This window comes from Lathyrus oleraceus, chromosome 2, assembly GCF_024323335.1.
Source record: "Lathyrus oleraceus cultivar Zhongwan6 chromosome 2, CAAS_Psat_ZW6_1.0, whole genome shotgun sequence".
NCBI classification, from domain to species: domain Eukaryota; kingdom Viridiplantae; phylum Streptophyta; class Magnoliopsida; order Fabales; family Fabaceae; genus Lathyrus; species Lathyrus oleraceus.
In genome coordinates, this window is record NC_066580.1 from 435035933 (window position 1) to 435108021 (window position 72089).

At 38.7% G+C, this 72089-nt stretch overlaps 3 protein-coding genes, 2 long non-coding RNA genes and 1 pseudogene across 5 annotated transcripts; 3 read left to right on the top strand and 3 right to left on the bottom strand.

Moving 5' to 3' along the window:
• Nucleotides 1-21302: 21302 nt before the first annotated feature.
• Nucleotides 21303-22060, bottom strand: LOC127120029 (uncharacterized). Its single transcript, XR_007802999.1, has 2 exons — nucleotides 21922-22060; nucleotides 21303-21817 (listed from the first exon to the last, which is right to left on the bottom strand). It is a non-coding gene; the product is annotated as an uncharacterized LOC127120029 (long non-coding RNA).
• Nucleotides 22061-22137: 77 nt separating this feature from the next.
• Nucleotides 22138-25457, top strand: LOC127120028 (uncharacterized). Its single transcript, XR_007802998.1, has 5 exons — nucleotides 22138-22320; nucleotides 22485-22724; nucleotides 24193-24364; nucleotides 24496-24770; nucleotides 25071-25457. It is a non-coding gene; the product is annotated as an uncharacterized LOC127120028 (long non-coding RNA).
• LOC127120027 (receptor-like kinase TMK4) lies at nucleotides 22856-23766 on the bottom strand (annotated as a pseudogene).
• A 3801-nt stretch (nucleotides 25458-29258) lies between the features above and the next one.
• LOC127123580 (pentatricopeptide repeat-containing protein At2g13600) lies at nucleotides 29259-30197 on the top strand. The gene has a single exon (XM_051053785.1). The coding sequence runs from the start codon at nucleotides 29259-29261 to the stop codon at nucleotides 30195-30197; it is 939 nt and encodes a 312-aa protein (XP_050909742.1).
• Nucleotides 30198-47449: 17252 nt separating this feature from the next.
• On the bottom strand, nucleotides 47450-48985 carry LOC127123581 (uncharacterized). The gene is made up of 2 exons (XM_051053786.1): nucleotides 48970-48985; nucleotides 47450-48756 (listed from the first exon to the last, which is right to left on the bottom strand). The coding sequence occupies exons 1-2, from the start codon at nucleotides 48983-48985 to the stop codon at nucleotides 47450-47452; spliced, it is 1323 nt and encodes a 440-aa protein (XP_050909743.1).
• Nucleotides 48986-61882: 12897 nt separating this feature from the next.
• Nucleotides 61883-63595, top strand: LOC127123582 (argininosuccinate synthase, chloroplastic). The gene is made up of 6 exons (XM_051053787.1): nucleotides 61883-62128; nucleotides 62439-62533; nucleotides 62660-62708; nucleotides 62861-63037; nucleotides 63249-63323; nucleotides 63401-63595. The coding sequence occupies exons 1-6, from the start codon at nucleotides 61883-61885 to the stop codon at nucleotides 63560-63562; spliced, it is 804 nt and encodes a 267-aa protein (XP_050909744.1). The 3' UTR covers nucleotides 63563-63595.
• Nucleotides 63596-72089: the final 8494 nt, after the last annotated feature.

Below are 72089 nucleotides of genomic sequence, written 5' to 3' on the forward strand. Positions count from 1 at the left end.
TCAAGGACTGCCTTTTTGCCCTCGAGCATCCCAAACCCTAAAACCCAAAGCAACACGTTTACTCCTTCTACTACAGGCGAGTAAGTCTCCAAAGGTCGAGCATCCGGTAGATTGCGTAGTAACGTCGTTCGTCCAAAACCCAATCCATAACCCCGTAGTTAGCCAAACTACGGCTTGCTCTGATTCTCATTCCATATGAGATACGTAGGCATAAGACGCGATGTCTTAGCGAGCACACATCCCCCAACCCATAGGTCAGCCGAGCTACGAAGACTCTGATTCTCATATTCAGATGAGATACGTATGCAGTGGATGCGACATCCACACGAGTCATTTCTCTTAACCTTTCAGTAAATAGTACATTAGGCAAACCCACACCCTTTAGACAAAAACTACAAAAGTGGATCCTGTAGAGTAGTACGGATGCGTAGGGGTGCTAATACCTTCCCTTCGCATAACCGACTCCCGAACCCAAGATTTGGTTGCGAGACCCCGTCTTGTCCTTTCGTTTTTTCAGGTTTACTTCGAGCGTTTCCTTTCCCTCCTTTGGGATGAATAACGCACGGTGGCGACTCTTCTGTCTTTCTCTTTCGCCGGTTGTTTTTTTCGCACACTGTATTTTTCAGGTTGCGACAGCTGGCGACTCCACTGGGGATCTTTAAGAAGTTGACCTCTTGCTGGTCCATCTTCCCTAAGCGAGTCCCTCCTAGCTTTTGTAGTTTGTTTGTTTATTGGGTGTTCATGCTTTTGTACAGTTATTTATTTACCTACTTTACCTTATTGCATTGTGTACATATCATTGTTGTATATGTTGGTTGGATATGGCTGCTTGGTGATCTTTGTGAGATGAGTTCTATACCCGAACTCGAGTGCACTTAAGATAGGAGAATGGCATAGTCCTGTCAACTTGTGTGGAGTATTCCTTAGCGAGTTGACTTGCAAGCCCATTCACTTGGTGGAGGTCATGTTGAGATCAATGATGTCACATAAGTAAGTTGTGGTTAGACATTACTTGTTCCAATATAGACCTAAGAAGCCAAGGACCTTAGTTTACCAAACCCATCTTGGCCTATTCGTAGGACGTAGTGCGAAAGTCGTTCAAATGTAAGATTTGATACGATTGTTACGCGATACTACACTCATAAGAGTCTCTCTTGAGAATATTGTTGGAATACGAGTAGTCGTTCCTCTGATAATATCCGAAAGATGGGATTATGACTATGGGAACCTTTTGTAGAACATGGTTGGTAGGTTTAAACCTTAGTACACTCCTTTTGGGTGGTTCTTAACCTAAACTCCATGCTCGTGACTTGCGACAAACCCTTGATTCATGGTTGATCCGATCAGGTATCCTTAATATCAATGAAACTCGGGTGTTGACAAGGTGTAAACCATAATCCGCCAAAATGGGTGGTTGATATTAAGGATAACATGATCCATCCCATGACCTTTGTTTGGTGTGCTCTTAATTTCTCTCCAGACAGTGCAACCTGACAGATGTTCAAGCAGATACAGCAATCCTGATTCCCATGCCACTGCACTGCATTCACATCATTTTGCATCACATCATTTTGCATTCATATCATTTAACACATGTTTATCCATTTCTGTGGGGTTTATATCTTCTACTTGATTCTAGTCGGAATTTTTTTTGTTCTCATCAACGACTTAGTCTTTTCTTACACTGTTTATCAAATGTGAGACTGGAATCAAGGGGGTAGAATACCTTTGGAATTGATAAACATTTCATTGCATTTGCATATTCATTAGCATGTCTTGCATAACAGGTACTGCCGCAGGGGTGACCATTCCAGCTGCAGCACCACTACAACAACAACAATCACAACGTCAACCAGCTCAGTATCAACAACAGCAACAACCGGGTAACAGACCCGCTTATCAACAGAGGCAAAGGATGATGGACCGGTGTTTCGACACCCTTCCAATGTCGTACGCCCAGTTACTTTCTAGTCTTCAACAACTACAACTTGTGCAATTGCGCACTCTGGCTCCTCCTGTTGGTAGACTTCCGGTGGGTTACGACGCCAACGCTAGGTGTAGCTTCCACTCTGGGGCACCTGGCCATGACATTGAGAACTGCAAAGCTTTTAAGCACGTAGTTCAGGACCTCATAGATTCAAAGGCCATCGACCTTGCACCAGCTCCGAATGTCGTCAACAATCCCATGCCCCAGCATGGTGGTGCGAACGTTAATTTGGTAGAGGGAGAAGCCAAGTCCATTAAGGATGTGTTGAAGTTGAAGACTCCATTGTTGGATATCAAAGGATGCTTGCTGAAGGCCGATGTCTTCCCCGGTTGTGGGAAGGGTTGTTTGGATTGTGCCACTCAGAGTGGAGGTTGTTTGAAACTACAGCAGGGTATTCAGGCCTTGCTCGACAAAGGTATCCTCCAGGTTGAGGGTCTGTCTGTCCAAGAGTCTGCGGAAGGGGTTGAGGAAGAAGGGTTTGAAGATGCTACTGATGAATTCGCAGATGTTGTTCCTGTTAATTTTGTGATTCCTAGTGAGGTCTCTGCGGTCAACGAAGAAGATGGGGATAGTGATTGTGACATTGACAACTGGGTGCGTCCGAGGATCCCGGGTGAAGTTCTCAACAATTGGTCTTCTGAGGAGATTATCCAAGTCACTCTTCTTGAAGAGTAATTTTCTTTGTTTATTCATGCATATCCAAGTCTTACGTTCCGCCCAGGGCGTAATGACTCATTGTAGGGCCCATCTATGTGACACTTGCATTTTTTATCATAAATAAAGGACGTATTTTTGCATTCAAATATTTCGTTCCCTGTCTTTCTATTTTTGCAGTTTTTCAAAATAAAAAAATGGCAATGTTTTGTTTAGTTTTCACTTCTTGTTCACACTCATAAGCACATACCATCACTCATGCAGATGCACAACACCGGATCCTATTGATAACGGTTCTGCTATGGCTCGTTTCGACTTTGAAAATCCAATCTTTCAAGCTGAAGAAGAGGGTGATGAAGACTGTGAACTCCCTGAAGAGCTTACCAGGTTATTAAAACAAGAGGAAAGGGTTATTCAACCGCATCAAGAGTCTGTTGAAGTGATTAATCTCGGCACCGAGGACACCAAGAGAGAAATCAAGATAGGGGCTGCTTTAGAAGACAATGTGAAGAAAGGGCTGATTGAATTGCTGCAAGAATACGTTGACATCTTCGCCTGGTCTTATCAGGACATGCCTGGGCTGGACACAGACATCGTGGTGCACCGCTTGCCTCTCAAAGAAGGTTGTCCTCCGGTCAAGCAGAAGCTCAGAAGAACAAGACCAGAGATGGCTGTCAAGATAAAGGAAGAAGTGCAAAAGCAGTTGGATGCAGGGTTTCTAGCAGTCACCAATTATCCGCCATGGGTTGCAAACATCGTCCCAGTACCTAAGAAGGACGGAAAGGTACGGATGTGTGTCGACTACCGGGATCTGAACAGAGCTAGCCCTAAAGATGATTTCCCATTACCTCACATCGACGTTTTGGTGGATAATACAGCTCAGTTCTCGGTATTCTCCTTCATGGATGGCTTTTCTGGCTATAACCAAATCAAGATGGCACCAGAAGACATGGAAAAGACAACTTTCATAACCCCATGGGGCACCTTCTGCTACAAGGTGATGCCGTTTGGTCTGAAAAATGCCGGAGCAACATATCAGCGAGCGATGGTGACTCTGTTCCATGATATGATTCATCATGAAATCGAGGTTTATGTGGACGATATGATTGCCAAATCTCAGACAGAAGAAGAACATTTGTTGAATTTGCAGAAACTGTTTGAGCGTTTGAGGAAATTCAAACTGAGACTTAATCCGAACAAGTGCACTTTCGGGGTGAGATCGGGAAAATTGTTGGGTTTTATCGTTAGCGGAAAAGGGATTGAGGTGGATCCTGACAAAGTGAAAGCAATACAGGAAATGCCTGAGCCAAGAACAGAGAAGCAAGTCCGTAGTTTCTTAGGGAGGTTGAACTACATTGCAAGGTTCATCTCTCACCTAACAACCACGTGTGAGCCAATTTTCAAATTGCTGAGGAAGGATCAGGCTATCAGGTGGAATGAAGATTGTCAAAGGGCTTTCGAGAAGATAAAAGAGTATCTACAGAAACCTCCGATCCTTATACCTCCAGTTCCTGGGAGACCTCTGATAATGTACCTATCAGTGACCGAGAACTCGATGGGGTGTGTATTGGGACAGCATGACGAGTCTGGTCGAAAAGAGCATGCCATATACTACCTTAGCAAAAAGTTTACCGACTGTGAAATCAAATATTCGCAGCCTGAGAAAACTTGCTGTGCTTTGGCCTGGGCTGCTCGCCGACTGAGACAGTATATGTTGAACCATACTACCTTGTTGATTTCTAAGATGGATCCAGTGAAATACATATTCGAGAAGCCAGCTCTCACCGGAAGGGTCGCTCGTTGGCAAATGATTTTAACAGAGTATGATATTCAGTATACGTCACAGAAGGCCATCAAAGGGAGTATTCTGTCAGACTACCTTGCCGAGCAACCGATTGATGATTATGAGCCAATGAAGTTTGAATTCCCTGATGAAGACATCATGTTCCTCAAGATGAAAGACTGTGAAGAGCCAGTTGTTGAGGAGGGACCTGATCCAAACGAAAAGTGGACTTTGTTGTTTGATGGGGCTGTCAATGCTAGAGGTAGTGGAATTGGCGCTGTCATTACTACTCCGAAGGGTGCCCACATGCCTTTCACCGCTCGTTTGACTTTTGAGTGCACAAATAATGAAGCTGAGTACGAGGCCTGTATCTTGGGTATTGAGCAAGCCATTGATCTGAGAATCAAGACTCTGGACATCTTCGGAGATTCAGCTCTGGTGATCAATCAAGTGAATGGTGATTGGAATACTCTCCAGCCCACTCTGGTCCCCTACAGAGATTACACGAGAAGACTTTTGACTTTCTTCACAACGGTAAAATTGTATCATATACCTCGTGATGAGAACCAGATGGCAGACGCACTTGCTACTCTATCCTCCATGATCAAGGTAATTCGTTGGAACCATGCTCCCAGGATCGATGTGATGCGCCTTGACAGGGCCGCGTATGTGTTTGCTGCTGAACTGGTAGTCGATGACAAGCCCTGGTATCACGATATCAAGTGCTTTCTGAAGAATCAAGAGTACCCTGCAGGGGCATCCAACAATGACAGAAAGACTTTGAGAAGATTGGCAGGCAGTTTCTTCTTGAACAAAGACGATGTGCTGTATAAGAGGAACTTCGACATGGTTTTGCTCAGATGCGTGGACAGACACGAGGCGGACATGTTAATGCAGGAAGTTCATGAAGGTTCCTTCGGTACTCATGCCGGCGGACATGCAATGGCTAAGAAATTGTTGAGAGCGGGTTATTATTGGATGACCATGGAATCAGATTGTTTCAAGTATGCTCGGAAGTGTCATAAATGCCAGATTTATGCTGATAAGGTGCATGTACCGCCGAATCCTCTGAATGTGATGTCTTCGCCGTGGCCGTTTGCCATGTGGGGCATTGACATGATTGGAAAGATTGAGCCGACTGCTTCCAATGGGCATCGCTTCATCCTTGTTGCCATCGACTATTTCACCAAGTGGGTCGAGGCAGCGTCGTTCGCGAATGTCACCAGACATGTGGTTGCCCGTTTCATCAAGAAAGAAATCATTTGTCGCTATGGGATTCCCGAAAGAATCATTACTGATAATGGTTCTAATCTCAACAACAAAATGATGAAGGAGTTGTGTCAGAACTTCAACATTCAGCATCACAATTCTTCCCCTTACCGCCCTAAGATGAACGGCGCTGTTGAGGCGGCAAATAAGAACATAAAGAAGATTGTGCAGAAGATGGTCGTCACGTACAGAGATTGGCATGAGATGCTACCTTTCGCCTTGCATGGGTACCGCACTTCAGTACGTACATCGACCGGGGCAACCCCTTACTCCCTTGTGTATGGTATGGAAGCAGTCCTACCTGTTGAAGTGGAGATTCCTTCCCTAAGAGTCTTGTTGGATATCAAGCTAGACGAAGCTGAATGGATTCGGACAAGGTTCAATGAGTTGAGTCTTATCGAAGAGAAGCGAATGGCAGCCATTTGTCATGGGCAGTTGTATCAGAGTCGGATGAAGAGAGCCTTTGATCAGAAAGTGCGTCCTCGTTGTTTCCAAGTCGGAGATTTAGTTTTGAAAAGGATCCTTCCTCCTCAGACAGATCGCAGGGGCAAGTGGACTCCTAACTATGATGGACCGTATATCGTCACCAAGGTTTTTGATGGTGGGGCTTTAATGCTTGCAACTATGGATGGTGAAAACTTCACTTCCCCTGTGAACTCAGACGCAGTTAAAAAATACTTCGCATAAAATAGACCCGCTGGACAGTAAAAAGAATAGTCCAGGCAAAAATGGGCATCCCGGCGAACCAAGAAAATGAAAAGGTTCGGGCAAAAATTAGGGACAAAAAAAAAAAAAGATCGTACACCCGGTAAGTTGAAAACCTGAAAAGGCAACTTAGGCAAAAATGGGTATCCCGGTGGATTGAAAACCCGAAAAGGGCGATCCAGGCAAAAGTTAGGGATTAAGCGAATGACTGCGTTCTGAGTAGTTCTGAATCTCATCTCGTGCCAATGACTAGAAATTTTTGAAGGATAGGAAACAGTCCAATCACTCTTTCAGAAGGCTGATTATCTGGAGGATCTTGAAGACGAGCAAGTCATAGCAGAATTGGAACCCAATAGAAATCCATTTCACATTGCCATTAGATTAATTTCTGTTTTTATCTATTGTGCGATTACCTCTTTCCAGGGATTGCTTCCTAATGTAAATGCCTATTCAGAGGCCATTCAATCAATAAAATCATGTTATTCAGTATATCTCTGTTTTCATTTTCATTTTACTGTTTTGTTTGCAAAAATGACGTCCGAATTTTTGATAAACATTGCATCATGACACATAAGGGCTTTACAGGTACATGCTTAATAAACATTTAAAATTGCTGTAAATTTTAAGTGCTTTGGATCGTCTATTCAGAACAGATACCCTCGGAGCATTTCCTTAAAATTCCCTGCAGATGATCGTGAATATCTTCCCCAATGAAGTCGCCAACAGACGAATTTAGTGTCTTGACCCTGCAGAGCTGATCAGAGTGTTGGATTCTTCAATCCCCAGCAGTTTCTCACCACCGTACTTCCCCAAGCGGTTGTTTCAAGACATACACTCCCCAGTAGAGTTGACAGTGTCAGACTATATATCCCCAGCGGAGTTGACAGTGCCAGACTGTATCTTCCCAGCAGAAGTGGCTGCTCCTTAGAGTTCGATGCCAGATCGATAATCCCAATGCCAGATCCATGGTTTCTTTTCTTGAAGCAGAACCTTGGTACCGTATCAGTGTTTGCTCCCCCTGCTGAGTCATCTCTCGCAAATCGTGGTTGCCAGAACCATTGTAGCTTTCCTCAGCAGCAGGCTTCCAATGCCATTCTTTCCCCGATCAGAGTCTCGGTATGGCCAGAACACCGCATGGCTAGTCATCTCCCCACAGAGTTCTTTGCGCTGTGCATCTCCAACAGCCTTGCCAGGGTCCAGAAGATGGTGATCATTTCTCCAGCAGATCCCTTGCCTCAGCTTGGCATTCTACCCAGCATTTCGCATCCCTGCATGTAGAATCATATTGCATTGCATCCTTCCAAATCGCGTAGCATTTCCATTTTCATGGAGCATTACGCCATTGAAAAATTCAAACATACGCATGTAAGCATAAAACATTCTCGGTATCCCAAGTGATAAGCTAGAAGTTGTTTCCAGTACTCAGACTGAAGATTGTTCATGACTTACCTTTGTTATCCCCAGCAAGTGTCATTGGCCCATGCGCCGCCTCTATTATCATTCCCTATTTCTGCCAATGCTACAGGCATGAAGTTTTACCGGTATCCAGACCGAAGTGGCGTTCAGGCCAGTTTTCCCGGTATCCAGACCGAAGTGGCATTCAGACCAGTTTTCCGGTATCCAGACCAAAGTGGCATTCAGGCCAGTTTTCCGGTATCCAGACCGAAGTGGCATTCAGGCCAGTGTTCCGATGTTCAGATCGAAGAAGTTTCCGACGTTCAGGTCGATGCAACTTGTGGCATTCAGGCCAGTTTTCCCGGTATCCAGACCGAAGTGGCATTCAGGCCAGTTTTCCGGTATCCAGACCGAAGTGGCATTCAGGCCAGTGTTCCGATGTTCAGATCGAAGAAGTTTCCGACGTTCAGGTCGATGCAACTTGTGGCATTCAGGCCAGTTTTCCGGTATTCAGATCGAAGTGGCATTCAGGCCAATTTTCCGATATTCAGATCGAAGTGGCATTCAGGCCAATTTTCCGATGTTCAGATCGAAGAAGGTTCTGACGTTCAGGTCGATGCGACTTGTGGCATTCAGGCCCATTTTCCGATGTTCAGATCGAAATCCTTTCCAGTATTCAGACTGATGAGCGGCATTCAAGCCATGGTTATTTTGTGTTACCATTTATTTTGGTATCCAGTTTAACATTCTTTTTCGATATTCAAACTGACTCTCACCGTACCAGACGAATTCTTCTTTCAAGACCACCTCTTTGCTGATTCTGACAGACATTGTTACTTCACTTCACTTCAGTGCAAATTTTTGGGCTTTTATGGTATTCAATCCCTTGATACCTCGAAAGTACGAAAGCAACTACCATCTTCTTTCCGGGTCTCCAGTTGATTGAATAGGGGCAGCTGTAATACCCCAAAATTTACCCTTCATTTTTCCCGAAAAAAAAAAAACGAAAAAAAAAAAAACGAAAAAAACGAAAAAAAAATAAAAATTAATTAATTAATTAATTAATAAATAAAATAAATAAATAAAATATAACAAATTATTTTGGACTTGGGTCTCCCTCATTTGAGCCCATTACCCACGAAAATCAGTCTATAAATACTGAAGTTTCAGTAGAGGAAAACACACTTACACTGGGAGATTCACTGGAGAAAGAAGGAAGAGAACCAAAACCCTGAGGAAAAGATAGTGAGAGAAAAGCCAACAGAGTTCAGAGCAACCTCCAAACCCTGAAAGGAACTCAACTTGTAAACCTCACGGGCGCAACTCAATCAAGCTCTCCAATCAGGTTTGCCCTATATCCATCATCTTTATGCCTTTTATTTGAATGCTCTAAATGTATGAGGTATTATGGGTGAATTTGATACCTTTTTGTGAGCCTTTTGTGAATTTTGATGGAATTATTCATGTGGTTACATTTTGATTTAGGGGCAACTCTGGGTTACCCTATTTTGTTTATTCTAACCTATCTTGTGTTTCCATGGCATTGTTTTCTCTTGATTTCATCCTACTACTCTAACCCTTTGTCGAGTTTTGTGAGGGCTCACATGGCTTTCGCAGAGACACTCGCGTGGTTTCCCACTTTATTTGTGGGATACCCCCTGGAGTTTTATTCTGATTATTCGTGTTGACTGATTTCCTTTGACGGTCCAGCTGGACACATTTCAGGGTTTCTTGCCCCTTTAACTGCTATAGCTTCGGATCTTTATCCGTGTGGTGATTTTTTCCCTTTCTCATACTTTATCGCTTTCTTAGCTGGAAGACCTCGATAGGAGGCAATGTTTGAGCCCCTTGGTGGCATTTTACTTTGAGATACATGTTTGTGTTTTTGTATTCATATCCCTGCAGGTAGCGCGGTTCCTTCGTCAAGGACTGCCTTTTTGCCCTCGAGCATCCCAAACCCTAAAACCCAAAGCAACACGTTTACTCCTTCTACTACAGGCGAGTAAGTCTCCAAAGGTCGAGCATCCGGTAGATTGCGTAGTAACGTCGTTCGTCCAAAACCCAATCCATAACCCCGTAGTTAGCCGAACTACAGCTTGCTCTGATTCTCATTCCATATGAGATACGTAGGCATAAGACGCGATGTCTTAGCGAGCACACATCCCCCAACCCATAGGTCAGCCGAGCTTCGAAGACTCTGATTCTCATATTCAGATGAGATACGTATGCAGTGGATGCGACATCCACGCGAGTCATTTCTCTTAACCTTTCAGTAAATAGTACATTAGGCAAACCCACACCCTTTAGACAAAAACTACAAAAGTGGATCCTGTAGAGTAGTACGGATGCGTAGGGGTGCTAATACCTTCCCTTCGCATAACCGACTCCCGAACCCAAGATTTGGTTGCGAGACCCCGTCTTGTCCTTTCCTTTTTTCAGGTTTACTTCGAGCGTTTCCTTTCCCTCCTTTGGGATGAATAACGCACGGTGGCGACTCTTCTATCTTTCTCTTTCGCCGGTTGTTTTTTTCGCACATTGTATTTTTCAGGTTGCGACAAAGTGCATAACATGTCTTTTCAAGCATTGAGTATCTCGACTCGTAATCTGTGAATTTTTTACTCAGGTAGTAGATGTCATGCTCTTTCCTACCTGTCTCGTCGTGTTGACCGAGAACACAACCCATGGAATTATCGAGTACTGTCAAATACATAATCAGCGGTCTCCCTGGGACTAGAGGCATAAGGATAAGAGGATTTTGCAAATACTCTTTTATTTTTTCGAAAGCCCTTTGGCAATCATCATTCCACCTGATAGCCTGATCTTTTCTCAACAATTTGAATATTGGCTCACACGTGGCTGTTAGGTGAGAGATGAACCTTGCAATGTAGTTCAACCTTCCTAAGAAACCACAAACTTGTTTTTCTGTTCTTGGCTCAGGCATTTCTTGTATCGCTTTCACTTTGGCCGGATCCACCTCAATCCCTTTTTCACTAACAACAAAACCCAACAGTTTTTCAGATCTCACCCCGAAAGTACACTTGTTCGGATTAAGCCTCAGCTTGAATTTCCTCAAATGCTCAAACAGTTTCTGCAAATTCACCAGATGTTCTTCTTCCGTCTGAGATTTGGCAATCATATCATCAACATAAACCTCGATTTCATGATGAATCATATCATGGAAAAGAGTTACCATAGCTCGTTGATATGTTGCCCCAACATTTTTCAGAACAAACGACATCACCTTGTAGCAGAAGGTGCCCCATGGGGTTATGAAAGTTGTCTTCTCCATGTCTTCTGGTGCCATCTTAATTTGATTATAGCCAGACAAGCCATCCATGAAGGAGAATACCGAGAACTGAGTCGTGTTATCCATCAAAACGTCGATGTGAGGTAATGGGAAATCATTTTTAGGACTAGCTCTGTTCAGATCCCGGTAGTCAACACACATCCGTACCTTTCCATCTTTTTTAGGTACTGGAACGATATTTGCAACCCATGGCGGATAATTTGTAACCGCTAGAAACCCTGCATCCAACTGTTTTTGCACTTCTTCCTTTATCTTGACAGCCATCTCCGGTCTTGTTCTTCTGAGCTTCTGCTTGACCGGAGGACAATCCTCTTTGAGAGGCAAACGGTGTACCACAATGTCTGTGTCAAGCCCTGGCATGTCCTGATAAGACCAAGCAAAGATGTCAACATACTCTTGCAGCAATTCAATCAGCCCCTTCTTCACATTATCTTCCAAAGCAACCCCTATCTTGATCTCTCTCTTGACGTCCTCGGTACCGAGATTAATCACTTCAGTAGACTCTTGATGCGGTTGAATGACCATTTCTTCCTGTTTTAACAACCTGGCAAGTTCTTCAGGGAGTTCACAGTCTTCATCACCCTCTTCTTCAGCTTGAAAGATTGGATTTTCAAAGTCGAAGCGAGCCATAGCAGAACTGTTATCAATAGGATCCGGTGACGTGCATCTGCATGAGTGATGGTATGTACTTATGAGTGTGAACAAGAAGTGGAAACTAAACAAAACATTGCCAAATGTATATTTTTTTTTATATTTTTTATTTTTGAAAACTGCAAAAATAGAAAGACAGTGAACAAAATATTTGAATGCAAAAAGACGTCCTTTATTTATGATAAAAAAATGCAGGTATCCACATAGATGAGCCCTACAATGAGTCATCACGCCCTGGGCGGAATGTAAGACTTGGATATGCATGAGTAAACAAAGAAAATTACTCTTTAAGAAGAGTGACTTGGATAATCTCTTCAGAAGACCAGTTGCGGAGAATTTCACCCGGGACCCTTGGACGCACCCAGTTGTCAATGTCGCAATCACTATCCCCATCTTCTTCGTTGATTGCAGAGACATGGCCAACATTTTTGACTGATTCGACTTCTTCTTCCACCATGTTAACATTTGCTCCACCATGCTGCGGCATGGGATTGTTGACAACATTAGGAGCCGGCGCAAAGTTAATGGCCCTTGAATCAATAAGATCCTAAACTACGTGCTTAAAAGCTTTGCAGTTCTCAATAGTGTGGCCAGGTGCCCCATAGTGGAAATTACACCTAGCATTGGCGTCATAACCCACTGGAAGCCTGCCAACGGGAGGAGCCAAAGTGCGTAACTGCACAAGTTGCAATTGCTGAAGGTTGGGAAGCAATTGGGCGTACGACATCGGAAGAGCATTGAAACGCCTATCCATCATCCTCTGTCTCTGTTGATAAGCAGGTCTGTTACCCTGTTGTTGTTGGTATTGATTTTGTTGACGTTGTGGTTGTTGTTGTTGCACTGGTGCTGTAGCCGGAATGGTCACAGCTGCAACATAAGGTTGCTGATGGTAATTCTGAAAACTGCTCCTTCGGTTACCTCTGCTCTGATAAGAAAACACAGCATTTGCATCCCCTTCTCTCCTCTTCTGCCCTCCAATGAACAGCTTCTTCGACCCCGAAGATGATCCAACCCCGTTTTGGATCTTACACATCTTCAAGTAGTTCTCCACCCTCTCACCGGTAGAGACCACATCAACAAAATTCGAGGCGTTGTGACTCACCAGACGCTCCCAGGCAGTATATTCATAAACATGTTTGCCATCTCTTTTTCCAACATCGGAGGCTGAACACGGGAAACCAACTCTCTCCAGCGTTGAGCATACTCTTTGAAGCACTCATTGCTCTTGAGAGACAGATTCTGGAGCTGAGTCCTGTCAGGTGCCATATCCGCATTGTACTGATATTGCTTCACAAAGGCCTCAGCCAAGTCTCTCCAGCAGGGAATATGGGCTCTGTCCAGCCTCATATACCACTCCAAGGATGCCCCGGCTAGGCTGTCCTGGAAGAAGTACATGAGCAGCTTCTCATCATCAGAATACGCGATCATCTTGCGGAAGTAAGCTTGTACATGAGTCTTCGGGCAAGAGTTTCCATTGTACTTATCAAACACGGGGACTTTGAATTTTGGCGAAACTCTCACGCCTAGGACCAGCCCCAAGTCAACAACATCCACACCAAGAGCATTCTGCCCTTCCACAGCTTTCAACCTCTCTTCCAGTCTCCAAAACATAGGGTCCATACCATGGCCCATGCCAAAGTCCTCCTGAAGCAGGGGGAATTGATCCTCCTGATCATCATGGATGGGTTGTTGACCAAGGTTTCCATGTGGGATTGGGATAGGCCCCGGTCCATTGGGTCCATTAGCCTCTCCAGCTGGAGGATCAGCCACAACCTCCCGTTGAGTAGTAGGGGGATCCCTCTGTACCAACAATCTAATCTCTTGTTGTCCCTGAGCCACTCCTTGGACCACTTCCATGAACTGATTCATGCGAATCCTCATCTCAGCGAGCTCTGCTTGTAAACCTTCCATTGCTCTCTGTTGATTCCTTCGGGTACCGTATCGGTGAATGCCTGAGTCATCTATCCTAATAATGGAATACCAAATAAGATGAGAACACTGCGGCGATACCTGTTATGCAAGACATGCTAATGAATATGCAAATGCAATGACATGTTTATCAATTTCAAAGGGTATTCTACCCCTTGATTCCAGTCTCACATTAGATAAACAGTGTAATAAAACCCCGACTAGAACCAAGAAGAAGATATAAACCCCTAGGAATAGATAAACATGATGCATGCAATGCTTATGATTTAATTTTTATATCATAGGAACTTTAGAGTCTTATTTGAAATTTTTGGAAATATTAAACGTTTATCACATACGAAAATATCACGTTAATTAATATTTGGAAATGTTTTTACGCCAAAGAAGTACAGTCTTGGTAACCAAATATAATACAAGAGAGAAGGAAAATGAACATCCTATGGATCCCTAGAAGCAATCGTCCAAAGCCCTCGAGACCGGAAGATAAGTTGCACGAAGCCTCTTCACATCCCTCTCATAGGCTGCCTCCATATCTGCTTTCTCTTTGGCGAGTCGATCATATTTCCTCTTCCAAAACTTGGAAGACTGAGGAAGTAGAGAAGTCAATGCGTCATCAGGATCATCAATAACCTGGTGCTCAAGGAACTCTATCAAAGCATCATTCTCTATGATCTGCTGAAGCAGCTCCTCTCGCTCACGGACCCAAGCACGTGAACGGTCTTCATCTCTCAACTCCTCTACTCCTTGGTCAGGGAGGGTTGAAGGCCCATCCATAACCAAAGGTGTATGTCTTGGATACTCATAAGGCATGAGGTACTCGGAAGCTCTCCTCCTAACCCAAGAGGTATATGGTTCCAAAGCGATACAGTTCTTCAGACCTAGCTCCTTCCTTCCTTTCTTATGGATCTTGCGCCAAGCGCGGACCATCCTGCTCTTCAAGCCTTGGGGATCTTTACCCTCCTGAAAGAACACACCCTCTAACAAAATATTATTGGGTTTATCCTTTAGGGGGAACCCAAGCTGACGACGTACCAAAATAGGGTTGTAGTTAATCCCACCACATGTACCAAGAAGAGGCACATTGGAGAATTCACCACAAGAGTCGATAATCTGCACACCAGCATATACACGGTTGTACCAAAAGATATCATCATTAGTGAGAGACATAAGTCTCGTGGACCACCGTAGACATCCTTTGTTCTCCTTGAAGGCGAGTGCCTGAGGCAAGTGTGAAATAAACCACTTGTACAACAGAGGCAAACAACACACAATGGTACCACCGCCCTTTGCATTCCTCATATGCAAAGAGAAATAAGTGTCACCCAACAGAGTAGGAACGGGATTAAGAGTAGAGAAAATCCTAATGGCGTTCACATCTACAAACTTGTCGATGTTGGGGAATAACACTAGCCCATAGATGAGAAGTACAAATATGGCCTCAAAGGCGTCCTCACTCATGGCCTTCCCAAACATAGTAGCTTGATCAATGAGGAAATCAGACGGGAGACCTTGAATTCCACCTTTGGTAGTCATATGAGCACCAATAATAGATTCATCTATACGCAATAGATCAGCAATCTCTTGAGAAGAAGGAACGCTCTCCAAGCCACCGAATGGCAACTGGTCTAGGATAGGTATGCCCACAAGATAGGCATACTCCTCAAGCGTGGGCAAAAGCTGGAAATCTGGAAAAGTGAAGCAACGATACAAGGGATCATAGAACTGCACCAACACACTCATTAGACCTTCATCCACTTGAGTAGCCAGAATAGACAGAAGCTTCCCATGACGAGCCTTGAATTCCAAGGGATCTAATACATAGGATGTCAAACTATTTAACTCTTTCAAGTCGGGTTGTCTGAAATTGTACTTCTTCGTATTCCTTCTTTGCTTATCCATGTCTGGAAATTTGCAAATAGACCTCTTAAGTTCCCTGAAAATTTTCTCATTGTTGATGATATGGATGTGTATGAATGCATGAATGCATGGATGCAACAATCACACTCAAGGATCAAGCAAATCACACCATACAAAGGTCATGGGATGGATCAAGTCATCCTTAATATCAATCATCCATTTTGGTGGATTATGGTTTACACCTTATCAACACCCAAGTTCCATTGATATTAAGGATACACAAGAACGGATCAACCACGAATCAAGGGTTTGTTGCGAGTCGCGAGCATGGAGTCTTGGTTAAGAACCACCCAAAGGGAGTGTACTATGGTTAAACCTGACAATCATGTTCTACAAGAGGTTCTCATAGTCATCATCCCATCTTTCGGATATTATCGGAGAAACGACTACTCGTATTCCAAAAATATTCTCAAGAGAGACTCTTATGAGTGTAGTATCGCGTAACAATCGTATCAAATCTTACACTTGAACGATCTTCGCACTACGTCCTAAAAATAGGCCAAGATGGGCGTGGTAAACTAAGGTCCTTGGCTTCTAAGGTCTATATTGGAAGGAGTAATGCCTAACCACGACTACTCGTGTGACATTATTGATCCCAACATAACCTCCACCAAGTGAATGGGATTGCAAGTCAACTTTCTAAGGAATAACTCCACACAAGTCAACAACACTATGCCATTCTCCTATCCTAAGTGCACTCGAGTTCGGGTATAGAACTCATCTCACGAAGATCACCAAGCATACAAGGAATTAATATTCAAACAATTCAATCATTACATACAATACAGTAATCCCAAATTGCACAAAAATATGTCACAAAGCAATATACCATACAATACAACAAATGTGAAAAGTAGGCAAAACCCACTAGGCAAATGATATTTCCCAGTGGAGTCGCCATTTTTTTGTAGCGGGGTATTCGTTTCCATTAGAGATATTGACTAAATCCAAGGTAAACCATACAAGTCGAGTCGCCACCGCACTTCTATTTATCCAAAAGAATGGTTAGAAAGCGAACAAAAACCTAAAAGTTTTATCGAATCAAAAACTAGTAAAAATGTCAGAGATCTGGGTAAGGGGGTTGGTTATGCAATAGGAAGGTTTTAAGCACCCCAAAACATCCTAGGTACTCCTAGGGAGCCCTTTTCATAAGTGTTGTTCTAGTCTAAAGGGTGTAGATATATATAAAGTACTATTTACTAAAAGGAAGGTTAAAATAAAATGACTCGCAAGGATGTCGCATCCACTGCCTACGTATCTCATCTGAGTATGGTCCATTCTGATGCATTATGGTCCATTCTGACGTCTTTAAAAGAAGATTTTATGCACTTTCACAAGGGTTATGATTTTGGAGATTGAAGCACAAACTTGAAAGCACAAGTGGATATTTTTAGAGCATTTGAAGTCATTGGAGGTCATCTCTTCAAGGGACTTACAAAAAGATGGATGAATACATGCTGGTTCTGTTAAGTTTTGAAAATGATTACTCGACGTTGGATCGAGCTTTTGATCTTGTTTTGAAATGATTATCGGATGTTCATTTTAATTCTTGTATTAACAGATGAATAAAGAATGAAAGAATAAATATTATACACTTTATAGGAGAGGGATACATTTGTTATGAATGGGGATGGTTCATGGTATTTAAACAATAAGAATATATGCCTCATACATCATACAAGTAGGCAACAGTTAATCAAACAATAAGAATAAGTAAACATGTATATAATAAAATCAAAGAATCAAAGAATGAAATAATGGAACATTAAACAATGCATGGGAAGTATGAACATGTTAAACAATCAAGCAATGGTAAGCATGGATGAAAGAAACAAGTATAACAAATGACAGATGGACCAGACAAATGAAAAGATGCACACAAAGGGTCCACCGAATAATTTAATCAAGAAATGAGGTAAGGACCAAATAAAATCAAGGTAAAAGGCCTCTAATACATGACATATGAGATGAACAATGGAGGATCAAAAGATCTCTTCAATTTCCATAAGCAATCCCTAAGTCAAACATCGATCATAAAGAAGTCAACTGAAAATTCAAGTCAACTTAAAAAGTAACAAATAAATAGCAAATTAATCAAGAAAATTATGAAAAATTAAACTAAATAAGGTCAGGTCAGGACATCATCATCCTCCAAAAATATTTTTAAAATAAAAAAAATTGGTACATAAATTAATTAAAATAAAACAGAGGTCAAACCAAAAGTCAATTAATGAGACTAGGTTAGAAATGAATCAAGAATAAATAGTAAATTAATCAAGAAAATTATCAAAAGTTAAACTAAATAAGGTGGGGTCAAGACATCATCATCCCCCAAAAAGATTTTAAAAATAACGAAAATTGGTACATAAATTAATTAAAATAAAACAGAGGTCAAACTAAAAGTCTATTAATGAGACTAGGTTAGAAATAAATCAAGAATAAATAGTAAATTAATCAAGAAAATCATTAAAAATTAAACTAAATAAGGTGGGGTCAGGACATCATCATCCCCCAAAAAGATTTTAAAAATAATGAAAATTGTTACGCGAATCAATTAAAATAAAACAGAAGTCAAATTAAAAGTCAACAAACCAAACTAGGTTAAAAATAAATCTAAAATAAATTGAAAATGTGAAATAAAATTCCAAGAAAAGGTCAGGTTGACCATGAGGCAGTGGTCAACCCTCATCCCAAAAATCAAATGCTAACAATAATTTTAAGTCATAAAAATAAAATCAATAAAAAAAGTGTGTTAAAATGGACCATTTAGAATAAATAATTAAAATAAAATATTAATATTAAAAAAATACGAAAATAAAAATTATATAAAATTAAATAAAACGTTAATAAAAGTGAAAAATATTTTTGGGTAATTTTATGGACGAAGAAAATATTTTAAATAAGAAAAAGAAATATGAAAATGGAAGGATTAATGGTGATGAACATGGTAAGCAATCGTAGATATATCAAAAAATGACCATGGAAGAGATGATTACCTAATGGAAAATAGAAGTGGAATGGAATCTGATATGCTACGAAATTCCAATGCTCCTTTAGGGTTAGGGTTTCAGCTTCTTAAATATGGTGGATTAGGTGTTCTCATGGGCTTTTTAATAAGTGGTTTATCCATAAGAATAAAAGTGTGAAGTGAGGTGTAAAATATTGTTATTTTGGGCCAAACTTAAGTTAATGGATGTCCAATGCATGGCCAAAAGAGGTAAAAAAGCGTGACTGGTTTGTGCAGCATGCTTAGAAAATCTGATTGGGCCAGCCAGGCCCAAAATCTGCCTAGAAAATCAAGTCATGGCGCCCACTTTAAATGAATGTATCTCTCAAACCTTGGATCCAAATGAGATGATTCCAAAAGGATGTGAAAGAGGACATGGCAAGGTACAATTGTTATGAATAAAGTATTTTCAAAAAATGCCTTGAAGTACAAGAAAACTGGCCAAGAAGTCTTGACAAATTTTGAAGATTTTGGACTTAGAATTTTTTTATTAATTGTCCTAAAAAAATGTCTCACTTTGACTAAGCATAACTTTCTCAATTCTAATCCAAATGGAGAAAACTTTATATCTCTAGAAAGCTTGGAACAATAGGAACAACTTTCATGTTGGAGAAATTTTCAAATGGAGCTTTTATTTTGATGCAAAATGGGCTTAAAGTGAGTGCAACGATCATGAAAACTTGCCCTAAATGGAAAGTCAACCATTTCCAAATTAAGTAACTTTTCCAATTCCTGATTAAATGATGAATCCGTGATCCAACATTGATCAAATTTTACATGTAGGATCCCCTAGGCATGGATTTTGAGATTCCACTCTCAAAATGTCAGGAGTTGACTTTTTTGCCCCCACAGTTGACTTTTCCCGAACTGTGTGATTCCCGATTCCATTGATCAATTGAAGCACTTCTAGCTCAAATAAAGAGCTGATTTTTTGTATGTAGACCCTTGTGGACATATGGAGGGCCCTGGAAAAGAGTTTCACCCAAAGAATCAGAAATAAACTGATTTTATACCAAACCCTAGTTTTAGGGCAAAATGATCAGGAACTGATTGCACTGATTGCCAATGGATCTCCATGTTAAGGAGTGATCGATCAAAACCTGATCTCCATGTCACTAATGCAGTATGCAATGAGTATGACCTAATATGATGCTAATGAAGTGTAAAACATAATCTCATGCTTCCAGGAAAAATGAAGGGTAAATTTTGGGGTATTACATTGTCGCTACGCGAAAAATACATAGTCGCCATCGGTTTTTATTTATTCCTAAGGAAAGGGAAAATATCGAGAAAACCCCAAAGTATGATCGTCGCAACCACGAAATAAGTTCGGAAGTTGGTTATGCAAGGGGAAGGTATTAGCACCCCTCACATCCATGGTTCTCCATGGGAACCATCTAGGATGTTTACGCTTACGTGTGTATTGTTTATCGAATGTTTGCTTGCCAAATGTTTGCGGAGTGGAGGTAGATTTTAAATTAGTGTGCTCGCCAAGGAATGGATCCTCGTGCCTACATATGCCCACTTGTTGAAGTGAGAAATCAGAGCGTTCGTAGTTCGTGGTTATGAAATTGTTTGTGTTTGTTTTGTTGATTTTATTACCTTGAAGAATGGCTTTCGAGTGTGTCGCCCTAAGGCTCAAACAAAAGGTTTGAATGCGTTAAGTTGTTTTTATGTTTTGAAGAAAGTGTTATTGATTTTGGATTGCACTAAAGACTATGGATAAAGGTGAATACCTCAAACTACCAAGCCAAACGTCTTGTGTTCGAAGCATTCAGAATGAGTGTAGGAAAGCTCCAGTCTCATCCCTTCTTTATCGCTTAAGGCTCGTGACGTACGATCCTAATCGCCATTTATTGTGTTTTTTAATTTGATTTGGAAAAGACCGCTTGACGTTGGATCAAGGGTTTGTTTATTGAGTTTGATCTGAAAAAGAGACCTCTTGACGTTGGATCAAGGGTTTGTTTATTGAGTTTGATCTGAAAAAGAGACCTCTTGACGTTGGATCAAGGGTTTGATTATTGGTTGCGAAATGGTGAGCATTCCTAATGCCTAAGGAGTAGCTAACAAGCAATAAAAGAAAGCGAGTAAATGCGTACATGAGAAAAGGGAGGGGGGTACATGTAAAGTACAAGGGAGTGCGGAAATAAAAGGTCTCATTGTCAGGTAGCCCAAGAGAAAGCCATGTATGTGCAATTGTGTTCTAAATGGGAAAGAAAGTAAAAGATTACAATTGATATTACAAATTCTTCTTGATTCTTGCACGCTTCTTCCATGTTAGATCACATTTGTCCAAGGTCTCTTTTGCAAAGGGTCCTAATGAGTCTCTAAGTCCATTGTCCAAAGTTCTCTCCATGCTTGGGAAATTATTATCCTTTTTCCTTTTTTAAAAGTCTTAACCATTTTTATATTCATTTTAGAATAGGATGAATGATGTACAATATGATAACAAAACAAAATAAAATTGCATAAGGTAAATGACAAAAAAATAAATGTTAGAAACGGGATTAAAAATGTGGAAATTAAAGGTTAGATGTTAGATGCGGAATTGTAAAGAATTAGAAATTAGAATGCGAAATTTAAATGTTAGGGATAGTTGTTAGAAGGTGAATCAAAGTTACTCAACATAAGAGAATTAAATCCAACTATCAAATTCTAAAATGTTAACAAAAAAAAAATCTCCACAAGTATCAACCAATGAAAATCCAACTCACACAAGTTCCAATTATTAAAATAAATCCTAAACAATTACAAAGCAATTCTAAACATTACCAAATAAACTTCCACACAATTAATCAACTCATTCTAAAACAAATTTAAATCACTTTAAAATTCTAATTAATTAATCTAAATTATCCTAAGATTAATCTAATGACTCTAAAATTGTTTTAAGCTTATCCTAATTGGTATATTAAACTAATCCTAACTCACCTAATTAATCCTAAGATTACTTAAGCCTAAGCCTAATCCAAGAAGCAAACTTGGAACAGACAAAGATTGTGTGGGCCAAGCAGCAGGGAGTGTGGATAGTGAATTTCCTTGGGCCTTAGGTCCTATCAACTCCAATGCCTAAACGCATCTACTGGAAACAGGAAAAAGCGCTTATTCACATAAGCGAAAAAGCACTTCCCAGCGACAGTCATCGCTTCTCCACCGCTAGCACACCAGGTCTCATGCGGAGACTCTACGTGAAGCTCTCAAACAAAAACGCAACTGTGACAAAACAACGCCCTCAAGTTATGGCTTCTACCTCTACAATTCGATACATCACTGTGGCAAGCGAATCAGAGCATGAGCATATGGATTAAGAGAGCTACCTGTCGAAGATGACGACGGAGACGGCGACGATGATGACGAAGATCACAGGTATACTTCCGATCCACTTCTGAGCGTCTCTCTTCTTTTTCTCTTAATGCCGAGATGTTCCTTCCGTATCCAAAGCGAGTGAGTGACCGAGACCGTCAAACTGTGAAGCTTCCGGTGGTGGTTTTAGCTCTGCCGTGTAGAGCTTCGAGTGATGAAGCTCTCACAACAATGGAAGATGAGCGTGTACTGAAGGTGGGAATTGAGTGCAAAATGCTTTTTGAATGAGGGGAAAAAATCTGAACCCCAATGATTGGCAATGATTGCCTCTTATATAGCCTGATCCAAGAGGGCAATTTGGAGAATTGGATCTGAAGTTAAATCTGATTCGTCCAGCTGGCATCTAAGTGAAGGTGAGTCTTAAGTCATGAATTAAGTCACGTGGGTTTTGACACAACTTTAACTATCTAATCCATCTGCTCCCAATTCCTCGACCCACCGTGGATACCTGTATTGAACTAGTTTGTATTCAATAACTGGATTATTGCTTGGATAATCACTGGTTTGAATTTTGCAGGACATGGTTGCTGAGTTGGTGCTGCTCACTCCATCCACCGTGAACTACCTCAATGCATTGCAAAGCTTGTGATTTCCATAACTTCGATGAGCTAGTTACGGGGCTATGCTTTAGTGATTTTCTAATAAACCAACTGTGTAATCATTTCCTCAGGGCCTGCACTGGTTGCATTGCTGACTTGGTATTCGTGCTACTGGTTTAAGAACCATGATGGTGGTGGAAGGGTTAGGTCTGCAGCAGGTATAAATTTATGTCATTTTGCAACTGACTGCAGCCTTATGTTCATAATCAATGCATATCATATGTTGACTGATAGTATGGATTCATGATCTGATTGGCCCACTGCATTGCAGCAGGGTATTGCCCTTTTGTTTCGCGACATTCCAAGGCACATTTAGTATGGTTTTGCAGGAATACTAGATTGGGTTTGTGAGAAAGATGTGTCGTTAAACATTGTGGAAGTGCCTTCATTGGCCTGCCATCTTTGCAGAGCTTGAGGGAGGCTCATGTGAAGGTCAATACCATAACCATCTTCTTCTTCATGACTGGTAGGCTTCCATTGCTCAACTAGAGGAACTAGGACATTCACTGCATGCCCCATATCTGGCCTCTAGTATGGTTCGTGAGCAGTGCAATGGCTTGCTAGCTCAGCCACTTTATATATGCTCTTTATGGTTTCTTCGTCGGGGTTCAATGTTTGATCGATTGCTTTAGGGATGTTCTCCTTGTTGACTTGTACTCGGCGGAACCATGAAACCAAATGAGATCGTTCATCAGGCATAGTATCATCCAATGCCCTTCTACCAGTAATCAATTCCATCAAAACTACTCCAAATGCATAAACATCTACTTTGGTTGTCACTCTTCCAGTGGCTGCATATTCATGTGCCAAATATCCAAATGTTCCTGCCAGCCTCGTCTCAACGGAATATTTCCCATCAGGTGCATTTTTAACCAAACCAAAATCTGCAACCTTTGCTCTCATGTCATCACCCAATAGTATGTTAGAGGGTTTTAAGTCCCTGTGAATGAAGCTTTGCTGAGCTAAGCTGTGCAAGTATTCAACTCCCCGCGCTACATCCAAAGTTATTGCTACCCTTTGTTTCCAAGTCAAAGGAGCACATCCGTTTTCACCCCAATCAAATAGATGTTGTGTTAATGTTCCTTGAGGCATATACTCATACACCAAAAGCCTTTCATTTCCATTAATGCAGAATCCTAAAAGAGCAACCAAATGCATATGCCTAACGTTAGTTAGAACTGCAATCTCTGCTTGGAACTCATTCAATTGATTCAAGGATCATGATGGTGTGTGAAGGGTTGAGTAGTGATTGAGGCAAACGGCATAGTAGGTATGCAGCAGGTAACAATTCATGTCATTCTGCAACTAACTGCATCCTGGTCTTGCACAATATGTTAGTTCCATTTCTCGACTAGCCTTGCCAACTGTCATGAATGGTGTAGCCATTGGAATCACATTGGTTTCCTTTTGAAGGTGGGTATTCTATGATAAAAATGCATATTCATTCACGGTCTGATTTGTTAGAATGAATTGCAATAAAGTGTTGCAAACTTCTGCAATATTTCATGACAGGCTGGATATGATGAGTGACCCCTGCTGATTTGTTGTAACTCTACGCATTAATTCCTTTATATCATGACCATGGTTCTGTTATGATTTTGACTTGTGGTTCAATGTTTTTGCTAGGTATGAGGTCAAGTACAGGTCTTGATCAAGACAATATACCACGCACGACTTATCGAAGCAACCAATCCTTCCTGTAACGGATGACGACACCTCACTGCGGCTTATACGCATATTGCATAAGGTGTTGCAATATTTTGCAACATTTCATGACAGGATGAAAGTGACTCTGCAGGTGAGATTCAACCGTTGATTGGTTGCAAATGATCAAATGCAGGTTGAGTTTACTGGTTACGGTTGCAGCATGCCGATGGTTTTACATTGATGCAGGAAACTTGATTTCTAATCAACTGATTTTGGTTACAGGGATGTTTCTTGTAGCATGGCATTAATGTGGATTTGTGCAATGATGTTGCAGCATTTATGCCCATCCTGCAGGTCTGTTTTTGGAAATGGCTTGGCATAATTATTGTCGCCTTGTACTGAGATAGACGCACCGGGAGGACCGGTAACGCATCCATTTTCCAATGTCCATACATCCTGCTGCGCCAAACAGGTCCAGATGGCTTTCTTACTCGCTCCACATCCTGAGGACCACTCTTGGAATTATTGACTTTCCGGCTGCGAGGAGGTATGTTAAGGTATGACGACAATTGTGCTGAATGAGACTTGATCGATTTTTGTTAGCATTTTGTAACTCCCTCCATTACCAAATGTAACTGAGTGGAACACGATTAACAATGGTAGACCCTGTTAATACTGGCTAATGTTTATTTTCACCTCCCACCAATCTAAACAGGATTCAAGGAACTCTTTATTATTCTCATACTTCAAGTTTAGTCCATTAGGCACACTCTGCAACTTGCCAACAGCCACCCTATCAATATTCTTGGATTCTGTAGTGATTATGACTTGGCTTGCTCATGCTTTGTATTTTGCAGGTTTTGGAGGTGAAATGACTAGCCAAGGACACATGAAGTGGGTTGGACAAAACACACAAACAAATGGCCAAATTGGATTTTTGAAGCATCATGGACAAATGGCAAACTTCAGGATCAAGATTGAATTTTAGATTAGAAAGAGGATCGGGACCTATGGATTTTAGGAGTTTGGGGATTGGGTTGACTTTGGTCAACTTTGACCGAAAAGTCAACTGTTGACCAAAGTCAACATGTGGTCAAACTTCCATATTTTTTTTTGTAATTTTCTCAATGCTTGGACATTTGTGATGAATATGTAATGGCAATTGAAGTTACATGAATGAAATGAACGGTTTACATATAGAAGTGATCCTTGTATGACCTTGGGTGAACTGAATTTGAAATGAATGAATTTGATGACCATGATTATGACAATACCTTGACTTGAAATGCATGATGAATTTGAAATGAATGAATCATTAACATGTACCAAGGGACATAACCATATCTTGAATGACCAATGACAAACGTGAAGCAAAGATCTTGACCAGGACCAAAAGGCACAATGAACTAGAACTTATGGGCCGAGCACTAATGGAAATGACAAAGGCACGGAGTGGACTTGAGTAACATTGACCAAATGAAGCCAAGCAAAGTATGAACCATGGTTTGAAGATACTGGATGAAATAGCACAACATGCACTTAGGACCAAACCAAGGGATGCAATCACATGATGCATATGTGGGGAGTGAGAAGTCTAATGGAATCAGGAGTAATAGGATCCACATGCATGAACTACGCACAAGAGGTTGGGTGAAACCTTGGTCAAGTAAGGATCCTCAAAATAGGGTTTTACTTCCTTGAGGAGCCATAGTTAACACCAGGTCCAAGCACAATACCCAAGCATCAAGGGACATCTCCATGTTAAGGTTTGATTGGGGCCACCCCAAGTTTGCTGAGAAATCCTAGTTTCCACTAGGTGTAAGCATAAAGCTCTGAATTCAAGTCACTGCTTTCTTGTGTTGAACCTTGCTAATGCAGATGAAATGCATGCTCATGATGATATGCAAATGTTTAAGTTAGTGACCTAGATGAACATTGTGAAGGTGCAGGGTGAATTTTAGGGTATAACAAACATGTTATCTGAACAAATAAGATTAGAGATGTTTAATATGTGCACTCACAAGCTATTTGTGAAAATGCCTCAACGAGTTTCACAAGATTAATTTTTTTTATGTTTGTGTGTTATGCTTAGCTCGTTGCCATGACTGTGACATGCCTATTGCATTAAAGTCACGCAACAATGAGTTTTGAATTTTTTTTATCGTGGATGTATTGAAATTAAATATTAAGAATATTGAAGCCACACTTGTATTGGAGTATCAATTTTACATGTGTAGTCTTTACGTGGGAACCATTTTTTTCTTCTATATAGAAGGTTTTGCTGCAAGATTTAATATGGTCTTTGCATGATAAACTATGTAGCACCCAAAGGTGTGTCCGTGTCCGTGTCCGAGTCAGACACCTACAAAACACTTGTGATTACATCTAATTTATTCATTTTTTAAAATTATTATTGGTGTCAGTGTCGAGGTCGTGTTCGGCGTGTTTGTGTTTCATAGGTGATAAACTATTAGTTCTCATTATGTGACATGGTCTTTATGTATTGTGTCTAATTGATATGGTCTTCATTTGATATGGTTTTTATGTTTTTCAGCTACATGTAGTCTTTGTGCATTTATATATATTAATCTTTATGCACTAATATCTTGTCGCTTGGTTGTAAAAAAAAATTGTGAAGAAATTTTGTTGTTAACTTTTTGAAACAGATTATGATACACATGAAACAACCCTCATACTTTTTAAAAGGTTCCATCTATATGGTCAGTGATGGTAACAAACCAAAAATTACAAAGTAATATTTGAGTTTAATGTATTTTAGAGATTTTTAAAATTTAATATGCATGAATTTAAAGTTTATTAAGATGATTTTAAGACAAAAAGTTGTTTTTATACTAGTTTTTTTTTTGAAAAAACTTTTTTCTAAATTTGTTTATTTCTTTTTTATTTTGAAAATTTTATTTTTTGAAATTAATATTTTGTTTTTGAAAAAATTATGAATATTTGATTAGGGGCCATGTGCCCCCCTTCTAAATTATGGGGCCTTGGGGCCTATATATTTAGGGGTTAATTATTCTTGGACTTTTTTACGCCCCCTCATTAAGTGGGTTAGGGCTCAAATTTATTAACCCCCTAAATTGACAGCTCTAGTGGCAGTAGTTTGTTGTTTTCATCAATGACAGTAGTAGTTCAAATGGTATTTTCGCATTTGAATTGAAAGACAGAGGAAAAGTATTGGAAATATTAAACCCTTGAATTATGTTGTTATTATATACTCTATTTTCACTATTTCCATTATAATGTTCCCATAATCAAATAAATTTGTTGGAGTTATACCTTGCATATGATGCTATACTAAGGGTATGTTTGAAACCTCTTTGGCATCTTTGCTACCTGGTTTTGTTATTATTTGTGAGCTTTGTCGATCACTGGGGAAAAATAAATTTTGAACAATGTTTCTTTGTAAACAATAGTTCACCACTTGTGGTAACAAAATTAAGCAGACCTTACTGGTTTTACAATATCATACTAATTGACTTTCTTTTAGTCTTTCCACATTATATTATCAAATATATAATGATTGTGTCATGCAAATCTAATGTGCAATAACTAATTATAAAATAGGACACTTGATGAAGATTTACAATCTCACTATTTTAGGTAATCATAGTGCTTTGTTAGAAGCCAACTATGATTTATGAACTTTATCTTGTGAAATTCATTGCTATTGTAATTGGGTCCTAAGAGGTTACACCCTAGAAGTTTATGGATAGGATTGATTGGAAGAATTATTAATAATAAGGAGTTATTATTAATTAAAAAATAATTTTATTTAAAAATTTATTAAGATTATTGAATTATAAATAGGAGTTAGTTTTCTTTTGAAAAAATGAATCCCATTCCATTTAGTTAGAAATCAAATGTTACTCGTGTATTTAGCAATAAAATGTTATTATAATCCAAATGTTACTATAATATTTAATTATAAAATTAAATATAATTTTAACTAGTGCATTATAGATAGGATTGAATTTCCTTTTAGAAATTACAACAAAATCCTATTCTAATTTCTCTAGAAAAATAAAACGTTCCAATTATTCTCCTAAAGCCTTTTATCTTCAACCTAACATTTGATATAGAATGACCCAAATCTTTGCTCTGGTGCATTAATTAGAGGAGTTTCAGGTGAGGCTCGTAATCTCTTCAAGAAGAAGGCTTTGAACACACATCAAGAGGTAATCATTTTGTTTTTATTCCTAACCCAATTGATTTATGCGATAAATCTTCATTTATATGTTAGGAAAATATTTTCTGCAATTCCTCTTAGAATATCTAAATACCAACAAAGTAGATGTATTAACTTGTGATTCTACCAAGGGGTAATTTTCTTAATTGACATTTTTAGCTCAGATCTTTTGGACTCACCTTGTTCTATTACTCAACATCTAATCAATGGATATCATATCATTTTTATATGTAATTAATTTAAAAAATCGGAACAAGTTGGTCTTCCAAAAGAAATACTCATTTTGCCATTAGATCTATCTAACGTGCACGCTAATATCATACACTTACTACACATTATCTTTTTCTCAACTCCAATAGATAACCGTTCCACCCTCAGCTCCGCCGCGAACGACATTGTTCCCACCGCCGCGGTATAAAAGACACGCTATTGCTTCGAATAAATACCTTGCCTCAAATCTCTCTGCGTGTTTCCTCTCTTGCTGTCCACCTCAGTTCTCTCTCCGCCGCCGCCAAACCCCTTCCCCGACGACCTACTTTCATATAGTACCTCCTGCTACAGGTCCTTCTCAAATTCATGATAAGGGTAAATTGGTTAATTATCACACTATTTCAGAGCTTTTGCATTAAACCATGAATTATGCATAAGCTTAAAAAAAATTATTGATGATTTTTTGATGCAGAGACTCTTCTGCAGAACTTGTAAACATGATTATATGAGAAAGAGTTCTAAAAGTGCAAGTACCTACCAAGCACTAGAGTCACTAAGCAGAAAGAATGGATTAATGGAAAAGTCAATAGAGTATGTTCTTTGTAATTCACTTAGTTCTTGTGCAAAAATCATGAATTGGCATTTTGGCGTACAAATCCATGCATATACGATTCGATCAGGATATGAAGATAATTTGTTCCTTAGTACTACGCTTGTTGATTTCTATGCAAAATGTTTTTGCATTGTGGATGTAAGGAAGATATTTAGAGCCATGAAAGTGCACGATCAAGTATCATGGACTTCACTTATTGTTGGATTTTCAGCAAATAAATTAGGAAAAGAGGCGTTCTTCTTGTTTAAAGAGATGTTAGGAACTCGTATTATGCCTAATTATTTTACCTTGACTAGTGTCGTTAATGCTTGCGTGGGGGAAAATAAAGTCGTTAATTGTTGTCCAAGTCTTCATGTTCATGTTGTCAAACGAGGATTTGATACTAGCAATTTTGTGATTAGTTCATTAGTTGATTGTTATGCGAGTTGTGGACGGATTGATGATGCTGTGTTGTTATTTAATGAAACTAGTGAGAAGGATACTGTTATATACAATACAATGATCTCTGGATACTGTCGAAATCTGTACAGCGAAGATGCACTGAAACTATTTGTGGAAATGCGGGGGAAAAATATGAGTCCTACGGATCATACTGTATCTTCGATTTTAAGTGCTTGCAGCCGTCTCGCAGTGCTTGTAGAAGGAAAACAAGTGCATTCTCTGGTTATTAAAATGGGTTTTGAGAATGTGTTTGTGGACAGTACTATGATTGATATGTATTCAAAGGGTGGCGACAATGATGAGGCTCGACGTGTGTTGCATCAGACTTCTTGGAAGAACACTGTGTTGTTGACATCCATGATCATGGGTTATGCTCAATGTGGAAGAGGTGTAGAGGCTTTGGGATTTTTTGATTATTTATTAACCGAGCAGAAGTTAATTCCTGATCATGTCTGCTTTAGTGCTGTCTTATCAGCTTGTAGTCATGCAGGATTTATTTGTTGGTGTAAGCCCTAGAGGCCAATACTTTTGGTACTTGTATCGAATTATTTATTAATAATAAAAGGCATTTTTCTTTATTATGTTTGTTTAATAAAGTCCCTGGAATAGATAGTCCATTTAATGTATCAAGTATGACTTAATCATGAGATCACATTAAACATAAGGACACTATTCTTAAAGTATCCGTAGTCAAGCTTTATTGTGAAGTGGGATAACATTAAAGCATGAAGACTATTATGTTTGTAGACTGATGATCACGTCTCATGGATCATGGATAAAGAGTTATCAAGTCTTAAACATAGGTATGAATATTAAGAGTAATATTCATATTGAATTGACCCGCTATGAGAATACTATATAGAATGTTATGCAAAGTGTCATAAGTTATTCTCATAGTGATAATGGTGTATACCACTCTTCGACCTGAAACCACTATGGACCCTAGATGTAGAGTCGAGTGCTTTATTGCTGATCCAACGTTGTCCGTAACTGGATAACCATAAAGACAGTTGATGGGTACTCCACGAAGCATGCTAAGGGACATGAGTGACCTAGATGGAATTTGCTCATCCTGCGTAACAGGATAAATGTCTATGGGCCCAATATTGAATTGGACAAGGATGACACGGTTTATGCCTTGTGTTCAATATAGACATAAGGTCAAAAGGGTAATTATACACATAAGTATTATCACAGAAGGAATTGTCAGATCACATGACACTTTCGTGTCTTGGGTAGCAGTGATGTGTTGCTAGATACCGCTCACTGTTTATTATGTTAAATACATGATTTAATATAATTGCCAATGTCGCGAAAACCTATAGGGTCACACACAAAGGACGGATTGATGAGAGATAGAGTAACTAAGGAACACCGTAAGGTACGGTACCCTTAAGTGAATTGTAGAACATTGTAAAGGTACGGTGTACTTAAGTAGAATACGAAATATGGTAAGGTACCATGGGCTTAAGTGATTTTAGGCATATTATAAGATATGGGCCAAAATACACTTAAATGGGCTTTTTAGCTTGAAGCCCACACAAGTGGTTCTATAAATAGAACCCTTGTGCAGAAGCATTGATTGCGGTTGCATTATTTTCGTTTTCTCTCTCTCGCTCTCTTTCTCTCTCTCTCTCTCTCTCTCTCTCTCTCTCTCTCTTTCTCTCTCTCTCACTCAAAGCCTTCATTCGTACCAGCTAGCACTGAGATTGAAGGAATCCGTTCGTGTGGACTGAGTAGAGACGTTGTCATCGTTCAACGTTCGTGATCGCTCCTCAAAGGTTTTGATCGTCACAAGAGATCTGCACCAAAGGTTTCAATCGTCACAAGAGGTAAATATTCTATCACTGATCATGACCATTCGTAAGGATCTCTAAAGGAGAAAATTTTAATTTCCGCTGTGTTTTGGATCGCAATTCTCCTTCAGTGGTATCAGAGCCACTTACGAAACCATGAATCGGATAGCTGTTTATTTTCTGTATTAATATGATTAAAAGACAGAATGAATCAATTAATTAAACGGGTAATTAAATTTGGCATCATGAGTGTACGAGTTGGATGATTGATGTTGACTATGCTTCGGAACCGACATTAGTATGGTGAAGCAGCGATACATCGATCGTCCATAGGTTACGCAATTGAGACCGATCAACTTATATATGATATAAGTAATCCTAATGCAAAGTACGGTATATGTGATATACTGTTTCTGTTTCGTTCATTCAAACACTAAATGGTTGTTTTCCTTTGAGCGATCAATGGTCATTTGCTTCGGAATCCGACATTAGTATGGTGAAGTAATGACCTGTTGATCAATCATACTGAATCAACAATCGAGGTGTGTTTGACGGTTTGAAATTGGTGCATTAGGGTTAGTGACGGCGCAAGGGTTGTGCCGTCAAGGAGTTGTGAATTTAGGGCTTTTTGGAACAGGTATGTTGACTGTTTCAAAGTTCTGTTATCTTGGTCGCATGACGCTCGTCACGAGCTTGTGACGATCGTAATAAGCTGGACGTGACGGTCGTCACGTGCTTTGTGACGGTCGTCACATTCACAAATCCAGAATTCTAGGCGTTTCTGTTTTTGGCCACGTGACGTTCGTCATGGGCCTGTGACGGTCGTAACAAGCTTGTGACTGTCGTAACATGCTTGTGACCGGGCAGCGGAAGCCCCGGCTAACTCTGCGTAGTGTGATCGGTCGCCGAAATTTAATTTGGTTTTAAGTAATTAAAGGAATTAAAATTAATAATAATAATGTGTTTATTATTATTGCCTTGTGGTGATCAGTTATGGCCTTAGTTATCCTTTATCTTGTTTTGGGTTTTTAAATACGACCTGCGTGTCGTGCCTCTCCTTTTAATCTCTTAATGTAACTTCTTTTCTCATCTCAATCCCTCGTATGTAAAACGAGTTTCTTCTTAATGTAATGTTATGAAGAAAGAAAAGAAGACAATGTTATGAAGAAAGAGAAGAATTCAATATCAAAGGAGGACAACCTTGAAGATCTTGCTTGGAGAAGCTTAGAGAAGAATTCAATATCAAAGGAGGACAACCTTGAAGATCTTGCTTGGAGAAGCTTAGATCGTTATTAGGTTAACTTAGGTTCTCTCATTGGCTTGGGAGAACAATTGCGCTAGGGGTCATAACTGTTTCATTATGTATGTTGATGCATGTGAATATATGTTGATGCATGTGAGAGACGATTTATATGATAAATAAGCCGGTGAGATCATAACAATTATAATTCCCTCAAATTAAATATTAAGTTTATGCTTTCCAAGTTTTAGCACTCATCAAGACTAGTATCGGATAATGTAGGTTTCGCCTACGCGAGGTGCATGTTCTATATTAGTAAGGTGCGATGGGATAATTGTAATATCCAATTGCTAAAACAATGGGTCAAACTTAACTAAATAAATTATAATAAGATTATATATGTTTAGAAGCAAGAGTTGGGAATGATCCATATGATGGATTGGAATAAGGAGTTATTCACCCAACTGAAATTTTCGAGAGTAGTATGAGATACAATTGAAAGGAGTTCCTACCTAAATAACCTAGTTTTATGTAATCCGCCTACGCGGACTTAGAACAAAGTGAAATATGGATCTCGACCCACTAGAAAATCTTCCAACGGGATTTTCCGAATCAAATGATGAGGGTCATTTGTTTTGAGTAAAATAGTGGGAGCATATTTAATTAAAGGCCTAATTAAATATGTTATTGATACTTATATTTTCATTAATTCTTATGTAGATTACCATGACAACAAACACCTCTAATAACATCTTGTGATCAATCCTTGACAAGGAAAAATTGTCTGGGACAAATTTCCTGGATTGGCACCGAAACCTGAGGATTGTCCTCAAACATGATAAAAAGTTGTATGTCTTGGAGAAACCTGTTCCTGAAGAGGAACCTCCTAGTTCTGCACCTAAGGCAGAAAGAGATGCTTATAAGAAGCATGTCGATGATGCTAATGAAACTGCTTGTCTCATGCTAGCTACCATGAACTCAGAATTGCAAAAGCAACATGAGAACATGGCAGTGTTCGATATGATCGAACACTTGAAGATGCTCTATCAAGAGCAAGCAAGGCATGAGAGGTTTGAAGTTTCAAAAGCCCTTTTTCAAAGCAAGTTAGCTGAGGGAGCCCCTGTAAGTCCCCATGTGCTCAAGATGATTGGGTATGTGGAAAACCTTGAAAGGTTGGGTTTTCCCCTCGGAAAGGAACTTGCGACTGATTTGATCTTGCAATCATTGCCAGATAGATTCAGTCAATTTGTCCTAAATTTCAATATGAATGATATGGATAAATCTCTTCCTGAACTGCTAGGCATGTTAAGAACAGCTGAGCAGAATCTGAAGACAAAAGGGAAGTCCATTCTGATGATCGGAAATGGAAAGAGACAGAACAAAAGGCCCACCAAGCAGGGTGATAAAGGGAAAGGCAAGGAAGTTGCCAAACCCAGACCCATTGTTGCTGCTTTGAAGCCTAGTGGAGGCATAGCAAAGGCAGACACCTGCTTCCATTGCGGTAAGACCGGACACTGGAAGAGAAATTGCCCAAAGTACCTGAAAGATACGAAGAATGGAGTAGAGACTTCAACTTCAGGTATTTTTGTTATTGAAATAAATTTATCTACTTCTGCATCATGGGTATTAGATACTGGATGCGGTTCTCACATTTGTACAAATGTGCGGGGGCTAAAAAGAAGTAGAGATTTGGCAAAAGGTGAAGTTGACCTACGAGTTGGCAATGGAGCAAAGGTTGCTGCTTTAGCCGTAGGAACTTATGTATTAACTTTACCTAGTGGTTTAATAATTCAGTTAGAAAACTGTTATTATGTACCTGCAATTAGCAGGAATATTATTTCCATTTCTTGTTTGGACAAGTTTGGTTTTTCATTTATAATAAAGAACAATTGTTGCTCAATTTATTTGAATGATATATTCTATGCTATTGCACAAATGAGCAATGGACTGTATGTCCTTGATCTCGAAATGCCTATATATAACATTAATACTAAAAGGATGAAACCTAACGAGTTAAATCCAACTTACCTTTGGCATTGTCGATTAGGCCACATAAATGAGAAACGCATTTCCAAACTCCATAAAGATGGACTCTTGGACTCTTTTGATTATGAATCATATGAGACATGCAGATCTTGTTTAATTGGAAAGATGACAAAGTCTCCATTCAGAGGAAAAGGTGAAAGAGCGAATGATCTTTTGGGCCTAATACATACTGATGTATGTGGACCCCTGAACATACCAGCCAGAGGAGGTTTTCAGTACTTCATCACATTCACTGATGATTTCAGTAGATATGGTTATGTGTATTTAATGAAACACAAATCAGAGTCCTTTGAAAAGTTCAAGGAATTCAAGAATGAAGTACAAAACCAACTAGGTAAGAATATTAAAACTCTTCTATCAGATCGAGGTGGTGAGTATTTAAGCCTAGAGTTTGATGACCATCTGAAAGAGTGTGGGATCCTATCCCAACTTACTCCTCCTAGAACACCCCAATGGAATGGTGTATCTGAGAGAAGAAATCGAACCCTGTTAGACATGATCCGATCCATGATGAGTCACGCCGATCTTCCAAACTCCTTTTGGGGACATGCACTATTGACAGCAGCTTACACACTTAACCGTGTTCCATCCAAAAAGGTTGAGAAGACACCATATGAGATATGGAGTAGTAAGAAACCACATATGTCTTACATAAAGATTTGGGGTTGCGAGGTTTATGTGAAACGACAAATTTCAACTAAGCTTGAGCCCAAATCTGACAAATGCTTATTTGTGGGGTATCCTAAAGAAACAATAGGGTATTACTTCTACAATCCTTCTGAGGGAAAAGTGTTTGTCGCTCGAACTGGAGTTTTCCTAGAAAAGGATTTTATTTCCAAAGGAACCAGTGGGAGGAAAGTAGAGCTTGAAGAAATTCAAGAATCACAAAGCATAGATACACCTATGGAGGAATTAGAGCAGGAAACACAAGAAGTTGTGGAAGAGCAACCTGCTCAAGTAGAACAAGACCAACGTAGGTCAAGCAGGATACGTCAACTACCTGAGAGATATGGATATCTCATAACTGATCAAGGTGATGTATTACTCATGGATCAAGATGAGCCTGTGACCTACCAAGAGGCCATAACTGGTCCCGAGTCTGAGAAGTGGCTAGAAGCCATGAAATCTGAAATGGATTCCATGTACACAAACCAAGTTTGGACCTTGGTAGAGCCTCCTGTAGGAGTTAACCCTATAGGATGCAAGTGGGTCTTCAAAAAGAAGACTGACATGGATGGTAAGGTACATACCTATAAGGCAAGACTGGTTGCAAAAGGATATAAATAAATTCATGGGATTGACTATGATGAAACCTTTTCACCAGTTGCAATGCTTAAATCTGTTCGGATTTTACTTGTTATCGTTGTATATCATGATTATGAAATATGGCAGATGGATGTCAAAACTGCTTTCCTTAATGGAAATCTTCTTGAGGATGTGTACATGACACATCCTGAAGGATTTGACATACTAGAGGAAGCCCAAAAGACATGTAAGTTACAAAGATCAATCTATGGATTGAAGCAAGCTTCCAGAAGCTGGAATCTTCGTTTTGATGAAACAGTAAAACAATATGGATTCATCAAGAACGAAGATGAGCCTTGTGTCTACAAGAAGGTTAGTGGGAGCATGATCGTTTTCCTGGTATTATATGTAGATGACATATTACTCATTGGAAACGATATCCCTACCCTACAACAAGTAAAGTCTTGGTTGGGGAAATGCTTTTCTATGAAGGACCTAGGTGAAGCAGCCTATATATTAGGAATCAGAATCTATAGAGATAGATCACAAAAACTGCTTGGCCTAAGTCAGAGTACATACATAGACAAAGTGTTGAGACGCTTTAATATGCATGATTCCAAGAAAGGATTCATACCTATGCAATATGGCCTGTGTCTATCAAAAACACAATCCCCTTTAACTAAGGAAGAAAGGGATCGCATGAATAAGATTCCATATGCATCTGCAATAGGATCTATCATGTATGCCATGTTATGTACTCGACCAGATGTCTCGTATGCTTTAAGTGCAACGAGTAGGTACCAATCTATGGGCATTAGGGATATGCCTAATTGGCTCTAGTGCTAGTGGGAGATTGTTGGTGTAAGCCCTAGAGGTCAATACTTTTGGTACTTGTATCGAATTATTTATTAATAATAAAAGGCATTTTTCTTTATTATGTTTGTTTAATAAAGTCCCTGGAATAGATAGTCCATTTAATGTATCAAGTATGACTTAATCATGAGATCACATTAAACATAAGGACACTATTCTTAAAGTATCCGTAGTCAAGCTTTATTGTGAAGTGGGATAACATTAAAGCATGAAGACTATTATGTTTGTAGACTGATGATCACGTCTCATGGATCATGGATAAAGAGTTATCAAGTCTTAAACATAGGTGTGAATATTAAGAGTAATATTCATACTGGATTGACCCGCTATGAGAATACTATATAGAATGTTGTCATACCCCAAAATTTGCCCGTTAATCTTGCAAGACATCTTTCAAGGCACTCCAACTTATTTTTCAAGGCATGGATCTTAAAGGAACAAAGACCCAGCACACAGGTGGCCCAAATCCAGAAAATGACTTAAAATGGCTTGCTCGCTAGGCGAGCAAAATCATTCGCCTAGCGAATCCTTCGCTGCACCACTCGCCTAGCGAAGCTTGTGAATACCAGAAATTTTGGGCTTCATTCTGAGCCCATCAGGTCACAAAAATTATTATAAATAGCAGAGCTTCATTCACAAACGGGACGGAAGAAGGGACAGAAACCCTAGCAAGGAAACCCTAACAAAAGCAAACGAGCAAACCCTGGAGGCTAACCAAGAGAATTCAGAGCAACCCTAAAGGAAACCCTGAAGGCAACTCATTTGCCCAAAGGTTACCTCCGCCCAATTCAATCCGACGCCAACCCTAAGAGTGATCTGCCAATTCAACATTGCAATTCAATTGCAAACAGGTTTGCACTACCGTTACCGCTTTATGCTCCCAACTTGCATGTGGCATTATGATTGAATTTATAAATATATCTTAGGTTTTGCACGTGGATTTAAGTATGCATGGATGTTCTGAATGTTTAACCATAAAATTTCTATAATGGATGCCATAGGGTTTGGAGCTTGCTGAAATTGTACTGTTCTTAAATTCAAAACCCGCAGCCGTTCGCTAGCACATCGCTAAGCGAACATGTAGCGAGCGTTCGCCAGGCCCTCGCTAGGCGAGGCAGCAACGAATATGACAGTCGCTGATTTCCCTGTTCTGATTTTTGCTCATCTGATATGTTTTATTGTAACCATGCATGGTTTACCTGACACTATTACTGTTGTGATTCCTTTTGTTTGGTGCAACTCTTGATTGCACCCTGATTTGGTATTCTGACCTGTTTGCTGAATTTTGTAAGGATTCACATATTCCCGGAGAAGGTAGCTTGCTAGGTATTCCACTTTATTTGTGGGATACCCTTGTGGAGATTCATCCTAATTACCTAATTGATTATAAAATATTGCCTTTGAATATGTGATCTTGGCCCTCTCTTTGTTGCCTTACGGTATTACGGTATTACGGTCATGTCCCGCGAATGTGGGGATACACTTAGCAAAGACCCTTCGGTTAAATCATCATGTCCCTATAAGATAAATCATAGTCCCTCGGCTATTGCCTGCGAATATACGATTTTGTCCCTCGATGACCCTTCGTTGTAGCCTACGGTTAAATGATGATCGTCCCTTCGAATGCTAAGTTATCCTTACAAATGTTGCCTTCAATGACCAATCGATGACCCTACGATGTCCCTTTTACATCCAAAGGATAAAACTACTTGCTTCTCAATAGTAAGGACAGTTTTACCCTCATAAGGATAAGAAATGCCCATAAAGACCTTGGGTAGGTATAACTCTTAAATGCTGACTCACAATTTTAAAATACTTTTCACACCTCACACTTTTCAAAACATCTATTAGAAAATCACCACTTGGTATACATTCGTACTAGAATCATTGCCAAGTTATACTTTTCTAAATCGCTTTCAAAATTAAACGAGATAAACACTTTGTATACATTCGTACAAGAATCATTACAAAGTTAAACTCTTTTTTTTTAAAACATTTTCTAAGCAGTTCACAAACACTTTTTCGGACAAGAAAAATAACATAAGTGATCAAGCAATTAAGAGCTCATGGATAACCATGGATACAAAGGGTGCTAACACCTTCCCTTTGTATAATGTACCTCCCGAACCCAAAATCTAATTAAGGTCTTTCCTGTTCTTTTCCACCTTTCCTTCTTGGATAAAAGAAAAGTCGGTGGCGACTCTTGCTATCCACGACATTTGCTTTCCAAAGCAAAAACACACAAAGTCAGTTCACCGTATAACAGAACTGGCGACTCTGCTGGGGACACTTAAAAAGAGAGGTTGCCTTAAAAAAAAAAAAAAAAAACAAGATCACTTATTTAAGTTGTCTGATTTACTTTTAAGGGATTGCTTGGGTATTTTATGCTTGAGTGAAAGATCCTACACCCGGATCTAGTGTACCTTAGGTAAGTAGCAAGAGATCATCGTGACTATCCGGCGTATACTGGAATGGTTAAAATGATGGCTACGGTTAATGTGACACTTTGGATGTCCTGATGTTCCTCATGTTTACTTGAGGAGAAATTTGGCGTCCGCGTGGTGTTATCAAAGCATTAACCAGACCTTTAGAACCCTAATTGACTCATCTTGGCCATTAGAAAGTAGTGAGATAACTGACTTCGGTTCCGACTGGGGTTGGTTGAGACTCGATACTACACTCTTTGAGATTGGACTTTAGGGAAGCTTTGGTCAACCACTTGGTGTTGCACTGAAGTGGACTTAAGGGAAGGTCAATGATTTGAGATCCTTCTAGAACCCGGTTACTATTCTAGGACAGGTGGAACCAACCAAACTTCAGTGGGGAGCGTACTTACCTATGGAACTCATGCAAGCCTTAAAACCTAGGAATGATTGTTGCGTGACTTGCTTGTGTTTGTTACTTACATAACATCATAACATCATAACATCATAACATCATGGAATTGTACTAACCATTTCAAGGACTTAGGGATTTAACTTTGCTCTGTAACAGGGCTATGGCTTCCAGGAAGACCATCCGGATCAATCTGGTGGCGATCTCTCCTCAACTCAAGAATTTAGTGTCAGAACTTCCCGATCATGCTCAGTTCATCAGGAAACATGGTTCTCTCCTCAATTTGGTTACCACTGGTTTCAAAGAAGATATGATGAGAGTTCTATTCCAGTTCTTCGATCCTAAACATCATTGCTTCACCTTCCCAGATTATCAGTTGGTACCCACACTAGAAGAATTCTCTAGGCTGATTGGGATACCTATCCTTGATCAAACACCTTTCAGTGGTTTAGAAAAGATTCCGAAGTCTGAAGAAGTTGCCGCAGCTTTACACATGACAAAGTCCGACATTGAAACCAATTGGGTAACAAGAAGTGGAATTAAGGGTTTACTTGCCAAATTTCTGATAAATAAGGCCCGAGAATTCCTCAAAGTTATGAATGTCCATGCTTTCGAAGATGTTCTAGCATTACTAATCTATGGTTTGGTGTTATTCCCTAATCCAGACCAATTCATAGACATGAATGCTATTAAGATATTTCTCACTCATAACCCTGTGCCTACCGTGCTTGGAGACATTTTGCATTCCCTTCACACTCGTACTATGAAGAGGCAAGGGACTCTCATGTGCTGCGTACCTTTATTATCCAGGTGGTTTATTTCACACCTTCCTCAATCAGTCTTGAAGAATGAGCAAAAATTGAAATGGTCTCAAAGGATAATGTCGTTCTCCCATTCAGACATCCGTTGGTGTCCTCATCTCGAAGAAAATGTTATCCTCATTGACCGCTGCGGAGAATTCTCTAACGTACCACTCCTGGGGATAAGAGGAGGTATTACTTATAACCCAGCTTTAGCCCTACGTCAGTTTGGTTATGCTCGAAGAGATGGTCCACATGAAATAATTATTCAAGGCACTGTGTTTGACTATGACAACGACTCTCAAGGTCTCCGTCAAAGGTTTGTACGAGCTTGGGGCATGGTGAAAAGAAGCACTTTAGGACAGAAAAACTCTATTCCTATGGAACCTTATCTCAGATGGGTATGCGCCAGAGCTCGTGAGCTTACCATGCCATATCTTGCAGTCGGACCGTTGATTGTTGAACCAGGAGTTGAAAGAGGTACTCCTCAGGTCATTCCCTATCCAGATATGCCTACCAATGTTGAAGAATTGAAGAAATCCTGGATCCAGTTGAGAGAGGAAAGGGATACTTTTGAAACTCAGTGTTGTGCTGAAAGGAAGAAAGTGTTAGAGCTCACCAGCCAGCTTAATGAGGAACGAAGACTCAATGCATATCTTCGCCCAAAAAGAAGTCGTCCCTGGGAGACTTGAGCTTTCATTGTATTTTTATTATTCTTTTTGTAATGAACATTGATTAAAGAAATTATTAATAAAAGTTCCTCTCTTTTTGGTGGTTTACGCGAAGTTAAATTCCAAAAGTCCTTGAAAACATTTCATACATTGCATAGCATAACATAACATTGCATAACAGGTATTCTAAAAGCTCAATATTCTTACGGTCTTCCTTCTAAATAGAAAGATGGCTCTTGAACAAACTGTCAAAGATCTCCAGGCTCAGAATATTCAATTCCAGGAGATGATCTTGAACTTATCCAAGGGGCAGGAGGAGCTGAAGGCTCTCTTGCTCGAGCAGAAGAAAGACAAGAAAGCTGTGAGTTACATCAACCCGGGAAGAAGGCTTAAAGGACATGCCGCAGGAGTCAAGATTAGAATTCCGAAAGATCAAGAAGAGGAGACAGAAAATGATTCGGAAGAGGAGAATGTTGATCCCTTCAACCCTGAGGACGACGACGAAGATTATGAAAATGAACAGTACTCTCCAAAAGATGATAAGTATACGTTGCTGGAAGAACGTATGCTAGCTATGGAGGGTCAGAAGGCGCCCGGTCTGGATTTCGAAAGCTTGGGACTGGTCTCTGATGTGGTCATTCCCCGCAAATTCAAGGTCCCCGCTTTCACTAAGTATGATGGTGCGTCTTGTCCTCAGATGCATCTGAGAGCTTATGTGAGAAAGATTCAGCCGTATACCACTGATAGGAAGCTATGGATCCATTTCTTCCAAGAGAGTCTGTCTGGCACACAGTTAGAGTGGTACTACCAGCTCGAGAGCTCTAACATCCGCACCTAGACTGATTTAGCGACAGCTTTCTACAAGCACTACCAGTATAATTCTGAATTGGCGCCTACTCGGCTACAATTGCAGAGTATGACTATGGGATCTAAAGAAAGCTTCAAAGAATATGCTCAAAAATGGAGAGATTTGGCTGGCAGAGTCAAACCCCCTATGACTGATCGAGAATTAGTGGACATGTTCATGGGTACACTGACTGGCCCATTCTACAGCCATCTATTGGGAAGTTCATCATCGGGTTTCACTGAACTTATATTAACAGGTGAACGTGTTGAAAGTGGCATTCGAAGTGGAAAGATACAGGTGGCTACCTCTGCAAGCACCAAAAAGTCCTATCATGGGAGGAACGAATCAAATGCTGTGTATGGTCAAAGGGGTCATAACAAGAAAAATCGTGACCATGCTGTTGGAGCAGTGACGATTGCAGCACCGCCATCTCAAAACTTCCAGCACAGACAAGACTGGCCAAGAAGGCAGTTTACCAAGACCAATATGACTTTAGCACAGGCACTGCAAGGTATGCTAAAGGCAAATTTAATCACCCTCAAAGATCCTCCTGCAAATCCCAACACTACTTCTCCTCATTATAATCCCAATGCCAGGTGTGCATATCACTCTGATAGCCCCGGGCATGATACAAACGATTGTTGGTTGTTGAAGAATAAGATTCAGGATATGATCGACGCTGGGGAAATTGAATTTGATCCTCCGGAGACTCCTAATGTCATCACTGCTCCTATGCCTAATCATGACAAGACTGTTAATGCTATGGATAACAATTCTCACATTACTAATGTAGCTGACTTAGCATCTCCTCTCCTGATCATCAAGAAGAATTTAGTGCAAGCTGGTTTATTTCCAGGTTGTGCTGAAAATTGCGATCTTTGTATACTCCGACCCAATGATTGCTTGAAGTTGAGGAAGGGTATTCAACGGCTGATGGATGATCGTATAATTCTCTTTGAAAAGATTCCTAAGGTGGAAAACTCTATTGAGGAAATATCTGTGATTGCTAGGTCCAAAGTTCCGGTGAAGATTACCGCTACTAGAGTGCCTGTGAAGATTACTGCCGAGCCCAAGGTAGCTCCCCTAATTATTACTGCACCTGGCCCGGTACCGTATTCCTCAAGCAAAGCCATTCCGTGGAATTATGGAGGTGATGTTTACATCCATGGCGTAAAGCAAGTTGATAATTCTGCTAATCCTCATGACATTGTTGGGACTAGTAAAATGACTCGAAGTGGGAGGATCTTCTCTCCAGAAATCTCACATCCCTCCCCTGAAACTCGGGGAAAGGAACCAGTCAACCCTTCTCAGTCAGAGACACCGGTCGAAGTTACTACCGAAGATGTTGCCAAACAAGAAATGGAAGAAGTGCTGAAAATCATCTGCAAGAGTGATTTTGATGTGGTAGAACAGTTGGGGCATACTCCGTCTAAGATCTCGATGTTATCCTTGTTGTTATCCTCTGAAACTCATGCCAATGCATTGATAAAGTTCTTGAAGACCGCTCATGTACCTCAGGAGACATCTGTCGATCAGTTCGAGAATTATGTTGCTAACTTGGCTGTTGACAATGGCCTAGGCTTTTCCGATGCTGACCTGACACCAGCAGGAAAGAATCATAACAAAGCTCTGCACATCTCCATTGAGTGTAAGGGGATCACCTTGGCTCATGTGTTGATCGATAATGGCTCTTCTTTGAATGTGCTACCGAAAGCTGTGCTCGATAAACTTGACTGTAAAAGCATTGAACTGAAGCCTAGTGACGTTGTGGTGCGTGCTTACGATGGTGCGAAGAGTGTTGTCCATGGTGAAGTGGTTCTCCCTATCAAGATAGGACCTTAAGTCTTCAACACTACCTCTCACGTAATGAACATTCGTCCTGCCTATTCCTGCTTGCTGGGACGCCCTTGGATTCATGAGGCAAGTGTTGTGGCTTCGTCTCTCCATCAGAAGCTGAGGTATCCAATAGAGGGTAAGATTGTCACTGTGTGTGGAGAAGAAGAGTATATTGTCAGTAGTGTGCATACCTTCAGATACGTCGAGATGGATGGTGAACTCGTTGAGACTCCTTCTCAGTCATTTGAAGTAGTTCCTCCGACTAGTCCTGTCCTTAAGCCAACTTCCCGTGTGCCCAAGGTTATTCGTGCTCCTCCTGCTATGATTTCTCTGAAAGATGCTCAAGCCGTGGTTGAAGATGGTGGTCGTACTGGCTGGGGTCAACTGATCAATGTACCGTACAAGTCTGATAGATTTGGCCTGGGGTTTTAGCTCTGAAAACATAGTCCAAAGATCAGATTAATGCTGTAGAAGATGCTGATAGCGATTGCGACCTGGATAGCTGGATTTTCCCAACAATCTGTGACGGACTCAATAATTGGAAGGCTGAAGACACTATCCCGATTTCCTTTAGTCAGGAGTAATTGTTATTGTCTATTTTAGTGTTGCAAACTTTTTAGTTTTTACAATTGAACTTCTTAAAGCATTGTGCCTATACCCGGGGCACAAATAGCTAATTTGTTAAGGGTTTTGTCATTTTCATAAGCATATTCACATTCAATAAATCAATGGACTTTTTGCATTCAAATATTGCGCTCTTTATCTTTCCTGTCATCTTTTCAAACAAGCTATGCTTTCTTACACACACTCACGTAACAAATTGCAGATCCATATCCACTCTGGATCCTGTTGATAATAATTCTGCTACTGTTCATTATGACTTTAAAAATCCGATCTACCAAGCCGAGGATGGAAGTGAGGAAGATTGTGAAGTACCTGGAGAGCTTGCCATACTGTTACTGCAAGAGGAAAAGACTATACAGCCGCATGAGGAATCAATTGAGACTGTAAATCTGGGTACCAAAGTAGACAAGAAAGAAGTCAAAATAGGAGCCGGCTTGGAAAACAGTGTCAAAGAAAGGTTGATTCAGATGTTACATGACTATATAGAGATTTTTGCTTGGTCTTATGAAGACATGCCAGGACTGGATACTGATATAGTAGTGCATCGTTTGCCGATGAAGGAAGATTGTCGTCCTGTTAAGCAAAAGGTTCGTCGCATGCGTCCTGAAATGTCTAAGAAAATCAAAGCCGAGGTTATGAAACAATTCGATGCAGGTTTTCTGGCTGTTACTTCTTATCCTCAATGGGTTGCTAATGTGGTACCAGTGCCAAAGAAGGATGGTAAGGTGCGAATGTGTGTAGATTACAGAGACTTGAATAAAGCGAGTCCCAAAGATGACTTCCCACTTCCGCACATTGATGTTCTGGTGGATAACACCGCTCAACACAAGGTATTCTCATTCATGGATGGATTCTCGGGTTATAACCAGATTAAGATGGCACCTGAGGACATGGAGAAAACTACGTTTGTGACGCAATGGGGCACTTTCTGTTATAAAGTAATGCCATTCGGTTTAAAGAATGCAGGGGCAACGTACCAGCGCGCTATGGTGGTTTTGTTCCATGATATGATCCATCATGAAATAGAGGTATATGTGGATGACATGATAGCCAGATCTCATACTGAAGAAGAACATCTCGATCATTTATACAAACTGTTTGAGAGGTTGAAGAAATACAAGTTGAGATTGAACCCGAACAAATGCACCTTTGGAGTAAGATCCGGTAAACTCTTGGGCTTTGTTGTCAGTAGTAAAGGAATTGAGGTTGACCCGGCTAAGGTGATAGCTATTCAAGAAATGCCATTTCCTCGTACAGATACAGAAGTCAGAGGTTTCTTGGGACGTTTGAATTACATTGCCCGATTTATCTCCCATTTGACTGCTACCTGCAAACCCATCTTCAAATTACTGAGAAAGAATCAAGAGATGATATGGAATGATGAATGTCAAGAAGCTTTTGACAAAATCAAGAAGTATCTCCAAGAACCTCCGATTTTGATGCCCCCAGTTGAAGGAAGACCTCTAATCATGTATTTGACCGTGTTAGAAAGTTCAATGGGGTGTGTGTTGGGGCAACATGACGAGTCTGGTCGAAAAGAGCACGCCATATACTACCTTAGCAAAAAGTTTACCGACTGTGAAACAAGATACTCACTGCTTGAGAAAACTTGTTGTGCTTTGGCTTGGGCTGCTCGCCGACTAAGACAGTATATGTTGAATCATACCACTTTATTGATTTCTAAGATGGATCCTATCAAATATATACTACCTCCGTTCCTATTTGTAAGAGACAAATTGTAACTTTCTTTTGGTCCTTTTTATAAGAGACACATTATAAAATTAAATTTTATTAATTGAGAAATCTCATTTATACCCTTAGTAAACAAAATGCAATATTTATTATTCATTGGGCATTAATGTTTTGAAAAGAACGTGCTATGTATATTCCCCATACACATAATGGGTATCTAAAGCCAAACCTATTCAGTTTCCATTGATATTAATGATTTGGAGGGAAAAAAATTCCCACTGGTTATAAAGGAGGGAACTACTACGAGTATCTTACTCATATTTCAAAGAAAACCATGAGTATGAACTCTCATCACACCTATGAAAGCAAGATTGAAAAATCTCATGAAAGAAAAGTGAAACAAAATTCTGATTTGAATAGGTTCCCCAACACTGAGGATCCATACGAAGGTAGCGATATTGTTGAAGAATCGGATATCGAGAGTGAGGAAGAAGGAAGACAACCAGTGATTAGAAAGAAGCTTAAAACATGGCACCAAAAAGAAGCAGAAAAAACAGAAGAAAATAATAGTGTTAAGCAGGAAGAAAAAGAAGCAGAAGAAAATAGCAATGTTAAACAGGAAGAAGAAGATGGCTTCGACCATGTACGTGAAGCTTTGAGGAATGAGGCTATGAATGTGCTCAAAATATATTTCTATGGAATCTAATGTAATGTAAATGTTATGAATTATGATTATGGTTTTAAGAAATGGTTTGTTACCGCAAAAATGATCGCGATAAAACGGTTTCGAAAGTTGCCGACGCGGTTTGTTATGATTAATGAGTAACTTTTGTTCTATTGTTTTACTACTGTGTTGTTTTCTTTTAATATAAATTGAATTTTTAGAATAGAATATAATTATGAAAATGAACTGCAAGTGCCATGGAGTGTTGTTTTGCACTATGAACCAAAATATAGTCTGTCGAAACATTTGCAGTTTGTGCCATGGAGTGTTGTTTTGACGATGCAGTTTGTGATAATTAACGAGTAGTACCTTATTTCTATTGTTTTTCATATGTTACTGCTATTGTTGTTTTTTTTTAATAAAAATAGATTTTTTTAGAATAGAACATAGTAATGATAAGAATGAAGTATATAGTTGGAAATTCTTAAAAAGCATGCAGTATATATAACGTTCCAAAAAATAACACTACTAAATATTCTTATAATATTGCAGTATCATTAAATATTCTTATAATATTGCATTCCATGTAAAAGAAAAAATTAAGAATCATAATTTTGAAGATATTCAGTGACTTCTTGTACCAGTGAAGAATCACAACTCATTTGAACCGGTATGCCACCTTGTTTATATAGCATGTCTTTCTTCATATGGGGAATTTTATACTTGTTAGATCCATTTATCTTCATTATTTCAATCATGCATGATTGAAGAGTGCTAAAAATTTTGTTGGATTGCACAGTAGAAAACTCATCAAATGCTTTTTGAACTGCACCAACAAGCTCATCAATTGACTTTACCGGTTCCTTTTGCTGTAAAGATTGAATGGCATTGAAAAAGCCTAAGTCTAAGACATTCAAATCTGGTGAATTAGGGGGTTGACATGTCAATTGAATATCAAACTCACTTTCACTTGCCGCACGACAAAAATTCGGATCATCTTTACTAATATGTGACCTTGCATTATCTTGCTGAATAAAGATTTTCTTCCCTACATCTTCTCTTGGCCACATGTTCTCAATGGCAGGTAGAACTTTATTGATCAAGTATGCTTTGTTCACCTCTCTTGTAACAGAAGCTATAGGCTTTGTTTCTATTGTCCCCGCAACTCTGTTGACACTACTCCTTCTTGCGGGTTGTTCATACACAAAAGGAAATATACCAATTTTTCCAGAGTATGTCTCATTTTCTTCATTGTCAAACCTTGGTCTAGTTACTGCACATAAGAACATAACTTTACTTATAAAATTTTTGCTTTTACAGGTTCTATGTGGCTCTTCTTCATCCACATGCAAGTAATTAGTAACTTTATTCCTGGTAATATAAAACCACTTCTCATCGATGAACACAATATTATGCATAGAAATAAACTTCGGATCATGAGGTAAGCTATTTTTGTCAATCATCGACAAACAAAACCTTAAACGAGCAATCATGTTATCCTCTTTTAAATAAGGCTTAAGTGTGTTTGTATGCCGTCGTATCACTCCGACCTTATGCAACCTTACCAATGATGTCTTAGGAATATTTAGAGCACAAGCGAGAGATCGATAGGTTGACCGTTTTGATAATGGAACTTGACGCATTAACTCCAAATCTAATTGAACTCGTTTCCTTCCACAATTTTGTGTTCTATTATGACAAACATTACCTGTGTCCTTTAATTGTTTCCATATGCGATAAATAACACTTCTATGAACATTGTATGATGCCGCTACCCGTTCTACTACTCCAGTTCCAATTAGATTTCCATTAGCATCACTAGAGCAAAGCAATATTTGACATATAGCCTTTCTATCTTCGTTATTCAGGAAACCCCGTTTTTTAGAACTTTCACTTATCACCGACTCTGCAATAAATCATCAAAACGTATAATCAAAACACACAGTGGACTTTCATATATGTGTTGCTCAATCAAATTAATAAAAAACTAAAAGAAAAATGGTAGTGTATAAATATATTAATGGATATCATCATGTATATTACCATGCATATAACTATATATGTTAGCCAAGTATATTAACGTGTCACACAGTAATCAATATATAAAGAGATTGCTCACCATTTTCATCTGCCATGGACTTAATTCTAGTAGATGAAAACTAAATTTCTAGTATGATTGAAATGAAACACCAACTCTCTTTATATAAAAAGACAAATATACTACCAAAATTGGTGGGAAGATTATTTTGGTTTTTAAAATTTGGTGGGAAGATGTATAAAAAAAATAGAGGGAAATTTAATTTGCATCTAATTTTTCACGATGAGAATGTGGAAAGCCAATTTTTTTGTTGTAATTATTTTTGGATAGAATAAATGCTGACCAATTTTTATTATATCAACATTTGGCTTAATTATAACATTAATACTACTAAATGTTTAACTTAGGGGTATTTTTGGAAGTACAAGTTTATTTTTCAGAAAAATTAATTAAAAAAAATATTCCTTGGTTTGTGTGATTTCTTATGTTTGTCTCTTACAAATAGGAACGGAGGTAGTATTTGAGAAACCTGCCCTCTCCGGAAGAATAGCAAGGTGGCAGATGATTTTAACAGAGTATGATATCCAATACACTACTCAGAAAGCAATCAAAGGAAGTGTGTTAGCCGATCATTTGGCTCATCAAGCAGTTGATGATTACCAATCTATGAATTTTGAAATCCCAGATGAGGATGTCATGCTTGTTACTGATTATGAAGAACCTGGACCGGATGAAGGACCCGAACCGGGATCCCGATGGACTATGGTTTTTGATGGATCTTCTAATGCGTTGGGCAACGGTGTTGGTGTTTTAATCATCTCTCCCAAGGGTTGCCATACGCCTTTCACTGCTAGACTATGTTTTGATTGTACCAATAATATGGCTGAGTATGAAGCATGTATTTTGGGACTCAGAGCTGCTATAGACCTAAGAATCAAGTTTTTGAGTGTGTACGGAGACTCGGCATTAGTAATCAGTCAGATCAAAGGAGAATGGGACACTAAACATCCGAATCTCATCCCTTATCGAGAGCGGGTGTTGACATTAATCCCATACTTTGAAGAGATTACATTCGAACATATCCCACGAGAAGAGAATCAGTTGGCAGACGCATTGGCTACCATGTCATCTATGTTCAGAGTCAGATGGGGCAATGAAGCTCCCATGATCACCGTTGAACGATTAGATGAACCAGCATATTGTTATGAACTTAATGCTGATGAAGTAGAAGAGAAACCTTGGTTCCACGAAGTAAAAAGATATTTGGAAACTCAGGAATACCCTGAAGGGGCATCCATCAACAACAGAAAATTTCTAAGGAAGTTCTCCGCTAAGTTCTTTTTGAGTAATGGAGTATTATACAAACGTAATCATGATTCGACTTTGCTTCGCTGTGTGGACAAAAAGGAAGCAGAAAAGATTATGGAAGACATGCATGACGGTATTTTTGGGACCCATTCTAGTGGACATACGATGGCCAAGAAGATTTTGAGATCAGGGTATTATTGGTCTACCATGGAAGCTGATTGCCACCATCGCTCCAGAACTTGTCACAAGTGCCAGATCTATGCGGATAAAGTACATGTGCCTCCTGCTCCATTAAACGTGTTGACAGCCCCTTGGCCCTTTGCAATGTGGGGCATTGATATGATTGGAGAGATTAAACCTACCGCTTCTAATGGACATCGTTTCATTCTTGTTGCTATTGATTATTTTACAAAGTGGGTAGAGGCAGCCTCATTTGCTTCTGTCACCAAGAATGTGGTGGCACGGTTCATCAAGAATAGTCTTATTTGTCGGTATGGCATCCCTGAAAGAGTTATCACTGATAATGGTACTAATTTGAACAACAAGATGATTACTGAACTCTGCACGCAGTTCAAAATAAAACACCATAACTCTTCTCCGTACCGGCCAAAGATGAACGGCGCCGTGGAGGCTGCTAATAAGAATATTAAGAAGATTATACAAAAGATGACAGTAACATACAAAGACTGGCATGAGATGTTACCCTTTGCTCTTCATGGTTATCACACTTCAGTACGAACTTCGACAGGGGCAACTCCTTTCTCTTTAGTCTACGGAATGGAAGCTGTTTTACCAGTGGAAGTTCAGATTCCCTCTCTAAGAATTATGAAAGAGGAAGGTTTAGACGAGGATGAATGGGTTCAGACTCGACTCGATCAGATAAATTTGATTGATGAAAAAAGGCTTGCGGCTGTTTGTCACGGGCAGATATATCAGAAGCGCATGACCCAGGCATTTAACAAAAAGGTCAAGAGACAGGTGTATCAAATTGGCGACTTGGTGATCAAGCGTATCATTCTACCACAAGGTGACTCTAGAGGCAAATGGACCCCCACATACGAAGGGCCATTTGTAGTTAAGAAGGTGTTCTCTGGAGGAGCCATGATACTTGCTACAATGGATGGCGAAGATTTCCCGCATCCTGTGAACGCGGACATAGTTAAAAAATACTACGCATAAAAGAGACCCGCTAGGTCGACGTATCTAGGAAAAAGTAAGGGCATCCCGGCGAACCAAAAGGGTTCGGGCAAAAATTAGGGATAAACATATAAAAATGTACACCCGGCAAGTCGAAAACCTGAAAAGGCGGCTTGGGCAAAAAAGGGTATCCTGGTGGACTGAAAACCTGAAAAGGCGGTCCAGGCAAAAATTAGGGATTAAAGCGTACGACTATGTCCCGTTCTCAGTCAGCTTCATCCAAGTTCAAAGGACTGAACAAGCCAATCACTTTTATCCGACAGCAGGAGATGAAAGGCTTGAAGACATAATGACAGTAGTGGAATTAAAATCAATAGGACTTTTTCTTCATAGCTTTTTCTTCGTTTTCTTGACAATCTCCTCTTACTAGGATTTCTGTCTCCCTGTACACAAATTGCCTGTTTATAGGCCCTCTTTCAAAATCGATACAATTTTATTTCCAAAAAGATGCTTTTGTTTTACTTTCTCTGTTTTGTTTGCATAAACGTCCATTGATTTAGTTTGAATTAATATATGCATTTGAATATGATTGATGTTTACCGAAAATACATGCATGAAATAGCAATAGCAGTTACTGAAAGACTTTAGGGTCGAGGATAAAGTCTAACCATGCTTTCCGATGAATCCGGTTGCTGATCCTATTCCCGCAGCAAAAAACCAGTTATTCCCCAGAAGAAATTGGCATCACTAGACAGACTGGTCATCTCTTTTATCCCCAGCCAGGTCCTGTGGAATATTTCTACCATCAGAAAAGAAATCAAATATCCCCAGCTAAGAAAGGGTCATCAATACAAATATCTCCAACCAGAATATGGGGATTTATTTTCCCCTGGCAAAAAATTTCAGACGCATAATTCATTCATGCATCATTTCGAATCATATACATGCATGCAATGTTCACATTTATTTTCACAAGCATAAAACATCTCATGCATCATGACATGGCATGAGGCTAACCTTTTTTTAGGTTAATTATCCTCCCGATACAGTCAAAATAAAGGTTCATCCAGACGGACACTCTCATCAGTCACATTCAAGATTCAGATACATTTTCAAATATAATCCATATGAATATTCATTCTGACGAGCATTCTGATATCCTCCTAATGATGGCATCTTTAAGCCCATCCCAGACATTTATTGCAAATATAACATATGCAAACATTATCAGATATAGCCTAACGTACGGTTCATTCTGGTTCCTTCAACTGTTCCAATACGGTCTAGCGTACGACCCATTTGGATGTTCATCCACTCAGATACGATCTAGCGTACGATCCATTCTGATCTTTATTCCTCAGATACTACCTAGAGTACGGTACATTCTGAAATATAGTCTAGCATATGACTATCCCTTATCATCAGATACAGCCTAATGGACGGCTCATTCTGCCACTCAGATACGATCTAGCGTACGATCCATTCTGATCTTTATTCCTCAGATACTACCTAGCGTACGGTACATTCTGAAATGTAGTCTAGCGTATGACTATCCCTTATCATCAGATACAGCCTAATGGACGGCTCATTCTGCCACTCAGATACGATCTAGCGTACGATCCATTCTGATCTTTATTCCTCAGATACTACCTAGCGTACGGTACATTCTGAAACGTGGTCTAGCGTATGACTACCCTTTCATCCTCAGATACAGCCTAATGGACGGCTCAGTCTGCAACTCAGATACGATCTAGCGTACGATCCATTCTGGTCTTTCATCCCCAGTGAAGTCACCCGCCTAATGGACAACTCATTCTACTATTCAAATACGATCTAGCGTATGATCCATTCTGATCCTTTATCCCCAGCAGTGTATGATTCATTTGGATCCTTATCTCATCAGGTTCAGCTCACCCTAATATCGCCTAATAGATGATTCACTATACGGTCTAGCGAAAGACCCGGTGTGGCGCCCATATCTTCAAATTGATCTGATGTACGACGCACTCCGAAGCTCTCATCATCAAACTTCATGGATGGCATCTTTAAGCCCATCTCCATCAAGACTAACTTTTAATTAACAAGTGCAAATTTTTGGGGCATTCTAAGTGTTCAATAATCTTCCACCTCCAGACCACGAATGGCGTACATATCATTCTAACTCTCTCGGTTTAAGAATATTGAACAGGGGCAGCTGTCATACCCCAAAATTTGCCCGTTAATCTTGCAAGACATCTTTCAAGGCACTCCAACTCATTTTTCAAGGCATGGATCTTAAAGGAACAAAGACCCAGCACACAGGTGGCCCAAATCCAGAAAATGACTTAAAATGGCTTGCTCGCTAGGCGAGCAAAATCATTCGCCTAGCGAATCCTTCGCTGCACCACTCGCCTAGCGAAGCTTGCGAATACCAAAAATTTTGGGCTTCATTCTGAGTCCATCAGGTCACAAAAATTATTATAAATAGCAGAGCTTCATTCACAAACGGGACGGAAGAAGGGACAAAAACCCTAGCAAGGAAACCCTAACAAAAGCAACCGAGCAAACCCTGGAGGCTAACCAAGAGAGTTCAGAGCAACCCTAAAGGAAACCCTGAAGGCAACTCATCTGCATAAAGGTTACCTCTGCCCAATTCAATCCGACGCCAACCCTAAGAGTGATCTGCCAATTCAACATTGCAATTCAATTGCAAACAGGTTTGCACTACCGTTACCGCTTTATGCTCCCAACTTGCATGTGGCATTATGATTGAATTTATAAATATATCTTAGGTTTTGCACGTGGATTTAAGTATGCATGGATGTTCTGAATGTTTAACCATAAAATTTCTGTAATGGATGCCATAGGGTTTGGAGCTTGCTGAAATTGTACTGTTCTTAAATTCAAAACCCGCAGCCGTTCGCTAGCACATCGCTAAGCGAACATGTAGCGAGCGTTCGCCAGGCCCTCGCTAGGCGAGGCAGCAGCGAATATGACAGTCGCTGATTTCCCTGTTCTGATTTTTGCTCATCTGATATGTTTTATTGTAACCATGCATGGTTTACCTGACACTATTACTGTTGTGATTCCTTTTGTTTGGTGCAACTCTTGATTGCACCATGATTTGGTATTCTGACCTGTTTGCTGAATTTTGTAAGGATTCACATATTCCTGGAGAAGCTAGCTTGCTAGGTATTCCACTTTATTTGTGGGATGCCCTTGTGGAGATTCATCCTAATTACCTAATTGATTATAAAATATTGCCTTTGAATATGTGATCTTGGCCCTCTCTTTGTTGCCTTACGGTATTACGGTATTACGGTCATGTCCCGCGAATGTGGGGATACACTTAGCAAAGACCCTTCGGTTAAATCATCATGTCCCTATAAGATAAATCATAGTCCCTCGGTTGTTGCCTGCGAATATACGATTTTGTCCCTCGATGACCCTTCGTTGTAGTCTACGGTTAAATGATGATCGTCCCTTCGAATGCTAAGGTATCCTTACAAATGTTGCCTTCAATGACCAATCGATGACCCTACGATGTCCCTTTTACATCCAAAGGATAAAACTACTTGCTTCTCAATAGTAAGGACAGTTTTACCCTCATAAGGATAAGAAATGCCCATAAAGACCTTGGGTAGGTATAACTCTTAAATGCTGACTCACAATTTTAAAATACTTTTCACACCTCACACTTTTCAAAACATCTATTAGAAAATCACCACTTGGTATACATTCGTACTAGAATCATTGCCAAGTTATATTTTTCTAAACCGCTTTCAAAATTAAACGAGATAAACACTTTGTATACATTCGTACAAGAATCATTACAAAGTTAAACTCTTTTATTTAAAACATTTTCTAAGCAGTTCACAAACACTTTTTCGGACAAGAAAAATAACATAAGTGATCAAGCAATTAAGAGCCCATGGATAGCCATGGATACAAAGGGTGCTAACACCTTCCCTTTGTATAATGTACCTCCCGAACCCAAAATCTAATTAAGGTCTTTCTTGTTCTTTTCCACCTTTCCTTCTTGGATAAAAGAAAAGTTGGTGGCGACTCTTGCTATCCGCGACATTTGTTTTCCAAAGCAAAAACACACAAAGTCAGTTCACCGTATAAAAAATGTTATGCAAAGTGTCATAAGTTATTCTCTTGGTGATAATGGTGTATACCACTCTTCGACCTGAAACCACTATGGACCCTAGATGTAGAGTCGAGTACTTTATTGTTGATCCAACGTTGTCCGTAACTGGATAACCATAAAGACAGTTGATGGGTACTCCACGAAGCATGCTAAGGGACATGAGTGACCTAGATGGAATTTGCCCATCCTGCGTAACAGGATAAATGTCTATGGGCCCAATATTGAACTGGACAAGGATGACATGGTCTATGCCTTGTGTTCAATATAGACATAAGGGCAAAAGGGTAATTATACACATAAGTATTATCACAGAAGGAATTGTCAGATCACATGACATTTTCGTGTCTTGGGTAGCAGTGATGTGTTGCTATATACCGCTCACTGTTTATTATGTTAAATACATGATTTAATATAATTGCCAATGCCGCGAAAACCTACAGGGTCACACACAAAGGACGGATTGATGAGAGATAGAGTAACTAAGGAACACCGTAAGATACGGTACCCTTAAGTGAATTGTAGAACATCGTAAAGGTACGGTGTACTTAAGTAGAATACGAAATATGGTAAGGTACCATGGGCTTAAGTGATTTTGGGCATATAATAAGATATGGGCCAAAATACACTTAAGTGGGCTTTTTAGCTTGAAGCCCACACAAGTGGTTCTATAAATAGAACCCTTGTGCAGAAGCATTGATTGCGGTTGTATTATTTTCGTTTTTTCTCTCTCTCTCTCACTCAAAGCCTTCATTCGTACCAGCTAGAACTGAGATTGAAGGAATACGTTCGTGTGGACTGAGTAGAGACGTTGTCATCGTTCAACGTTCGTGATCGCTCCTCAAAGGTTTTGATCTTCACAAGAGATCTGCACCAAAGGTTTCAATCGTCACAAGAGGTTAAATAATTATATTAATTAAATTGGTATGACTAGTGAGTAGTTAATTATTTAAATTTAAATAGATGTATTTAAATATTAGGTATTATTGGGCCTAGTGATTAAATTAGATTATTTAAGCCCAACTAGAATACTATTATAAATAGTAAGAGTGAAGGAAGTGAGAATTAGAATTCACTTGAGCACTGAAGGCAATAGAGAAAGAGGAGAGGAAAAACGAGAGGAGTGAAGGTTTCCATCAAATTGACAAGGTAAGGGGGGAAATCCTTATCATTATGGGTTAGTGTGATTGGGTCAATGGGTAGGAACATGTTTTAGGTTGAAATCCTTAATTGGCATGGTTTTGGAATTATTAGGTCTCGATAAATACTCTTAAATTGTGATGATTAAATTATGCTAAAACTGTGAATGAATATATAATTGGATGAGTCATAATTTTCTGAACGTGTAGCTTTTTACGGAATCGAAATCGGAGGTCCGGAAGTCCTCCAACGATGAAAAATGCGGGGAAATCTGCATTCTGTTACGTGTTAGCGCAGGAACAACATTATGTCTTGCGTTAACCGGTTAACCCAGGGCGTTAACCGGTTAACACTGTTAAAAATTGCCAAGAAGCGCATTCTGTTTTGCGTTAACCAATTAACCCAGGGCGTTAACCGGTTAACACTGTTTGAAAAGTGAAAAACTGATATTTAAATGTTGTATGCGTTTTGGAATGAAATCTATGTGTACATATTTGATGATTGGCCTATATTGGTGAATAATATATTGTATGAATGTGTATGTATACCATTATTGAATTGTGAATGATTTATGGTTATGGATGTGTATATGTAACCGTAATTGATGTGTTGTGATGAATGTGTATATGTACCAATTGTGAGTCATGGTGATATGTGGGATGTTAAGATGGTATATAGATGGTCTTAATTGCATATGTGTTGGTATGTGTGGATTCATTCATAGCATGGTTGACTTCATTGTGGAAGTGGTTAAGCGGTGATCCTTCATTAGAAACAGACGTAGGAGACGTTAATCCTTAATTGGGATTAGGCGTAGTATTTAAGCGGTGATCCTTCATTGGAAACAGACGTAGCAGACGTTAATCCTTAATTGGGATTAGGCGTAGTATTAAGCGGTGATCCTTCATTGGAAACAGACGTAGGGCTTTGGTCTTGTCCGGATCGGAAGCGTGGCTTGGATTCTAGATATTGAATCGGAAAGCGGTGAAACTTTGAGTTCACATTGAGGTACCACATGCATAGAGTCACATTGTCTTGCATTGAGTCGTCTATAGTTATGTGATCATTGAATGCATGTATTGATGTGGATGCGATGTACGTTTGAAAGATGTGAGATGATTGTTGGTTAATATTATTGACGTGATTATACCAAGTGTGATGAATTCTTAAATTGTGTTTTAATTCATTGTGCCTTATTATGCTATTTCATGATGATTTGAATTCTCACCCTTTCTGTTTGAATGTTACCTTTACATGGGTATCGTGCAGATACTACAGAGTAGTATTGCTGGAGTAGGTGGACGGTAGCTCGCTCAAGATTAGCTGGAGAGTTCCGTTTTAGTTTGAATTTAGGTAATGAGTCAATGCTCTGGTCATGTAACACTGGGTAGATTAGTGGTATTGAACTCATATCTTATTTTGATATGCTTTATGTCATTAATTGTTTTATTTTATTTGAAGTGATTATTGAGAGATGATCATGGTATGGGACATGGATTATATTATGAAATACATGAGTATTCTTTATTTTCCGCTGCGAACGCATATTGCTTGAATATTCATGATGAGTGAAATGTGTTATTTTGAATGACTAGATGTATTGTTGGTTTTTGAAAGTTTTAAGTTTCGAAAACGTCGATGTGACGCCCTTTTCTTTATATGCGTGCTTATTTACTCTGATTATATGCTAAATAATTTGGGATAGAAAAAGGGGTGTTACATTAGTGGTATCAGAGCATGGTCGACCAGTTGGTCAATAGTAGTAGGTTTTCCGTGGTATTTGATTGTGTATCTGACACGATCGATACTGTTTGTTTGATGTTTCGGGTTGTTCAGGACAATGGTTGCAGGCAGGAATGACGATGCCATTGCTGAGGCGCTGAGGATGCTGGCTGAATCCATGGGTCAGATCCATTAAGCGAATGCCCATCAAGCGAATGCGAATGCCGGTAACCAAAAGGGAGATGATGATGAGTTTCGTGCTTTGGGGAGATTCCAGCGGAACAATCCTCCCATCTTTGAGGGTGAGCATGCACCTGAGAAAGCTCAAGCTTGGCTGAAAGCAATTGAGAAGATCTTCAGAGTCATGAACTGCACTGATGCTCAGAAAGTGCAGTTTGGTACCCATATGCTTGAGAAGGAAGCTGAAGATTGGTGGAATAACACTCTTCAGAGGTTCGAAGAAGACAACATTGAAGTTACTTGGACTCTTTTCCGTGATACCTTCTTGGAGAACTATTTCCCAAAGATTGTCGTGGGAAGAAAGAGGTGGAGTTCCTTGAATTGAAGCAAGGAAATGGTACCGTTGCTGATTATGCTGCTAGATTTCAGGAGCTTATCAAGTATTGTCCTCATTACAATACTGCTAATGCTGAGAGATCTAAATGTTTGAAGTTTGTGAATGGCTTGAGACATAATATCAAGAAGGCCATTGGTTGCCAACAGATTACTCGTTTTATGGAGTTGGTTAACAAGAGTCGGATTTATGATGAGGATAGTAGGGAGAGTGCTTCTGTCTACAAGAGTTTGAAGGAGAAAGACCAAGATCGGGGAAAACCGTATGATGACAAGAGGAAACAATCTAGTGTTGGTAAAAAGCCAAGTGGGGGAGAATCTTCTACTCCACTTACGTGTTTCAATTGTGGCATTAAAGGTCATCGTGTTGTTGATTGTAGTAGAGATCCTGTGAAGTGTTTCAATTGTGGCAGGATTGGTCACAGAGCAAACCAGTGTAGAGTTGGTTTGAACGTGACTTGTTTCAACTGTGGTGAGAAAGGTCACATTAGTTCGCAATGTGATAAGCCGAAGAAGGAGCAAGTGAAGGGAAAGGTGTTTGCATTGGCTGGTGCGGAGACCACTACCGATGATGGACTAATCCAAGGTATGTGATTTATTAAGGGTACACCTTTGATTGCCATTAGTGATACCGGTGCATGGAAATATTACTTGGAAACTCGAGGACAAGATGAGGGAATCGTATCAAGAGTTGTTCGTCTGAGGAATTTTCGAGGACGAAAATCTTTTAAGTGGGGGAGAGTTGTAACAGCCCAATTTTTAGGAATTAATTATTATATTATTATTATTATATTTAATTATTTGGAGTGTTAAGTAATTAAGTGGTTGTGAGGTAGTATAATAATTGATTATATTAATTGAATTAGTATGTTAATTAATTATATTAATATAGTTAAATAATTATATTAATTAAATTGGTATGACTAGTGAGTAGTTAATTATTTAAATTTAAATAGATGTATTTAAATATTAGGTATTATTGGGCCTAGTGATTAAATTATATGATTTAAGCCCAACTAGAATACTATTATAAATAGTAAGAGTGAAGGAAGTGAGAATTAGAATTCACTTGAGCACTGAAGGCAATAGAGAAAGAGGAGAGGAAAAACGAGAGGAGTGAAGGTTTCCATCAAATTGACAAGGTAAGGGGGGAAATCCTTATCATTATGGGTTAGTGTGATTGGGTCAATGGGTAGGAACATGTTTTAGGTTGAAATCCTTAATTGGCATGGTTTAGGAATTATTAGGTCTCGATAAATACTCTTAAATTGTGATGATTAAATTATGCTAAAACTGTGAATGAATATATAATGGGATGAGTCACAATTTTCTGAACGTGTAGCTTTTTACGGAATCGAAATCGGAGGTCCGGAAGTCCTCCAACGATGAAAAATGCGGGGAAATCTACATTCTGTTTCGTGTTAGCGCAGGAACAGCATTATGTCTTGCGTTAACCGGTTAACACTGTTCTGATATTAAAAAATTTGCATTCTGTCTTGCGTTAACCGGTTAACCCAGGGCGTTAACCGGTTAACACTGTTAAAAATTGCCAAGAAGCGCATTCTGTTTTGCGTTAACCAATTAACCCAGGGGGTTAACCGGTTAACACTGTTTGAAAAGTGAAAAACTGATATTTAAATGTTGTGTGCGTTTTGGAATGAAATCTATGTGTACATATTTGATGATTGGCCTATATTGGTGAATAATATATTGTATGAATGTGTATGTATACCATTATTGAATTGTGAATGATTTATGGTTATGGATGTGTATATGTAACCGTAATTGATGTGTTGTGATGAATGTGTATATGTACCAATTGTGAGTCATGGTGATATGTGGGATGTTAAGACGGTATATAGATGGTCTTAATTGCATATGTGTTGGTATGTGTGCATTCATTCATAGCATGGTTGACTTCATTGTGGAAGTGGTTAAGCGGTGATCCTTCATTGGAAACAGACATAGCAGACGTTAATCCTTAATTGGGATTAGGCGTAGTATTTAAGCGGTGATCCTTCATTGGAAATAGACGTAGCAGACGTTAATCCTTAATTGGGATTAGGCGTAGTATTTAAGCGGTGATCCTTCATTGGAAACAGACGTAGCAGACGTTAATCCTTAATTGGGATTAGGCGTAGTATTAAGCGGTGATCCTTCATTGGAAACAGACGTAGGGCTTTGGTCTTGTCTGGATCGGAAGCGTGGCTTGGATTCTAGATATTGAATCGGAAAGCGGTGAAACTTTGAGTTCACATTGAGGTACCACATGCATAGAGTCACATTGTCTTGCATTGAGTCGTCTATAGTTATGTGATCATTGAATGCATGTATTGATGTGGATGCGATGTACGTTTGAAAGATGTGAGATGATTGTTGGTTAATATTATTGACGTGATTATACCAAGTGTGATGAATTCTTAAATTGTGTTTTAATTCATTGTGCCTTATTATGCTATTTCATGATGATTTGAATTCTCACCCTTTCTGTTTGAATGTTACCTTTACATGGGTATCGTGCAGATACTACAGAGTAGTATTGCTGGAGTAGGTGGACGGTAGCTCGCTCAAGATTAGCTGGAGAGTTCCGTATTTAGTTTGAATTTAGGTAATGAGTCAATGTTCTGGTCATGTAACACTGGGTAGATTAGTGGTATTGAACTCATATCTTATTTTGATATGCTTTATGTCATTAATTGTTTTATTTTATTTGAAGTGATTATTGAGAGATGATCATGGTATGGGACATGGATCATATTATGAAATACATGAGTATTCTTTATTTTCCGCTGCGAACGCATATTGCTTGAATATTCATGATGAGTGAAATGTGTTATTTTGAATGACCAGATGTATTGTTGGTTTTTGAAAGTTTTAAGTTTCGAAAACGTCGATGTGACGCCATTTTCTTAATATGCGTGCTTCTTTACTCTGATTATATGCTAAATAATTTGGGGTAGAAAAAGGGGTGTTACAAGGGATTTAATGGAAGAAATGTCTTATGATCCTAGTTGTATAATATGGAGTTCCATTTTGAGTGCCTGTAAGATTTATGGAGATGTTGAGCTTGGAAGAGAGGCTGTTAATCAGCTCATTAAGATGGAACCATGTAATGCAGCTCCATATTTAACTCTAGCACATATCTATGCAAGAAAAGGTTTACGGAACGAAGTATCTGAAGTTAGAAGCCTTATGCAACAAAGGGTTAAGGGAAAGTATGCATGGAGTTGGGTATAGGTAGAGAGAGATGTTAGAATATTATAAAATATCTTAGGATCATATTTTATGTTACTCACTTCACGTGGAATGCATGTTCCAATTTATGATGAAAAAAGTTATTACTTTCATGCCACTAATGGTTGAATTTCACTTCCTGGGCACCATAGAGATTGCCTAAAGCACACTCTTTGTGGATCTGTGTTATTTTACAGATCTCAGGGATTTGTTATGTCTACTATTTGACTTGGAGATAATGTTTTCGAGGTGATTGGAAAGCTAGTAACAAAGCCTGTGAAATTACGCGTTTTTAAAAAATTATCAAATTGTCAAATTTTATTTAAAACATAATCCATTGAACAAGGTTGTACTGGCTTACAGTGGTGGCTTAGACACATCGGTCATTGTCCCATGGTTGAGGTATAGATGTTACCTAATTCTTTTTCTACTAGATTTCTGTCACAAGTTCATAACTCTCTCCCTTATGTATTGCTGTATAACTTCGTTCTTGTTATATCATCTTATTTAGTAATCTTGATGTTGCAGAGAGAATTATGGTTGTGACGTTGTTTGTTTCACTGCTGATGTTGGCCAAGTACGCTGTGACTTTTAGCATTCGTTTTTTGTAATCAAGATTATTGTTGTCTACGTTGTTTATTGGATGAGGTGTTATAAGATTGTAAACATTCGACTAGGAGAGTTTGTTGCTGATGTGCTGCATGTCGGTTAACAAAATTAATTTCACAGGGTATAAAAGAATTGGACGGTCTAGAAGCCAAAGCCAATGGGGCTTCTCAATTAGTTGTAAAGGACTTACAGGAGGAATTTGTTAAAGATTACGTATTTCCTTGGCTGCGTGTTGGTGCCATTTATGAAAGGAAGTATTTGCTTGGGACCTCAATGGCCCGTCCTGTAATTGCAAAGGTACTTTTGCTTGAAGTTTGATATTTCATTTCAATTGGTAAAACCTTTTTGCTTGTAAATATCAAATATCTTGCACCAACACTTCATATTAAAGGCACATGTCTGGTGTCCGACATGTATCAGTGTTGGACTTGCATTCTTTAAATAATTATATGTGTCGTGTGTGTGTGTATGTGTCATTGCTTATTGATTAATGCGTGCTAACTGGTAGGCCATGGTGGATGTTGCCAAAGAAGTTGGAGCTGATGCTGTTGCCCATGGGTGTACAGGGAAAGGAAATGATCAGGCATGTCTCACCATGATAAGTACATTCCTATGCCATGCAGATTATATTAATCTCACATTTTTTAAATCAACTTTTAGGTTCGATTTGAGCTCACTTTCTTTGCGCTGAACCCGAAGCTAAACATTGTGGCTCCATGGAGGGAGTGGGATATTACAGGGAGAGAAGATTGCCTAAAGCACACTCTTTGTGAATTTGTGTTATTTTACAGATCTCAGGGATTTGTTATATCTACTGTTTGACTTGGAGATAATGTTTTTGAGGTGATTGGAAAGCTAGTAACAAAGCCTGTGAAATTACGCGTTTTTAAAAAATTGTCAAATTGTCAAATTTTATTTAAAACTGTATCCGGTTAGCGAAAAGTTATCAAACTTTGATGTTTGCTATTGATGTTTTAATTAAAAAGAATATAGTTTGAAAACAAAATTTCAATTTAATGTGGCGCTTTGAATAAGAGTGAATTTGAATTCTTTTATCCTAAATTTCCTCCCTTGCCAAAAGCATAGTAAGAAACTGTATGATGTGCAAATTAACCCTACTTCTGCCCCAGACATGGAAGATGATGTGGGGCCAATAAACACAACTTTCCTTGAATCAAACATCCTGAGTGCACAACAAAAAGAAACTTCAACATGTCCAACAAGAAAATGTTCTTAAATCTTGCATTTTGAACACTTGTCCACTACTCAAAGCAATACTCTCCTATTTAGCAAAAAAAGCCGCCCTGAAAGTACAATTTTTAGTCTCTACTACCCATAACAGAAAAATAACCTTCCTGATAGCATGATGTTTAGCACTGCCTATAAAAATGCAATCACATGTAAATCCTTGGCTCACTTGGATTGATGCGATGTACAGAAAAATTGTTGTTTCAACAACCAAATACCCACTGCTTCCATTTGAGATGTTTCCTAACACAAGACCATATGATGGTCAAACAAATTGGCAGTGCAAAGTACCGCAACATCCTCTCCATACACCTATCTCCCCGTCTTTCTTAACAGAGTATATATTATAAAGTTGATAATAGTATACAACCATATGCAATATCACAATATATATATTAAAGTTTCTGCATATTAGAGACACCTTAAGTGGCTCGAAGCATGAAAGAGATTTTGTTTGCTAATGCGAGCTAATTCTTATTTTGCTAAAATATAACTGTAGTAAATAGATGCTAGAAAAGGACATGCCATGGTTTACAAAGGCTTTATTCCCAGTCAAATTATTTTTGCTGCCATCATGTGAGCCCCCTAAAGTGTCATCCTGAAGGGAACTTGAATTGCTACCATTGCTCCATCTTTAATGGCGATGCTTATAATATTGCCTTCTAAACTATTAACCTGCATAGAAAGTAAATCGAAAGAAGACTCTAATAGTTTAGAAGGTTGTAACATACTAGTTAGTTCCACATTTTGTTCAGCTTTGTTGCAATAACTACTTGGTGATAATGTTTTTCTACTAATATCATTATCTAGTGCCCATTTGGCAAACAAAAATTACTAACCTGAGAGCCACTGGGATTTCCTATAGATAAATCGCTGCTCTTAGTAAGACCCATACATATAAAATACAACCATCAAATGCATCGAGCAATTCAATTAAAAAAAACCTGTAAACCTTTATTCGACCAATTCGAACATCAAAAGTTTCTACTTCTTTATGATCGCGTAGAGAACCTGGGATTCATTTTTAAAAAAATAGCAGATCGAGCGAGGTCTGTGCTGGAAAGCAACTACCTAAGCCAAAAGCATGTGTGCAACATATCCTAAGTATGTTAATGCACCACTAAAAGGTAAGAAAACATCATTTTGTTTCGTGGGAAAAAAAAAGAAAACAAAACACTAGAGACCAATATACAGATCCCAGATCAAATACCAGTAGTTGAAGAAATTTTCACCATTGGATAACCTGTTATTACCTGGTAATATAAATTCAGTTCCTCTTGACTACAAACATCTTCTATTCCCGAATTTCCAGCAGATTCATTTCCACACTCCTACCTCAATGATTGTCCAAGAAAGTCATCCAGAAATGGGCTTTGCATGTGGTCTATTACAGAAGATGAAATACGCGGAAGAGAGGACAATTGCAAGAGAGTAGAACAACGTTCTTTGAAATTATCAACTAATGCTGGAGGAGATATGGGAGGAAATCGTGCTAGGGTTTCACTACAGGCATTGTCAATCCACGGACAAAGTAACTTATGTCCATTATCCAACTTTAAACTGAAGACTAAAGCTGCTTTCTCCACTGCAAAGAAATCATTCCGGTAAGAAAATTTATACAATTGAGCAGTTTGTAAACTTTATAAATAAAAAACAATGGCATACCCTGCTGGTGTAGAGAACAGAAGACGTGCCCCACATTCTTCACAAGTTATGGTGTCAACGTCCACATTGATCCAACCTCTTCTAGCACAATTGACAGCACTTACTTTATATAAATATCAGACAAAAAATGAGTCTTAAAATTTGAGGAAAACAGGATGTAGGAGGGTGATATGATGAGTTTATAGTTAACATCCTGATTTTAATCATAATATGCCACAACTTTGCGATTATACTTGCCCTCGGCAATTAAGAGTATATGCATAATCCTATTTTGGTGGAATAAGGTGGAATCGCTCTTCGTAATAGTTGAATCATATAATCTACGATCTTTGAAACATTTATGCAATTATGCTTATAAATGAATTTAAATGTATATATGCATTTGAAGTATGATTTAAGGTTTTTATAATCCTACTTGTGATCTATGCTTAGTAACTCAAATTTAACAAATACATTAAGTGATTTAAGGTTTTCTTTGTTTTACTAATGCTATTTATATGCATATGAGTTAAACTACCTTGTATGCCAAATGTTGATAGTTAAACAACTCATTCGCGTCACAACAATAGAAGTAAAGAAGCGAGAGTATATCTTTAATGAAGGAGATGATATGCTATGAATAAAGTGATTTCAGAACTGTTATTATTATTATTCAACAAATATAATAAAAAAATATATCAATTTTTACTACAACAAAACCCTCTCCATTAAAATCCCTCCTCTCTTTGCAAGCCACACAAAAATGAGAGTTATCCCCCACCCCTCCCCTCCTCTCACCAAACAAAATATAAACATCTATGAGACTCTTTTGGAGAGTATATGAAAACAGTTCATGACATATCCATGAGTTGTTTTTCATCTTATGCTACAGAGTTTTATCTTATGCTACAGGAATAACTGATTCACAAGCACTCATATATGATAAGAGCTTATGATTAACTTGTTTATCCAAACACTACCTAAATTGACAAAAAAAATACAGCATTTAGAGTCAGAAAAGAACCTTGGGTTTAGCAAACCATGAAATAGACTTAAATGTAGCCAATCTCTTCATGAAATCAGCGCGATCCCACGGTCGACACAGATGACTAGGGGTGTGCAAAAAAATCGGTTATCCATAACCAAATTGATATCCAAATTGATCCACTTTAAAAAAACCAAACCAAATGCTAAAATAAAAATTTGGTTTTGTTATTGGTTATCCAAATATAAACCGTTACCTATTATAAAAATTTCGTTTTGTTATTGGTTATCCAAATTTTCCTATGTGTTAAATTTTTATTTTTGTATGTTTTCATATTTTATCAGATTATAAATCAATTTTATATTTTATATTTTATATTTTTTTAAATTTTATAAAAAAATTATTTTAAAAATAAAAATAAAAATCTTTTCCTTTTCACCAAAAATATTATATTTGGATTTTTTTTTCGAAAAAATTATATTTGATATTTTTTTTCCAAATAAAATATAAAATTAATATAATTTTAACTAGTGCATTATAGACATGATTGAATTTCCTTTTAGAAATTACAACAAAATATTATTCTAATTTCTCTAGAAAAATAAAACGTTCCAATTATTCTCCTAAAGCCTTTTATCTTCAACCTAACATTTGATATAGAATGATCCAAATCTTTGCTCTGGTGCATTAATTAGAGGAGTTTCAGGTGAGACTCGTAATTTCTTCAAGAAGAAGGCTTTGAACACACATCAAGAGGTAATCATTTTGTTTTTATTCCTAACCCAATTGATTTATGCGATAAATCTTCATTTAGATGTTAGGAAAATATTTTCTGCAATTCCTCTTAGAATATCTAAATACCAACAACGTAGATGTATTAACTTGTGATCCTAACCAGGGGTGATTTTCTTAATTGACATTTTTAGCTCGCATCTTTTGGACTCACCTTGTTCTATTACTCAACATCCAATCAATGGATATCATATCATTTTTATATGTAATTAATTTAAAAAATCGGAACAACTTGGTCTTCCAAAAGAAATACTCATTTTGCCATTAGATCTATCTAACGCGCACGCTAATATCATACACTTACTACACATTATCTTTTTCTCAACTCCAATAGATAACCGTTCCACCCTCAGCTCCGCCGCGAACGGCATTGTTCCCACCGCCGTTGTACAAAAGACACGCTATTGCTTCGAATAAATACCTTGCCTCAAATCTCTCTGCGTGTTTCCTCTCTTGCTGTCCACCTCAGTTCTCTCTCCGCCGCCGCCAAACCCCTTCCCCGACGACCTACTTTCATATAGTACCTCCTACAACAGGTCCTTCTCAAATTCATGATAAGGGTAAATTGGTTAATTATCACACTATTTAGAGCTTTTATATTAAACCATGAATTATGCATAAGCTTAAAAAAATTGTTGATGATTTTTTGATGCAGAAACTCTTCTGCAGAACTTTTAAACATGATTATATGAGAAAGAGTTCTAAAAGTGCAAGTACCTACCAAGCACTAGAGTCATTAAGCAGAAAGAATGGATTAATGGAAAAGCCAACAAAGTATGTTCTTTGTAATTGTTCTTTGTAATTCACTTAGTTCTTGTGCAAAAACCATGAATTGTGCAAAAATAGACTTACTATATGCATTAGTAAGTCTATTTTTGCACAATTCATGGTTTTTGCACAAGAACTAAGTGAATTACAAAGAATATACTCTGTTGGCTTTTCCATTAATCCATTCTTTCTGCTTAATGACTCTAGTGCTTGTTAGGTACTTGCACTTTTAGAACTCTTTCTCATATAATCATGTTTACAAGTTCTGCAGAAGAGTTTCTGCATCAAAAAATCATCAACAATTTTTTTTAAGCTTATGCATAATTCATGGTTTAATATAAAAGCTCTGAAATAGTGTGATAATTAACCAATTTACCCTTATCGTGAATTTGAGAAGGACCTGTAGCAGGAGGTACTATATGAAAGTAGGTCGTCGGGGAAGGGGTTTGACGGCGGCGGAGAGAGAACTGAGGTGGACAGCAAGAGAGGAAACACGCAGAGAGATTTGAGGCAAGGTATTTATTCGAAGCAATAGCGTGTCTTTTGTACGGCGGCGGTGGGAACAATGTCGTTCGCGGCGGAGCTAAGGGTGGAACGGTTATCTATTGGAGTTGAGAAAAAGATAATGTGTAGTAAGTGTATGATATTAGCGTGCGCGTTAGATCGATCTAATGGCAAAATGAGTATTTGTTTTGGAAGACCAACTTGTTCCAATTTTTTAAACTAATTTAAATTAATTACATATAAAAATGATATGATATCCATTGATTAGATGTTGAGTAATAGAACAAGGTGAGTCCAAAAGATCTGAGCTAAAAATGTCAATTAAGAAAATCACCCCTTGATAGAATCACAAGTTAATACATCTACTTTGTTGGTATTTAGATATTCTAAGAGGAATTGCAGAAAATATTTTCCTAACATCTAAATGAAGATTTATCGCATAAATCACTTGGGTTAGGAATAAAAACAAAATGATTACCTCTTGATGTGTGTTCAAAGCCTTCTTCTTGAAGAGATTACGAGCCTCACCTGAAACTCCTCTAATTAATGCACCAGAGCAAAGATTTGGGTCATTCTATATCAAATGTTAGGTTGAAGATAAAAGACTTTAGAAGAATAATTGGAACGTTTTATTTTTCTAGAGAAATTAGAATAGGATTTTGTTGTAATTTCTAAAAGGAAATTCAATCCTATCTATAATGCACTAGTTAAAATTATATTTAATTTTATAATTAAATATTATAGTAACATTTGGATTATAGTAACACTTTATTGCTAAATACACGAGTAACATTTGATTTCTAAGTAAATGGAATGGGATTCATTTTTTCAAAAGAAAACTAACTCCTATTTATAATTCAATAATCTTAATAAATTTTTAAATAAAATTATCTTTTAATTAATAATAACTCCTTATTATTAATAATTCTTCCAATCAATCCTATCCATAAACTTCTAGGGTGTAACCTCCTAGGACCCAATTACAATAGCAATGAATTTCACAAGATAAAGTTCATAAATCATAGTTGGCTTCTAACAAAGCACTATGATTACCTAAAATAATGAGATTGTAAATCTTCATCAAGTGTCCTATTTTATAATTAGTTATTGCACATTAGATTTGCATGACACAATCATTATATATTTGATAATATAATGTGGAAAGACTAAAAGAAACTCAATTAGTATGCTATTGTAAAACAAGTAAGGTCTGCTTAATTTTGTTACCACAAGTGGTGAACTATTGTTTACAAAAAAAACATTGTTCAAAATTTATTTTTCCCCAGTGATCGACAAAGCTCACAAGTAACAACAAAACCAGGTAGCAAAGATGCCAAAGAGGTTTCAAACATACCCTTAGTATAACATCATATGCAAGGTACAGCTCCAACAAATTTATTTGATTATGGGAACATTATAGTGGAAATAGTGAAAATAGAGTATATAATAACAACATAATTCAAGGGTTTAATATTTTCAATACTTTTCCTCTGTCTTTCAATTCAAATGCGAAAATATCATTTGAACTACTACTGTCATTGATGAAAACAACAAACTACTGCCACTAGAGCTGTCAATTTAGGGGGCCAATAAATTTGAGCCCCAACCCACTTAATGAGGGGGCGTAAAAAAGTCCAAGAATAATTAGCCCCTAAATATATAGGCCCCAAGGCCCCATAATTTAGAAGGGGGGCACATGGCCCCTAATCAAATATTAATAATTTTTTCAAAAACAAAATATTAATTTCAAAAAATAAATTTTCAAAATAAAAAGAAATAAACAAATTTAGAAAAAAGTTTTTTCAAAAAAAAAACTAGTATAAAAACAACTTTTTGTCTTAAAATCATCTTAATAAACTTTCAATTCATGCATATTAAATTTTAAAAATCTCTAAAATACATTAAACTCAAATATTATTTTGTAATTTTTGGTTTGTTACCATCACTGACCATATAGATGGAACCTTTTAAAAAGTATGAGGGTTGTTTCATGTGTATCATAATCTGTTTCAAAAAGTTAACAAAAAAATTTCTTCACAATTTTTTTTACAACCAAGCGACAAGATATTAGTGCATAAAGATTAATATATATAAGTGCACAGAGACCACCTGTAGCTGAAAAACATAAAAACCATATCAAATGAAGACCATATCAATTAGACACAATACATAAAGACCATGTCACATAATGAGAACTAATGGTTTATCACCTATGAAACACAAACACGCCGAACACGACCTCGACACTGACACCAATAATAATTTTAAAAAATGAATAAATTAGACGTAATCACAAGTTTCTTGCAGGTGTCTGACTCGGACACGGACACGGACACACCTTTGGGTGCTACATAGTTTATCACGCAAAGACCATATTAAATCTTGCAGCAAAACCTTCTATATAGAAGAAAAAAATGGTTCCCACGTAAAGACTGCACATGTAAAATTGATACTCCAATACAAGTGTGGCTTCAATATTCTTAATATTTAATTTCAATACATCCACGATAAAAAAAAAAATCAAAACTCATTGTTGCGTGACTTTAATGCAATAGGCATGTCACAGTCATGACAACGAGCTAAGCATAACACACAAACATAAAAAAAAAACTTGTGAAACTCGTTGAGGCATTTTCACAAATAGCTTGTGAGTGCACATATTAAACATCTCTAATCTTATTTGTTCAGATAACATGTCTGTCATACCCCAAAATTCACCCTACACCTTCACAATGTTCATCTAGGTCACTAACTTAAACATTTGCATATCATCATGAGCATGCATTTCATCTGCATTAGCAAGGTTCAACACAAGAAAGCAGTGACTTGAATTCAGAGCTTTATGCTTACACCTAGTGGAAACTAGGATTTCTCAGCAAACTTGGGGTGGCCCCAATCAAACCTTATCATGGAGATGTCCCTTGATGCTTGGGTATTGTGCTTGGACCTGATGTTAACTATGGCTCCTCAAGGGAGGAAAACCCTATTTTGAAGATCCTTACTTGACCAAGGTTTCACCCAACCTCTTGTGCATAGTTCAGGCATGTGGATCCTATTACTCCTGATTCCATTAGACTTCTCACTCCCCACATATGCATCATGTGATTGCATCCCTTGGTTTGGTCCTAAGTGCATGTTGTGCTATTTCATCCAGTATCTTCAAACCATGGTTCATACTTTGCTTGGCTTCATTTGGTCAATGCTACTCAAGTCCACTCTGTGCCTTTGTCATTTCCATTAGTGCTCGGCCCATAAGTCCTAGTTCATTGTACCTTTTGGTCTTGGTCAAGATCTTTGCTTCACGTTTGTCATTGGTCATTCAAGATATGGTTATGTCCCTTGGTACATGTTAATGATTCATTCATTTCAAATTCATCATGCATTTCAAGTCAAGGTATTGTCATAATC

Coding starts and splice junctions, on each gene's coding strand:
- LOC127123582 (XM_051053787.1), top strand. CDS start 61,883: ATGGAAGAAATGTCTTATGATCCTAGTTGTATAATATGGAGTTCCATT. Junction 63,038..63,248: donor CCCGTCCTGTAATTGCAAAG/GTACTTTTGCTT, acceptor GCTAACTGGTAG/GCCATGGTGGATGTTGCCAA. Junction 63,324..63,400: donor CAGGGAAAGGAAATGATCAG/GCATGTCTCACC, acceptor ATCAACTTTTAG/GTTCGATTTGAGCTCACTTT.
- LOC127123580 (XM_051053785.1), top strand. CDS start 29,259: ATGAATTGGCATTTTGGCGTACAAATCCATGCATATACGATTCGATCA.